This window comes from Artibeus jamaicensis, unplaced genomic scaffold, assembly GCF_021234435.1.
Source record: "Artibeus jamaicensis isolate MK-2021 breed Jamaican fruit bat unplaced genomic scaffold, CSHL_Jam_final contig_1621, whole genome shotgun sequence".
Taxonomy (NCBI): Eukaryota; Metazoa; Chordata; class Mammalia; order Chiroptera; family Phyllostomidae; genus Artibeus; species Artibeus jamaicensis.
This window is the reverse complement of record NW_026521315.1, coordinates 277264-341928: the sequence shown is the minus strand read 5'-3', so window position 1 is coordinate 341928 and position 64665 is coordinate 277264. Positions and strand designations below refer to the sequence as shown.

General features: G+C 35.8%; 2 long non-coding RNA genes across 4 annotated transcripts; both read right to left on the bottom strand.

Moving 5' to 3' along the window:
• Positions 1–18251: 18251 nt before the first annotated feature.
• On the bottom strand, positions 18252–30373 carry LOC128628065 (uncharacterized). Of its 2 annotated transcripts, XR_008392396.1 has the most exons (4): positions 30272–30373; positions 28957–29101; positions 21386–21556; positions 18252–18338 (listed from the first exon to the last, which is right to left on the bottom strand). It is a non-coding gene; the product is annotated as an uncharacterized LOC128628065 (long non-coding RNA). The 2 variants fall into 2 exon arrangements; XR_008392395.1 differs by lacking the exon at positions 18252–18338 and having other exon boundaries at positions 21189–21556.
• An 18-nt stretch (positions 30374–30391) lies between these two features.
• Positions 30392–64288, bottom strand: LOC128628066 (uncharacterized). Of its 2 annotated transcripts, XR_008392400.1 has the most exons (4): positions 64065–64288; positions 62462–62531; positions 57492–57615; positions 30392–30430 (listed from the first exon to the last, which is right to left on the bottom strand). It is a non-coding gene; the product is annotated as an uncharacterized LOC128628066 (long non-coding RNA). The 2 variants fall into 2 exon arrangements; XR_008392397.1 differs by lacking the exon at positions 30392–30430 and having other exon boundaries at positions 55111–57615.
• Positions 64289–64665: the final 377 nt, after the last annotated feature.

Sequence of the window (64665 nt, the reverse complement as noted above, 5' to 3'; positions counted from 1 at the left end):
AGGTTCTAGTTGGAATAGGTGTGTTTAAAGGAAATGGTAAACACAACATTTTTTATTTTGTAAAAATTTCCTCTGTTCTTGGCCTAGACACTTCTTTTTACTCAAAGTTCTAAAACCTATTCCAAAATCTGTTATGTTCAGGTACTATGCTGAGTACTACAACTGCAAAGGTATTAAAAATGTGGTCTTCCTCCAAGAACTCATGAGTGAGGAAATGCAAACAGTAAGAGTTTTATTTGACAAGTACAATGTAAGTTTTAGCTTTCTCTGCCATAATGTAGAGGTGAAATACAAGGTAATAACATCTCAGGACAGATTTGGGGGTTACAGATAAATTTTAGTCAGTGGGAAGACTGTCCTTTGCTTGCCATCAGTTAGAGTTCATGCCAGAAGATTCAGAATGCTAGAATTTTTCATTCATTCCATCCCCATAGTCTGAATAAAATTACAGTAAAATTAATTCTAAAAGATGTTATTGTTTATTTCTATCCATATTTAATGAAAATACAACAACTTACTGAAATATGTCTTCTAAAGACTATAGTTTTAATTAGGGATGTTTACCTATATCTCACCTACTGTACCATGTTTACTTCATGCTGTTCAAATTCTATTTACATAAAACCAATCTACCACCAACAGCAAAACACATGATTGGAGTTGTTCCTTTGACTTAAATTTTAGAAATAGTTTTTACAGTGTTTTCATAGACCTTTAAGATTCTAATAATAAGTATATCAGTAGTTAAAATATGTACAATTTTAGTTTCTGTATTTTGAAACAATATAAGCTGTGAGTATACATACATATAAGTGCAGATATACATATATTTGTATAGGTACAATATGTACTCACACATGTATGTTCATACTGCATATATGCATATATATGCACACACACCCATGGACACATATCCATGTATGATAGAAAGCTCCTTTAAAAGCTAATAGAGTTATTGCTTAATTTCTATCTTTCTGATTCACTAGAAATGCATGCTTTTATGCAGTTATATTGTTCCTGGGAAACTCTAATAATCATGTAAAATCTTACATTTTTTCCAAATCTAATGTTTACAAAAATAATGTATTCTACTATAATGGTGAGATGGTCAAGTTATTCTAGAAATGTTTTAATCAATTTTTGCTACAAGTGTTTCAAAGTCAGGCTGATAGATGTATGAAGATTATTATGCCTTGAGGGTCTTTGAGTGACTATACCTCTCAGCAACCCTTGATGTTTATAATTCTTGAAGTCTAGTTGAGTCTGCATAACTGCCATTGGCTGATAGAAGAGGGCCCAAAATGATGTATACCTCTCTCAGATGTGATGCCCAAAGAAAGTCATCTTGATCATTTCTGTTCTGTCTCTTTGTTCATTAGAATGTCGAGGAGGAAGAGGGCCCTTGTACAAAGTTGTAGAAGATGGAAGAAGAGAAAATGGGAGATTCTTGGATGCCTGAGTCATCATTTGGAACCCTACCATTTAATATCATTTTGGCTGTGACTGAAACGAAAAATAAATATTTATTGCCTTAGACCTAGTGTGATTAATATAATCTTGAGTGTTTTCAATATAAATGGTTCCCCCTACTGATGTTTACATCAATACGGCTTCCAAATATCTGGTAGTTATAAGTCAATTTGTTTAAAGGTGAGCAAAAATTTTATACTAGTTGTCAATATTTAATGCCATTTAATTTGTCTTGATAGATAAAGTTGATATAATAAAAGGATAACAATTATTTGCTCGGCATTTTAGTTCAGAAAATATTTTCCTTAAAATCATCTCTTTGGGTTTTACAATAGTCTCATGTTTCTATTATTTGTACAGATGAAGGCAGAATTCAAAAATTTAGAGACTTAATGCAAAGTTATAGCATGTCATTTGGAATGCAACTGGTAGAGCTAACAAATCAAACTCAGGAACTTCAGCTGTTAAATGCTACAAACGTGAATTTATTTAATTGCAGAGCAACTGTATTTTCTGAAAACATATAAAAGGTAAATCTAACCAGCTTTATGGATAACAAATACATTTTTGAAATAACAGTTATTCAAGAAAAACAGCATTCAAACATCATTATTCACTGGGGTTATGTTTTAAGAAGTTGCCACAAACATTGAATTAGCACTAAATCATTGGAAGCCTTGGCCACATTTTTGTACTCATCACCTTGTTTTATGAGTGTTTTGTTTAAAGACACACATTTAATGCATACCGCTGATACATTAACATTGAACTCACAATCAATAGCACTATCGCTCATTCCTGAACAAAGCTTATTTAACACGTATTTTTTCAATAAGGCACATCAAAGGGTTTTGTCATGTGGAAGAGTAGACAGCACTTCACCACTCTGTTTGGGAGCAATTTTAAAGAGCCAGTGCCCCAGCAAAAGGCACAAAAAATACAAAAAACAGGACACTGAACCACCACAAAATCAAACTTGTTTATAGTTTAAAAGTTGAAACAAAATGACAAACTGTTTCCTTACTTGATATTAATTGGAAAAGTACAGGTTGGTGAATCATATTTCTAACCTCTGTGCATATACATGTCTTCAAATTACTGTGAATGTATCATGAATATTGATTTGGGGTTACAGATAAGTTTTAGTCAGTGGGAAAACTGTAAGCAAATTAAAAACTTCACAGAAACTTGAAGTTAGAAACTTAAACATTCTTTACATCTCTGTATTGCATGCCACCACTATTATACTTTTCTATAGAACTAGTTCTATAATATTCTATTAGAGAAAACAAAAACTCAAACAAACAGAAAAAACACACCAATACTCTTTTTCCTTAATGGAAGGCAGTAGTACACTACTATGATATTATCAGTTCCCTTTTATTCTTTGACTTTCATCCAAAATAGATCTATTTATTTCCATAAAGCTTAAAATTTCTCATCTACCTCAACTTCCCACTTCATTATATTTCTTTGGATAACATAGTGCTCTTTTGTAAAAATGAATTGTATTTTTATGTTTCAGATCTGATATATGGATTATCAATACATTTTATATTTGTATACCTAGAAATTTATAATCCTAATTTGGTTTTCCCATTTTCTTACCTGAGCTGCACCATGAAAAATAAAGTGCAATTATTTTGCTAAGCTAATTTTTCTATAACATTCATGAACTGACCTTCCCCTTCTCCCTTTCTTTCCCTCCCCTCCTCCCTTCTATTCCGTCTTCCCCCTTCCCCCATCTCCTCCCCACTTCTTCCCCCTCCATCACCCTTCCTCCAATTTCTCCTCCTCCAAATTTTCTGACTATTGTTTTTCCCTCCAACTCATCCTTCATAGTCTTTATACAATCTATAACAAAACAGCACCAACAGCCCTCATAACTATTTGAAACTCTACAGTTTGTGTAAATATAGACCACCCTCCTGATTCTCTTTGGTAGAATTCTCTCATTCATTCAATCTTGACCTTAGTACCAGTGCTGGAGGTGTCAAAACATTGTTTAAACTCATTTGAATATAATGGGCAATCAACTTTTTCATAATATTTAAATTACTGTTGATATACAGTATTATACAAGTTTCAGGTGTACAACCTATCAATTAGACATTTATGTCTAATACAAAGTGATCGCCTTGATGAGTTTACTATCCATCTGACACCACACAGTTATTACAATATTACTCACTATATTCCCTATGCTCTACTTTATATCTCATGACTGTTTTCTAACTACTAATTTGTATTTCTAAATCCCTTCACCTTTTTTGTCCATTCCTGCAACCCCTTTCTCATCTGGCAACTGTCAAAGTATTCTCCGTATCTATGAGTCTGTTTTCTTTTGCTTGTTTGTTTGTTTTAAGCTTTAAGTTGCTATACCTTGCTTTATATTTTCAAAGTGCCATTGCTTCCTATTAGTCAGGTTTAAGTTCCCCAGTGAACTGTAGCCCTTGTCTCATCTGTCCAAATTTTAAAGCATCTCTTATAGTATTATTGTCTAAATTTATTTTTTTTACAAATATGTACATATTTTTCTATATTTGTATTGAAATTAGCTCTTTATTTCCATTGGTCTAACAGAAAGCCTCTCTGAATTTGCATCCTCGAAATTTGGAATTAACCTTCAGCTATTATTTGAAAGAGTATTTATGTAGTGAAATTGAAACATATATTTACTTTCTGTCTGAAACACTGGACCTCCAAGGGACCTGCGAGCCTGCCACCCAGGCTGTATGACCTAGAGCATGTGCATGTCACCCTCCTCATCCACCACACCTCACTGTCACATGGTCTCATTTCTCGGAATGGGATTTATTATAGTCCTAATTGAAGGCCTTTTAATTGATGTTCACAGAAAATTTCAATCAATTTGACCTCTTATGATTACCTCTGTAGTGCAGGAGGAGATTATGAACATAGGTGAAGTCTGTTCTGTGAAACCACACAGGTTATTTGCTCTCGCATTTAAAACTTGCAAATTGTTCTGGCACATGTGGGCAGCAAAATATGTTAGTATTGTGTAGTTTTGTCTCATTAGAAGAAATAGAGGCTTTTGAAATATCATTTTGTTAATCCGTTGGTCTTTTCCCCTCAATAATTAGACCTTTCAATTTACTTCAGAAATTACTGGAAATGGCATTTTCAGGTAATGTAAAGTAAAATTTATTTAATGAAAAAATTACATTTGAAAATAATAGATTTTTTATATAATGAATTCAATTCTCTCACCACTCTTTATGGCTAATTCACTGCTACTATTATTTAAAATGTTGATATTTAAACATTTAATTGTATAAAATTGAAATAATTAGAAAAAAACATTATAATGATTAATAGAATATGAACAGCACTATGCCTAAAGCACAAGTAATGAGTGAAAATGTGTTTAATTTTTTAATGTTTGGAATTATATTGGTATTTGGGAATTGCAATTATTATTTTCAATAGCAATTTTGTTCATACAATGACATTTTGAACAGGAATCATAGCTCGAGATATCCAGATTTGTTCAAGTATGTTAAAATCTCACTGTGCCCTTTAATATATATGTACTTTGAATTTGAAGCTGAGATTTATTTATAAAATGGAACATTTGGGGTTACATTAAAATATGTATATCATCTCATTTTTTAATTTATTAGACAGCAGGCTAATTCATTTTGGGCCACCTGGTTGGTTGGCATTGGTGGGGTTACTCAGTGAATATTCTGCAGTGTATTTAACTAAAGTAAACTTCTAGCTATTTACTTACCCTCTCACCAAACAACTTTGGGCTGAGGTTCTATCTCTACCAGCCACATTACATACTTATGTAGAAAGACACTTTAGTGATTTTATAATGCCTGGGAATACTAAATAATCTGGGGGTGAATTATTAGTTATTAACAATGATGATTGGGGTATTGCAGGTGGGTTGTGATAAATACTTGGCAATTAATTTATCTTAAAGTGTCTTAACTATAGAGGTTTTTATTAGTTCCTGGCCAAAAACAAATTCCTTGGAAGAACTAACTTTATAAATTCTTCAAGCACTTCAATTATTGCTTTATTTTTCACCTTTCTCATATGATATTTTTAACTCTCTATCTTCAGCCAAGGTCATACTATGCTACTGAAATAATCTGCCCTAGAAAAAAAGTGAGACCCCAAACTCTAGATAATTTGATGTGCATAGAAAAATAGGTCACTTATAAAATTTCTGCAGCACATTATAATAATTCATGAGAACATTTGCTAAAACCTCTTAAAAATATGTGCAAATATAATATAATTTGAATACAAGCTTTGCATATGCCATAAGATTAATTTTAGTTTATCCAGACATGAATCTCAAAATTAAAAAGAGTACTTTCTGATTTGCTAGATAATATAGGATTTTATAGCCTTTTTCTTTTAACTTTGAAACGATTATTTTGTTTCTTTTCTTTTTTTATTGTTGTACAAGTACAGTTGTCTTCATTTTCCCCCAACCACGCCCCCACCCCAGTCACCCCCACCTCCCACCCTTGATCCTACCTCACTTTGGTTTCGTCCATGTGTCATTTATACATGTTCCTGAAAACCTTCTCCTCTTTCCTCCCATTGTCCCCTCCCAGTTCCCCTCTGGTTACTACCAGTTTGTTCTTAATATCAATGTATTGGGTTATATTTTGCTTACTTGCTTGTTTTGTTGATTAGTTTCCACTTATGCTGAGATAATATGGTTTCACAATATCTGATATAAAACTATATTACAAGGCCACTGTAATCAAAACAGTCTGGTACTGGCATAAAAGGAGACACATAAATCATTGAAATAGAACAGAGAGCCCAGAAATAAACCCATGTCTCTGTAATGAATTAATATTCAACAAAGGGTGCAGAAGCATAAAATGGAATAAAAATGGAGTAAAAATATTCAACAAATGGTGTTGGGAAATCTGGAAAGCTACATGCAAAAAAAAATGAAATTCAACTACCAACTTACACAATACACAAAAACTCAAGATGGATAAAATACTTAAATATAAGTCATGACAAAATAAAAGTTCTAGAGGAAAACAAAGGGAGGGAAATCTCAGATATTTCATGCAGTAATAGTTTTACTAATACATCCCCTAGAGCAAGGGACATAAAGGAAAGAATAAACAAATGAGACTTCATCAAAATAGAAACTTCTGCATAACTAAAAAAAAATCAGCAAAATGAAAAGGGAACCAACCATATGGGAAAATATATTTCCAAATGATACCTCAGAGAAGGATTTTAGCTACAAAATAAATAAAGAACTCACAAGACTCCGCTCCAGGAAGACAAAAAACAAATTAAAAAATGGGTAAAAGACCTGAACAGACAATTCTCTAAGGAGGACATACACAGGGCCCAGAGACATAGGAAAAGATGCTCAGCATCACTAGCCATCAGAGAGATGCAAATTAAAACCACAATGAGATAGATACCAGTTCACACCAGTCAGAATGGCCATCATAACCAAATCAATGAACAACAAGTGCTGCTGAGATTGTGGAGAAAAGGGAACCCTTGTGCACTGCTGGTGGGAATGCAGACTAGTGCATCCACTGTGGGAAACAGTACAGAATTTCCTCAGAAAACTAAAATTGGAACTGCCTTTGGACCCGACAATTCTACTGCTGGGATTAAACTCTAAAAATCTTGAAACACCAATTTGAAAGAACCTGTGCACCTAAATGTTAATAGTAGTATAATTTACAAAAGCCAAATGCTGGAAGCAACTTAAGTGCCCATCAGTAAAGAATGGATCATTAAAACTATGGTACATTTACACGATGGAATACTCCTCAGGAGAAAGAAGGAGCTCCTACTCTGGGATAGCATGGATGGATCTAGAGAGCATTATGCTAAGTGAAATAAGCCAGGTGGTGAAAGACAGATACCTTATACCCCATTTCAGTTTGGAAATTGGCCAAATTCCCTAAATGGTGTGGACATGAAGATTTCGTGTCAACCTAAAAACAATGAAATTTAAAATATGTACTGTAGGACAAACTGAGAAAGAAATGGTGGCACCTTCATCTTCTTCAATTTCTTACCAAGTGATTGTTGAAAAAAAAAAGAAAATGACGCCAAACAAAGGGACTTTCCCTTAAGGAATTGAGAAAAAAATCTTCATAGACACAGCAGACACAGACAACAGTATGGCGATTATCAGAGAGAAAGTGGACGGGGAGGTAGAAAAAGGTAAAGGAGGGATAAAGGTGTGGAAGAAGACTGGACTTTGGGTGGTGAGCACAAAATATCCTATACAAATGATATATTACAGAATTGTGCATCAGAAATGTGTGATTTTATTACTCAGTGTGACCACAATAAATTTAATAACATTAAGATATATGTATAATATTTAAACCTAATGATATTAGTGATATATCTTTTTATTGATGTTCAAGTACAGTTGTCTCCATTCCCCGCAACCCCAACCATCTTCACCTTCTACCCTCCATCCTACCCCCTTCTCATTCAATAAAACCACAGACTAAAAATAAATACATCAGTGAGTAAGTAAGTAAATAAATAAATAAATAGATTTTCTATTGTATAACTATGGTCAAGAATTATAAAAAGGCTCAATGGAGGTTACTATATTCTCTCCAAGGCCTAAACACGTGGATTTCTATATATATGGCATTCTGCGTTATCACAAATTTGAGGTGTACATACATAGTATAAACTTTTGAAGGCATGGAATATTGGAGATAACCTACAGGGTGGGGTAAAAGTAGGTTTACATTGTCCATCTGGAAAATAATACAATAATTAATAAGTAGTAATACAAGAACAAACTGTTTCAAGTACTCACAACTGCAATCCTACTTTCCCCCACCCTGTCTGTGTAACACACTGTCCATCCAAACTGTTGTAATGAACAAAGGAAATCAGGTTGATAACTTGTCAGACAGTCTTATTTCACACCTAAGCAACAAGCCCTGAAAATTAGAGGTCTGAAAATTAGCAGTATATTGGAGAAGTTCAGGAAAACAAAAAGACTTCAAGAGTTAATATAAATACAAGTGGAATGCATAAATAAAATTAATGATATCTACTGGAAAAATTAAAATTATCTAAAACAATTCAATAATCAAGAAAATATGAATGTCATAATAACTATAGAAAAAATTGAAAATGTACTTCAAGTTTTGTACCAAAATATACATTAGTTTCCAAAGTATATATGGCTAAGTTTAAAAATATTATAAAAAAATTTCCATGTTATACAAAATCCTCCAGAAAAACAAAGGAAGCTGCTTCATTGTAAGGCAAGTACAACCTCAGCTCAATGAGTCAAAACTGAATCGTTATCTTTCTATGTACATTTTATCGAGTAAAAATTCATATTTCATACTTACCCACCAACACTTAGTGCTGTCGTATTTATTTATTCATTTATTCATTTGTTCATTCATTCATTTATTTATAAATATTTAATTTATTTGTTTTTAGACGGGAGGAAAGGAAAAGTAAGAGAGGAAGAAAAACATCAAGGTTTGGTTGTCTCTCATGCACCTCCTACTAGGGACTTGGCCCTCAGCCCAGGCATGTTCCCCAACTGGGAATCGAACCTGTAACCCTTTGGTTTATAGGCTGGCACTCAATCTACTGAGCCACACCAGTCAGGGTTATCACATTTATTTTTTATGAAATAATGTAAATGTTATTTAAGAAAGTAGATTAGATTTTTAGTTCACAAATATTCACCTTTTTTTCAGCCTAACATCCATGAAAAGAGTAAATTCCACGACTCTATTCATTTTGGGCAGGGCCATGTGATCTGTTTTGAGCAGAATGTGAATATAAGTGAAAGTATGTTAATCCTTTAAAAAAATCCTGTATTTCCACTCATCTCTCCAGGAGCTTCCATTTCCTCCATGATAAGTGATGTTCTAAGTAACTACTGTAATCTAAACCAAAGCCAAAAATTGGTACCCATGAATCAGACCTCAAATGAATGGCAGCCTTTTAGCAGAACTGACTAATCCACCCCTTAGACACATGTGAAATAAATTTATATTATGTAAAATAGCCCTATTAATAAAAATACATGATAAATAATATGAACACATATACCACAAAATACAAAATATAACTGCACCATAATAAAGATGGTGTAGTTATATCAACTTTGTTAAGGAAATGCAGAAAAATCAGGAAAATTGTAATGAAAATATCAAATGCAGCATTTTCTCTTACCAAGTTGGTAAAATTGATAGCTTAATAACATATAGTGTTTGTAAGAATATGGGAAATAGAGTAATGTATACATTTGTTGGAAATATTAATTATTACAGCCTTTTTTGGAATACAGTATCTCAAGATTTGTTAACATAAAAATGCACAAACATGGAGCCCAGAATGTCCACTTCTAGGGAATGTATCTTAGAAAAATACATGGAGAGTCATGCAAAACTCAGTTAAGTAGCAGCATTGGTGAGAACATGAACATAATTTCCTGCCACTTTGTTAAACAATGTTGAGAAGAGGCAAGATAACTTTCTCTAGGAAGATAAGACTTAGAACCAACTACAGTAGCTTCCTTACTAAAAATAGTAGATTTCAATACAGGTTAGACTCCTAGATCAACATAAAAAAGGAAAAGCATTAGAGAAGAAATAAATGAAAGTCAAGTGAAATATTTTATTTCACTTATTCTTAATTGAGCTAACAGATAAAAATAACTCAAAATAATAAGTGACACTTTACTGTGTGATTGTAGCTTATGGATAAGTGATATGAATGATAGCAGTGTTATAAGGAATGGAAAAGGTAAAATAGGGAATACTCTGTTATAGGGTATTTGTACAACCCACCAAGTAGTATATAATGTTATCTGAACCTGAATAAGATGTGAGCATATATTGCAAACTCAAGAGTAACTACTCAGAATTTTTGTAAGGAGTATAACTGATATGCCAAGAAAGGAGACAAAATAGAATTATATATAATGCATAACTAAAACAGACAAGGCAAAAGAGAGAAGACAGAATAGAAAAGAAAAATAAATAAAAGACAGTGATTTCCCTGCTTGCTAGGTACCTGTTCACCTTTGAGATGAAACACTCTGTAGCATTCTCAGTGGTCAGTTGTGGCCCACAGGACACTGGCACTCAGAGGCAGAGCTATGGGGGCCGCTGCCTGTCTCTGCATTCATCTTCCAGGCAATCCCAGAACATCTGTGTGGTGCTCTGCTGGGATTTACCTGAAAGCTCGAGACATGTTCCAGTTTTCTGTGCAGTCCCTGGAAGGTCCTGGTATGTGCTATGGTGGTGGTAATAAAATGTGATAGTAAAATGTAACCCACTTTAAGACTTGTGAAGGCACTAATCAAAAAGTGTTGTGCCTGTGAGGAAGTCTGTGAAAGGTGTAGTGAGAATATTGAACCAGTGACACAAGCCAATGCCTCTAACGGGCCACTTGGGGTGGAGGCCAGTCTTCCCACATTACAAAGCTTGTGTTGGTTGGTACTGAGTGCACACCAGAGCAGGTTATCACTTCAGGACATGCTGGACTCTCTGGAAAAGCATGGAGGAGCCAGTCTGCTAACCTTGCCCAGCTGGCTGATGAAAAACGCATCTCAAAAGCATCAGACATCAATGGAATACAACAAAAGAAATAAATGGTTTCAATGAAAAACACTCATTTTTAGAAAATTCACAGCTGTTCCTTGAAGAAATTATGAGATGCAGGCAGAGAGACGGGGAAAAGGAGTAGAAACAGGCCAGAACCAACAAATGGGCAACAGAGAGATTCAGCCATTTAATACCACTGGCTAAAAACCTGCCACAGACCTCTACCTGATTTCCTCAGAGATCGCTTAGGTTGTGTGAAGTGGCAGGTCAAACAGGACAATTAACAGAAAATGGCAATCACCATGTCTGTTGGTCACAGGTTGATCTGAAGGGTGTTCCCAAGTAACATCACTAAATAGCCAGACAATTGTCAGAAGAAAAAAAAATGAAGAGAAAGCTTACAGCACAGATAATCAATCTGCAAATGAAGAAACATCGTTGAAGTGTGAAATTGAAACTACAAAGTAAGATTCAGCAGCTGAAACTAAACCTTCAAAATCTACCGGAACTACAGGAAGACTACTTAAGGCACATTGAGAAAGACTGTTTGAGGAGGAAATGTGCTGTGTTGAAATGGAAACACAGCTTCTCAATGTGTCTAGGTACATGAACTCCACAGACCAGATTTGCAACCTGTATAGGAAGGTGCCAGAAGACATGGTCAAGGAATTAGAAAGAAGCACTTCCTTCTATAGGAAGAAGACCACATTCTATGTGAAAGGGCTCAAATAAATTGGAATTTGGCCATGTTGACTGAGAGAAAACTCAATGAGTTAGGGAAAGAGAACTGTCTTAACAGGCAAATGCTGGCCAAGGTCAAGTCCAAATTCCAGCCTTTCCCAGGTGGCCCTTTTGTTCCAGAAAGGCTTGAAAATGCCAGGGCATTCCCTGGGTGTGCTGGGCCTTTCAAGTGTGCTTTATGAGAAATTACAAATCTCATATATGCAAGTTGATATATGCAAATGTTTTTCAAAAGGATCTCATCAATCCTAAAACTGTTCATTTCTGGGGAAAGGAATGGCATTTCAGATTATTGAAATAGATTGTATCTTTAAAAAATATTTTCATATTTATTCAGTAATTGATTTTTGTGCAAAAATGTTTCAATTAACTTTTTAATATTTTGATATTGAGAAAGAGTATGTATACTACATGGTATTTTTTAAATATATATAAAATGCCTGCCTTTTTTATTTAAAACTTCTTAATAGTTTATAAATGCATATACAAAATATTTTCAAATACTCCTTTTTTTATAATTTTTAAGTAGTTGTATCAGGAAGGAGATCAGCAGCTGTTTTCACTGAAGCACTGAGCAGCTTTAATTCCTGAAGTGAAGAGCAATTCTTTAACCAATGAAAATGTCAGGAGCAGTTTGGGCAGGCAAAACATTCTTCTGCCTGGATGGTTAGGTTACGTGTTGCTTCATTTAATTTTTGGCAAATTGATTCATTTTGCTTTAGTGAATACATTTCTAGAAATCATAGGATATTTTATAAAAACTAAGAATGAAATGCTTTTCTCAAAAAAAACTAAGCAGCATATTTTATCTGGTCTTTTCTGAGAACAAAAAATATATTTCAGTCATTAGGTTTTGAGGGTTAAAATAGAACTCTTTACTATTCAGCTTTATAAGTATTAACTAAATATAGTCTAACATCGTATCATGAATAACAGCTATCCACAAAGACTGTTAATGGCTTTTTTGTACAATCTGTTTTTTAAATGATAATTCACGGGTTTAGAAATTACAAATCTCACTTATAACCTTATTTTAATTTTTAATAAATATAATACCATGAAACACCTCTGCAAAGACAGATGGGTTTAAGAGGAATAATACAGATTAGATAATATTGAATACTATATTTAGTTCTAGGAATTACTAACTCTAATGTGAGATGAACAATTTTTCAAGCTTTATTGAGATATAATTGACATACAAGATTATAGTAGTTTAGTGTGTATAATATGATGATTTGATACATATATATATATATATATATTAGGAAATGCTTAGCACAATAAGTTCAGTTGACATCCATCACCTCTTTGGTTATATATATATATATTTTTGTAATGAGAACTTTAAACTCTACTCTCTTGATAACATTTAATAATCAATAGAGTATTGTTAACTATAGTCAACATGCTATACATTATATCCCCAGAAATTAAAACTGAAGTTTATATCATTGACTACCTTCACCCAATTCCTTCTCACTCCACCCCCAACTCTAACAACCACCATTTTGTTTTCTGTTTCTATCAGTTCAAATTCTGCACATCAGTGAGATCATACAGTATTTGTCTTTCTGTATTCCATATTCACTCCTTATAATGTCCCTGAAGTCCTTCCATGTTGTTGCAAATGCCAATATTTTATTCTCTTTAATGAATGGTTTTAGTGGTTTTTTTAATTGTTTTTAATGGTTTAATAATATCCCATTGTGGATATGTACAGCAGTATTTTTTTAAAAAACAATTCATCAATGGACACTTAAGCTGTTTCCATATTTTGGCTATTGAAAATAATATTGTGTGGAATAAGGTGGTGCCCATAACTTTTCAGTTTAGTGTGTTTTCTTTTCTTCAAATAAATAGTCCAGGGTGAAATTTCTGGATCACATGATAGTTTTATTTATCATGTGCAATGCAGTATTGCTCAGTAGCTATACCACTTTACCTTCCAACCAACAATTCATAAGGATTTGTTTTCTTCACATCCGTGCCAGTACGTTATTTTTTTAAATGTTTTGTCATATTGATGCTATCCATTCTAACAGGTGTGAGGTGATACTCCAATGTAGTTTGACTTTCATTTTCCTGACTGTTAATGATGTTGAATATCTTTTCAGGTACCTGTTGGCCATTTCTATTTCTTCTTTGGAAAAATGTTAATTCACATCTTCTTTCCATTTTTAGTTTAGTTTTTTTTTTTTTTTTGCTAATGGGTTATATGAGTTCTTTATATATTTTGGGTACTAGCCCTTTATCAGATATTTGATTTGCAAATATTTTCTCCAGTCAGTAGATTATCTTTTTTACTTGGCTGGTGTTTTCCTTTTCTGTGCAGAAATAAGTGTTGGTTTGATAGTCTCCTTTGCTTATTTTTGCTGTTGCTGGGTTAGCTTTTAGTGCCAGAATAAAAAAACAATCATTGCCAAGAATCATGTCAAAAAGCTTATTGATATATTTTCTACTAAGAGTTTTCTGACTTTAAGTCTTATGTTTCTCTTTAATGTATTTTGAGTTAGTGAGTATTTTTGTTTGTGTTTTATGTTAGATTTGTTTGTTTTTTAGATTCCACATAGAAATGAAATCATATAATATTTGTCTTTGATTTATTTGAGTTGGTGAATTTTACACAATCTTTTATTTATTTTATTTTTTTTAAATATGAGTGTTTAATCTTTTTTTTAGAAGTATTTTATTTATCTTTAGAGGGGAAGGGAAGGAGAGAGGGAGAGAAATATCAATGTATGGTTGCCTTTCATGCATCCCCTGCTGGGAACAGGCCTACAGAGAACCGGCCTGCAACCCCGGTATGTGCCCTGACTGGGAATCGAACCGCGATTGTCTGGTTCGCAGGCCCGCGCTCAATCCACTGAGCTACACCAGCCAGGGCACACAATCTTTTAATATATGGTTGAAATCTGTTTGCCAAGATTTGTTGAGAATTTTTGCATCTATGTTGGTCAAGGATATTGACCAACAATTGGTCAAAAATTGTATCTTATAATTTTTCATGGTATGTTTGTCTGTTTTGGTATCAAGGTAATGTTGGCTTCATAAAATGAGTTTGGAAGAATTTCCTCCTCATTTATTTTTTGGAAGAGCTTAGGAAGCATTGGTATTAATTTTTCTTTGAAAGTTTGCTGGAATTCACCAGTGAAGCTGTGTAGCTCTGCACTGGTATTTGTTGGGATGTTTTTGATTAGTATTTCATCTCCCTACTAGAAATTGATCCAGTCAGATTTCCTATTTCATTATGATCCAGTCTTGATAGTTGTATACTTGTAGACATTTATTCACATTTTCTAGGTTGTATAATTCATTGACATGCAATTCTTCATGATAATCTTGTATGATCCTTTCTAATTTTTTGGTATCAGTTATAACATCTTCATCATTTCTGATATTATTTATATGAGTTTATTCTTTTTCAAGGTGAGTCTAGCTAAAGTTTGTCAATTTTGTTTATTGTTTCAAAGAATTAGCACTCAGTTTTATTAATCTTTTCTATTGTTATTCTTTATTTCATTTAATTCTGCTCTTTGTTATTTTTTTTCTTTTTCTAACTTTGGTCTTTTCTTTTTCTAGTTCCCTGAGATGAAAAGTTAGGTTTTTCATTAGAGACTTTTGTATTTCTTGAGGTAGGTAGACATTTATCACCATGAACTTCCTTCTTAAAACTGTTTTTGCTGCATCCCACAAATTTTACAACTTTTTTGCCTTCTGTATGCATGACACATTCTCAAAATTCTAGTTATTTTTTATGCATTTGTCTTTTAACTTTTTAATACATTTTTGTCTGATTTACCTACTCTCATTATAAAATTTAAGTATTCTGAATTTAATAATATCTTTATTTTTACCCATGAGCTTTATGCTTTCATATGAGTTTCTGGAACTAGAGTTCTTTTGTTGCAGTTTGAAGAATTCCCTTTAACAGTTCATATAAGACTGGTCTAGTGGTGATGGATTCTATCAGACTTTGTATAGAAAAACTTTCTCCTTCAGTTGTGAATAACAACTTTGCCAGTTGAAGTATTCTAGTTTTATGCTGTTTTATTGTTGTTTTAATTTTCCCTTCAGCACTTTGAACATACCCATGTCATTTCCTTTTCAGCCTGAAATTTTTTTGCTGAAAATCAGCTAAAAATCCTATAGAGGTTTCTTTTTATGTAACAAACTATTTTTTCTCTTAATGTTTTCAAGATTGCCTCCTTACCTTTAAATTTAGAGAAGTTAATTAAAATATATCTTCATGTGAGTCTCTTTAGGTTCATCTTACTGGAAACTTTCTGGGCTTTCTGAATCTGGATGTCTATTTTTTTTTTTTAATCCAGACAAGGAGAGTGTTCAAGTGTTCAGCTATTATTTCCTCAAATAAGCTTTCCACCTCTTTTTATTCCTCTTCTCTTTCTGGTAACCCATAATGCAAATATTGGTCGGACTGATGGCATACAATAATTCCCTAAGCTATCTTAACTCTTCAATCTTTCTCCTTTTTGCCTCTCAGATTTAATGAATTCCACTGCCCTGCCTTTGTGTTTTGTTTGTTTTTTTATTTGTATTGAATTTATTGCAGTGACATTGGTTCATAAAAGTATAGAGGTTTCAGGTATATGAGTCTATATTACATTATCTGGATATTGTACTGTGTGTTCAACACCCAAGTCGCGTCTCCTCCATCACCATTTCTCCCTCTTTTACCCTTTTATATCTCCCCTAACTCCCTTTCCTTCTGGTAATCATCATACTGTTTTTTATGTCTATAAGGTTTTTTCTTTGCTTAATCTCCTCACCTTTTTTCACCTAGTCCCCCAACCACCCTCTCCTCTGATTGCTGTCAGTCTGTTCTCTGTAGCTATGAGTCTGTTTCTTTTTGGTTGTTGTTGTTAGTTATTTTGTTCATAAGATTCCACATTTAAGTGACATCATGTGGTACTTATCTTTCTCTGACTGGTATCTCACTTAGCATAATGTTCTCAAGCTCTGTCTGTGTTGTCACAAAAGGTAATATTTCCCTTCTTTTTATGGCCAAGTAGTATCCTATTGTGTAAATATACAATAGTTTTTTTTATCCACTCATCTACTGATGTCCATTGCCCTTTGATTCATTGATTTTTTGTTCCATTTATCTAATCTATTGAATGCTTTGATTGTACTTTTTACTTATTATATTTCAAGCATTGTAATTTCTATTTAGCACTTTTATATATTTTCTTTTTATTGAATTCTGATCCATTTTGTTGATCCATTTTTCTGACTTTAGTGAACAACCTTCTGACAACTACTTTGAATTCTTTATCTGGTAAATCACTTATCCCTGCTTCATAATTGTCTGTTCCTAGAGTGTAAGCTTGCTTTATTTGGAACATATTGTTCTTTTATTCCCCTTGACTGTATTTATTTCTATGCGTTAGATAAAACAACTACTTCTCTCAATCTTGATGTAGTGATTTTGCGTAGAAGATAAATCCCACTGTGTTGTCTTGCTTTACCCCCTTGTTGTCTCTTAAATTTTGTGATTGTCTTTGTCTTCAGAGGCAGCCAGTGGTAGAGGGTCAGTCAAGACCTGGTTATATATATATATTTATGGGTATTTTCTCCTTTGTGTAGTAGTCGCTCAGATAGTTTCTGAAACTCCTTCGGAGGGAGTTGCTCCCTTTGTAGCTGTACAATCTATGTCCTTGGGAAAAGATGAGTTGAGAAGTTGCCCACATCATCATTTTAGACAAATACTCTGTTATTAATAATGTTGTTTCTGTGCATTTCTGTTCTCTCATCTCTGTATAAACTTTAGTCCTTTCCTTTTCCCTCCCAGAAATATATAATAATGTTTATTACGTACTAGGTTCCAGGTGCTAGATTCTGGGGAAAAAATGTATTACTAGCTCTCTGATATTTGTTTCTTAAGTCTGAAACACATGTTTTCATCAGTTGTGACAAAATACTTCAATTGATGAATATCAAAGAAGTGTGATCAAAATACTGTTAGTTGCCAGAGAAGAAAAAGACCTGGCACAGCCAAGGTAGTTTTCAATAGAAATGAATATGAAGAATTCATTTATCACAATTTATCTGAATATGAAGAATGGGTAGTTTGCCAGGCATAATAGTGAAAGAAAATAATGGTCAATGCATAGGAAAGTGAAAATACAAAAGCATGAGGTTGAGAAAGTTGATCACTGGGAGTTTGCTGAGACCAAAATAGAATAAAACTGTAGGAAGGTTAAAACAGTGACAAAAGATGAGGCCGAGGAGGTAAGTTACAGCTGGGATATGAAGAGCCTTTGTCCTATAAGCAGTTTGAACTTGGAAACAACTGAATCACTAGAAAATCTTGGAAAAATCATATGAATCATTTTTGTCTTAAAATAGTTATATATGAGACAATAATGAGAAGGAATGCAAATGATATCAAATGCAGACAGATTTCAAGGAAACTGAAAGATATAAAAAGGGCCCATGGAATACAGAGTTAATCACATGCATAAAGCCTGAATACAAAAGTAATACTTACTATATGTGGACTTTGTGCCAAGTGCAGAAAAACTAAAGAAAGAAAATAAACATGTCTTTAATCCCACAACATAGATATCAGTGATTAACATTTTAGTGTATTTATTTTATAATGTTTTCTCTAAATGCATGTGCATTTTAAAACATCATGACATCTACATACAGACCCTTATGTGATGCACCATCAATTACTCCTTAATTAGAAAGGTAGGGTTTTTACCATTTAAAAACTGTTGCAGTAAATGTGTCTGTGCCTAGGTGCCTTTGCTGACCACTTAGAAGAAACCACTAGATGTACAATTTCTGAGCGAAAAGTAACACATACTTTAAAAAGTCTATCTTCTTTTTTCTTTGTTTACATTGTTTAATTAATTTATTTATTTTTACAATTTTTCCATTGTATTTCAAGTACAGTTTTCTGCCTTTTCCCCCTACCCCTCCCCACCACAGCAGGCCTCCCCACCTCCGTCCCTCATTTCCACCCCCACTTGTTGTCCATGAGTCCTTTATAATTATTTCTGTAAACTCTTCACCCTTCCCTCCCTTTATCCCCTCCTCTCTCTCTTCTGATCACTGTTAGCCTATTCTCAATTTCAATGTCTTCGGCTATACTTTGCTTGCTTTTTATTTTGTTGATTATGCTCCTGTTAATGGTGAGGTCATATGGTATTTGTCTTTCGCTGCCTGGCTTATTTCACTTAGCATAATGCTCTCCAGTTCCATCCATGCTGTCGCAAAGGCCTATTTTCTTTATATTTCTACCAGCGGATTTTAAAAACAGTGACAATGAATAGTTTTATTTTTCCTGAGAATAAGCAAATATGATATCTTACTGTTTAATTTGAATTCCTTTGATTACTTATGAGGTTAAGTAAGTTAAGTTCTTTTAGGGTTCTTGTAACTTCCCTGTTCTGTCCATTTTTTCAACTGACATGTTTATAGTTTTGTATTTGATTTTAAAACGCTCCAGGACTTTTCTGTTTAGGCAAAGTAGAGTTAACAGTTAAAATTACTTATTCCACCATAGAGAAGCTGTAGAGACTGCTCAGAAATTCTAAATGTGTGAAACACAGGAATGCAGCTAGTCTTCAGGTAAAAAAAAATGTGTGCAAATATTTCATGAAAGACTCATAGCTATGCAAACTTACAAAAAGGATGCAAAATGAACTTAAGGAATGAATAACTGGCTGTTTTCAAGGTTTTGGATGAATGAAGCAATGAAATCAAAGGCCTTTGTCCATGGACACAGAAAACAGAGTCGGGGTTGAGTGTGACAGCAGGGGATGAGCTAGGCAGGGGAGAGCAACTGGAGGAAATTGGGACAACTGAAACAGAACAACAATAACAAAATACAAAGAAATTCCTTTGTGTCTGAGAGAAGCTGACTGCACCCAAGCGTGGAGGGCAGCTAGTTAGCAATGTTTTCTATCAAAGTGTATGTGAGAATAAACAGGAAAACACCAAATTGCAATACCTTAAAAAACTACTAATAGGTATCTGCAACCTACTAAACTTCAAACGTGGTAAAGGAAGCTAGTCAAGGTAAAACTGCACAGGATTTACTCATATTCACTCTGAATGTCAGTCCCTTAAAATGCAGGCAACCAGATCCACAAAAAGTGAATAGCCTCTCCTGAAATGTGCATGAACAATTTTCTAACATGGTTATTGAAAACACAATGAAATGTATTCAGTTGAGCAACCGCGATCACACTCAAGATTTAGAAAATTTCCATTACACCATAAGCTCCCTGTCCCTCCCTTGTTCTGTCACTATAAGTTAACTTTCTCTAAAATTTTATATAAAAGGAATCACGAAGGCTGTGCTCGGCAACTTTCGCTTAATACAATGTTTTCTAGATTCATTTATTTTATGAATAAATATTTTGCTTCTATTAAATATAATAACTCAAATACTACCCTCTGTGTCTTAATAGAGCAAATTAGGAATTATTATTTATTTACTTTCCTGGGTATTTAAATATAGTTAATGCAACTTAAATTTAAAAGTATATACTTACTTTTTAGTGGATTTTTAAAATGTTTTAATTCTTTTTATAAACTGGATTTTTTTGAAATATATATTTGCCATTGTTTTATTTTTCAACCTCTGCAACATTTTCTTAATGCTTGTATTATTGCAAACCTAGAGTTGAATACCTAGAAAGACACTCTGCTTAAGTACTTTTTCCAAACAAATTCTTGTTATTGCAGACATTTATTCTTCCCAGTTAAACATTAGCATCATTTTACATAGTGTCTTTCACTAACACCTTATTCTAAGACACTGTTGGAATTTGAATTGGCCTATAATTTTTATGTTATATAATCTTTAAAAAAAATTTATGATATTTGTCTTTCAACCCCTGGCTTATTTCACTCAACATAATGCTTTCCAGTTCCATCCATGTCCTTGATCTCACCTTTAACAGGAAGCTAAACAATAAAACAGACAAGCAAGCAAAATAAAAACAAATACACTGAAATAGAGAACAGGGGGACAGTGACCAGAAGCGAGAGGGGAGGGAATTTAAGGGGAAAAATGGGAGGGATTTAGAGGAACAAGTATAAAGGACACAGGGAGAATAACTAAGGGGGGTGGAGATGGGAGGGAGGTGGGGTGCATGGGGGAGAGGTGGGCTGGTGGGAGAAATGAACAGAAAACTGTACTTTAAAATAACTAAATAAAAATTTAAAAAATATGAATATTTGTTAAAATTGTGGCATTTGTGAGTTTTAAACATATTTATCTATACAAAATGATTACAAGTTACTCTTTAACGCCTTTTTACCTTTTGCAGTACTAGTGTTACAACAAGCTTACCTGGAGAGTACATGGAAGAGTTCCTATTCGTGCATTTCCTTAAACCTAATTTCCTGCATTCTGTAAGTGATTTCAAAGCATACAAGCAGTTTTTTTCAAAATTTCAAACTATTTATTTAATTATGTATTTTATGATATAAACTTTTTCCTATTTTGAATCAGTGAATATGCTGGAAGGTTTGTCAGGTGTCAACTCCTCAAATGTAGAATCTTTATTAGTTTGCACAACTTCTAAATTAAACTGAAAACTGCATACTTTTTTTCATTGCTTTGGTCCTTTTCCAGTGCAGAATTCTTGAGGTTTTCTGAATCAATATTAGCCATGTTTCCTCACAACAGACTCAGTTCTTCCTGAAAGAACACTTCTTAGGGTAGGTGGGAGTGAAGTTGTTTTCAGATGCCAATGAAAGACAGGATGGGACTTTTTCTGCAAATAAAAAATGTATGCACATATACTTATTTAAAAAGAAAATGTAGACTGAGTGAGGTCTGTGACTTGTTCACTTATTTGTTTTTGAAAAAAAGATTTAGGAATAATAGAAGTTCTTCAAAGTAAAAGGCATAATTCATCCTAAAATAATATCATAACTACATATATATTTTCATTTTAAAATATGTGATTGGCAAATTATTATTTTCATTTGTAACTTTGTTACAAGCATTCATCACACCACACACGAGAGATTTAGACAAGTCAATAAATGTAAACTTAGCATAGTTAAGACCATAGACTGTTGGAGTAAAACAGACCTGCCTTTTGGATATAATTCTGCCATTTATATGCCTGTAACTTTTAACCACTTACCTTAAACTTCTAATTCATAATTTTCTTATTTTTAAAATGTAGTTAACATCATCTACCAAATTAAGTTGTTGTAGTATACAAAACAGAGTTTAAAGTCATTGAACAATGCCTGACAGAGTAAAAGCTGAAAAATAGTAATTAAAAATAAGCTGACACAAAGTTATGTATTTTTTCTCATACAATTAAAATGTCAACACAGACATAAATTTGACTATTAAGTATTCTATATAAAACTCAATTGACTATGATAGTTTAAGTGGAAAATGTCCAGAGAACGCTGCCTCATTCATCAAAAGTAATGCCTTCTATAACAAGAACAAAAATACCCATACCATTAGTTAAATACCCATTTTTCTATTTAAATATTTTAAATATATATTTCATTGATTATGCCATTACAATTTTCCCATTTCCCCCTTCATTCCCCTCCCCCCTGAACATCACCTCCCCACCACATTCTACCACTTTAGTTCATGTCCATGTATCATAAGTTCTTTTGCTTCTACATTTCCCACACTACTCTTGCCCTCCCCCTATTTTTTCCTCACTGTCTATGCTACTTATTCTATGTACCTTCTCCTCCCCTCTCTTCCTCCCACTTCCCTCTTGTTAACCCTCCATGTGATCTCCATTTCTGTGGCTCCACACCTATCTAGCTGTCCCTTTACTTTGCTTTTGTTTTAGGTGTGGTTGTTAATAACTGTGAGTTTGCTGAGTCCTTTCACTGTTCATATTTTTGTCTTCTTCTGCTTAGATAAGTTCCTTTAACATTTCATATAATATGGGCTTGGTGATGATGAACTCCTTGAACTTGACCTTATCTGAGAGATGCTTTATCTGCCCTTCCATTCTAAATGAAAGCTTTGCTGGATAGAGCAATCTTGGATGTAAGTCTTTGGTTTTCATGACTTGAAATACTTCTTTCCAGCCCCTTCTTGCCTGTAAGGTCTCTTTTGAGAAATCAGCTGAGAGTCTGATAGGAACTCCTTTGTAGGTGACTGTCCCCTTATCTCTTGCTGCTTCTAGGATTCTCTCCTTCATTTTAATCTTGGCTAATGTAATTATGATGTGCCTTGGTGTGTTCCTTCTTGGTCCGCCTTCTTTGGGACTCTGAGCTTCCTGGACTTCCTGGAAGTCTATTTCCTTTGCCAAATTGGGGCATTCTCCTTTATTAATTGTTCAAATAAGTTTTCCACTTGTTGCTGTTCCTCTTCCCCTTCTAGTACCCCTATAATTTGGAATGTTTAAAGGTGACCTGGAGGTTCCTAAGTCTCTAATTTTTTTGAATTCTTTCACTCCATTGATTTGAGTCCCAGGTTTCTTTCCATCATTGGTTCCCTATGGATTTTTCTTCATTTCGCTTAGCATAACCTTCATTTTTCCATCTTATTTGTGACCAAAATCAAGCAGTTCTGTGAGCATCCTGATCACCAGTGTTTTGAACTGTGTATCTGATAAGTTAGCTATCTCTTGGTCACTTAAAAGTATTGGCTCTGGGGTTTTTATTTGTTCTTCCATTTGAGCCATATTTTTTTTTGTCTGGCCACACCTGTTATGTATGAGGGGTGGAGCTTTACGTGTTCACCAGAGCAGGGCAACCCAGTTGCTGGGTTGTGATGCTATATGTGGCAGAGGGGAGTCAGAGAAGGAACAATGGTACTTGCTCCACTCTGTCTCTGATTTCAGTCCCTTCCGCCACTTCCCACAAGCAAATTGGGCCCTTCTGGTGCTGGTTCCTGGGTGAGTGGGCTTGTGTATGTTCTAGGACCCTCTGGGTCTCTCCAATGAACTGTTCTGTGAGGCTGGGAGTCTCTCCCAGCACCTCAACCCCCACAAGTATTTTCAATGGGTGCTTTTAGGCTTTATTTCCAGGCTCTGGGTCCCTGGGTTGTGTGGTCTATCTTGCTGCTCATTTTTGCCTGGTTTATCTGTGTGGGAATATATGTGCGTGGTCAGCCAACCACCTTGTCAGCCTCACTGGGTCTGCTCATTTCCTCTCCGGGCCCAAGTCTGCCAACCAATGCTTTTTCTTGCCTGGACTCCTCTCCGCTGGCTGCCAACTTCACCCCTCTTACAAGTCTGGATGAATGGTTGTCAGACTTCCATTCAGTTCAGTTTTCTGTCTGTTCTGGTTGTGTTTTTGGTTCTAAATCTTTGTTGCCTTAAATTTGGTTGTGCGAGGAGGTACAGTGTTTCTACTTACACCTCCATCTTAGCCAGAAGAATGCAATTTAAATTTAAATAAACATTTTTGAGGCACACTGTACATGTTCATTCTACACAAAGATGGTTCTTTTCTCTATGCCTTAATGTCTAAGAATGCCTGTTCTTGTGCTTTGGTGAGTTGAAGAAGCTTTGAAAGTTAAGGATAGAAGCACAAACATTTAAGACAAAAATATTGCTGATCATTGCAGGCTCTATTAAATCTTTAATTAAAAAGCACAGGGAAAATAAATTAGCACAACTGAGATTTTAATCTAACTGATATTTCAACCAGTTTATTAACTGACTTCAAGATTAGTCTGCAATGTACACTGTTAAGATGTATATTTTTGATCTGAAAATCTTACAAATATAACTCACTATTCTTATCTCAGAAACAACCAAATTGAACTGTACAATTAAAAGTGATCTTCTATCTGAACAGCTACATGCAAAAAAAAGAAACTCAACCACAAACTTACACCATACACAAAAACAAACTCAAGATGGATAAAAAACTTAAATATAAGTTGTGATAGCATAAAAGTCCTAGAGGAGAACATAGGTAGAAAATATGAGAGAACATAAATTTCAGGTATTCTAAGCAGCAATATTTTCACCGATATGTCCCCTAGAACAAAGGATATAAAGGGAAGAATAAATGAATGGGACTATATCAAATTTAAAAGTTTCTGTATAGAAACTTAAGAATGAGTATATAGTTCCAGGCTATCCTCCTCATATTCCTGGTGTATTTGAGTTGGTTTTGCATTTCATTGGCAATCCAGCATCCTTTGAAATGTGTCATCCCACCCTGGCATTATGGTGACCATACTTTCTGCATTCAATCTGTTGTATCTCCTAGAAGACCTGTTACTAGGGTTTGTACCCAAGCTAAGCCATTGATTCCTGATGGTATAGTTAAGGGGTGTCAGAATCTTATAAGCTCGGATATGGGAAATAGTGAGGACTGCCTGAGGCTCTGGCAGGTGAACCCAAATGTTTTCCCGTGTATACTGACACCACAAGGGCTTATTCCTGATGATCCACACCTTAGCTTCCCAATCTCCAAGTCATGGGATTAATCTCTTTAGAACAGCCCCACAGTCATTGCAAAGGGTTAACGGCCAGGCCACTTGAGTGGTCACAATGCAAACTGCTCTGAGTTGAGGCAGCTATTCTGGTTTATTCCTGTTTCCATCCAGATGACTGAATAGCGACTATAGCCCATATGTGTGACTTGCCCCAACTAGATCCACCTTTATACCAGGATCCGTGGGAATTTCTTTCAGTCCTTTCTCACAGGCCACAGGGGATATCCCAGGAATAGGTGCACAGGCATTTGCGGGATCTACATACCGTACAAGGCCTAGTAGGACCTGCATTTCTAGGGATTACTGACAGGTAGGGTGCTCCTCTGCTGCAAATAAGCATGCTCCCTAGCCAACATGGGGGTTTGGGCCATGGTGGAAGTGGGTCAATGGCACATACTCTCAGCCCACCCTTGACAGGTAGGAAAGTTTGTACCAAGATACTCTGTTTCTTTGTGAGAGCTTCACCTGGAAGAGCATTGCATATATTACTAGGAGTGATGGCTCTTTGGAAGCACATAGGGTTTCTGCCTGCTGGCAGACCTGGACACAAAGTCCTAAAGGCACTCTTTCCTGTTATCTCTGCCACAGTGCCTAATCCATACCTTCTGGGGCCACAAACATCCAATTCAAATGGCAGCCCTGTTTGTGAGAATCTCAGGGCTTTAATATCCTTCACTAGTATTTTTGCCTTTTCTAAGGAAACTTGCTGTTCTGACCCCCAGCCTTACATGTGCTCTTTCTTTACCAGGCAGCCTAAGGGACAGAGACACTGTGCCAAGTGGGAATGGAAGTCCTCCAAAATCCCCAAATAACTAGAGAAGCTACCATCTCTTTGATGCTCTTAGATGTTTATAGGTTTGCATCTCATCGATCACAGCTTCTGAGACAAAGTGCACCTTTTTAAAAACTTTTATTTATTGATTTGAGAGAGAGAAAAGAACATTAATTTGTTGTTCCACCCATCTATGCATTGATTGGTTGGTTGATTTTTGTATGTGCCCTGACTGGTGGTCAAACCCACAACTTTGGACAATACTCCAACCAACTGAGCAACCAGGCCAGGATGACAAAGTGTACCTTACCTGTCTCAACAATTTCCCAAAACTACAGCAGTGAATTTTCTGTGAGTTAAGATTGAGTTGTCTCTCACAATTGTTCCAATAGAATCTACAGAGTATCTTGTAACAGAAGCAAGTCTTTACATGTTAACATTATCTTGTCAAAATAATAGGACCATTTTACTGCTGTGAGGAAGGCAAACATGGACAGATCTTAGGCTAACAGCTCATGATATATTGTGGGGAAGGTAGCCTTGGAGAAGCAAGTGGAAAGTTCATTGTTTCACGTCCCATGTGAGAGCAATTTTATCTTGTCACTCAGTGGCCAGGGATATACTGAAAAAAATTGTTTCCTAAGTCCTAGTACATTCCAAGGTATCTAAAATAATGGCAGTGTGGGACACAGACACACAGATGGGATTTACCTTTCAACTTGCTGTCATCTGTCATGAGCCACCTGGCTTTTCTACCACCATATCTGGCTGTTGAAATGAAAGTACCATGGGGAGGGCATACAACACCCACCCAGTGTAGTTCTTGGATAGTTTCTCTCATTTTATTATGCTCCCCACCCAGGCAGGCAATTTATATTGTTGGACAGTTATGGTTCTTCATGCAGGTGGTAGATTTACTGGTCCAGCTGGCATTTCCCCTTAGCACTAGTTTAATCACTCTAACCCAGAGATGGAATTCAAGTAATAGAGATTTGCACTTTGACTTTGTAGGCTATTGATGCTCAGTATGTTATCTGGTATTGAAGAGAGAAAACCTTGTATTCTTGTGTGGAAGAACACCCAATTTGTAATGTTATGGGACCTTCCTAGACATAACCATTTACCCTCTGTAATCATCTGTGGTGCTGAAAGGGCCAGAAAACTTCTGAGATTTACCATGATTAGAGCACATTTAGCTCCAGTGTCAACCAGGACCCTCACCTTTTGTTTGTTTCTTGGGGGCCACTGAAAAGTGAGGTAAACATAAAGCCTTCAAGTGTCCTCAGTGATTTGGGGGCAATCTTGGCCAGGGTTTGTAGCCTGGGGCATGGGAAGCACCTATCTCTAATTGAGCTGTATCCCTGAGGCCTTTGCTGGAGCAGGCATGGCCTCAGGGAAGGTTGGCACATGTCTGAACTGTTGTTTAGATTTAAGGCTTTTCAAAGTCTGATGAATACAATGTTAAGTGGCTGGTCTGTCTTTCTAGGTGGACACCTGGCAGCAAGAATGTCAAACCATATTTGTTTTGGGGTTACTTTTATAAACACCTTAAGGCCGAATGGGATAGTCTTTCTGCTTCCCCAGTTCCCTCTCTGCTATGCGCCTTTCTCATAGTCTGTACCCATTCCTGGGACTTGTCCTTTTCACCCAGATCAGCAATGCATTGTCCAACATCGTAAATGCTTTGTTCCAGAGCTGGGGCTGGCATGGATGTCAGTGCCCCATTCCAGCTCCTGGGTGTGGACTAAAATAGTTTGGCTTTGACTTCTGCAACAAATATGGCCATATTAGGGTCTTAAAGTCAAGAGCCTAGATTGCTCATCTTATTTCCAACTCCCTAACAAGTTGTCCTTTATGTATTTCCAGGGCCCCTTGTGCCTAGGGCAATGCCTTTCATTGGGTCTAGCCTCCCTACAGGCCAGAATAATCCAATCTCTAAGGGAGTTGAGTACCTTTAATCTCCTAAATACCAAGCAGATGTTTCGAGGAGGCAGGGTGTGGGGTGACAATTGCTCATTTCTTCTGTTACCTGCCCAGTCAAAGAAAGGCCACGCCCCCCTCTATTTTATACCAATGATGACCATGCCTGACAGCTGTCTTTGGCAGTTTGTTAGGACTTGGGCAGCTATATCAATAAGCTTAACAAGACTATATTCTCTCATCACAAACATTTCCTGAACTGGGGGCTGCCCTGCTTTCATTGTTGCTGTGCTTCTGTTTTCCTTTGTATTATACAGGTTCCAACTGCACAGGACATTTTATCCATTTCACTGCCAATCACAACATCTTGCCCATCTTCTCTTCATTTTCCCAGGGATTCCACCCCTTAGTGTCCCAGTTTGGCTTTGTCAAAAGTGCTCAAACCTTAAGTTACATCAACTTGTGCCCTCCTAGGTTTCAAAACCATCATGCAAAGGTCTCTAACTTATTATCTTGTTTACCCACCTTGGCTGCAAGCCTCAAAACTAGCAGAGCAGTAGATAAGCACACATCCTTTTCTAACCTCAGCTCTTCTTCCAACTTTCTAACTCAAGCTTTAGACTCTAGTTGGGCACTCACGGTCAGCCAAAGTGCTTAAAAAAGAGGCCAGCTCACTGTGGTGAGGGTTGTTTTCCTGTTTGTCACAGTGTGCTTTGCACAGCTGCTCAAACAAGTGCATTAGCCCAGCTGGCATTGTGGGGCTGTCTCCATATTCAGATGGTACCTTACATACAGGCCACCCCTTCCCACATAGAAATCAGTGGCCAACTCAGGATTTCCTTTGAGAAGGCCTCTTTCCCAACGCTCACTTCCATGGTCTTCTGGCTGGCTTGCCAATTTTTGGTTCATAAACTCAGCGGTTTCCCAGGTAAAATCTGAATTATCTACCACATATGAAGGGCAATCAGAGACCAAGAAAGAAGGAGGTCATTGCAAACTAGTAGGTGGCAGATATCATAAGCAAGGGAACTAACCTTTGAGGCTTGTCTTGGGTGACTGCAAAGGAGTAGATCTTCACACCTACCCACCAGTATCTTAAAGGTTTATATGGAGGCCTTACATGGGTTTACTCAGGTATACCATCCAGATGGTCTCAATAACACTGAAGAAATCAAAAGACTGTCAGAATAAATAGAAATAAATTATGTTCATAGATAATAAAACTAACAGTGGAAATGCATCAGTATCTCCAAGTAAATCAATAAATAACTTCAATTAAATTCCAATCATAATTGCAGCTGAATTTTTAAGGAATGCAACAAGCTGTCTCCAAAATTTGAGAAGAACAAATGTCAAAAAATACTAAGGTGTTTTTTTTGAAGCAGAAAAGCAAAGCTTGATGACTTGCCCTGGCGAATACCGACATAGTCCAAAACTGCAATATTGAAAAAAAATATTTCAGTTCTGGCTCAGGAGCAGCTCAGGGGAAAAAAAGACAACCATTTGGGAACTTGATATGTAACCAAGATGGCATAATAATGTAAGCAAAAAGAAACAAATTGTTTAGTAGATAATGTCACCAAGACAAACTCACTAAACCAAGGAAATAGAGTTGGGCCTCTATATTAGAGCACGTGCGAAGATAAACCCTACAAGGATTAAAACTTACTTTTCAAGTTAAAACCATGACACTGATAAAATAAAACATTTTTACAAAATAAAACTTTTAAAATTTATATTTAGATTTTAAGTTTTAAATCTTAAAATTACAAATTTTAAAATTTATATTTATTTAAAGACTTTGAGAACAATGATATGTAATTATTAGTTTCAGGTGCATAACAGAGTGATCAGATACAGAAACAGAACTTTTAAACAGTATGCCTAAGTTAAAAGAAGAGTAACAATATATGGATATACAATAATGAAGGATTTTTATTATTTATAAAATACTATAGATGAAGCTATAGAACTGAAAAAAACTAGTAGAAAATACTTTGACTCACAAAAAAAAATGTGTGAGTCAATAGAAAACAATAAGCTACCCAATTATGAAATAAGTAATTTGAATAAATAACTCACATAAAAGAATGCATTAATATCTGATCAACAAGTAAAGAGATGCACAAACTCCCCAGTAATCACAGTAAAAACAGGTTAAATCAGCTCTTATTGAAATGGCAAATATCTGGGTGGTGACTTAGAGAGAAAGCAACTCTATACATTGGAGTCTAAACTGGACTGTTCTGATAAGCAATCTGGTAAAAATAGCAAAATAAAATGTAGGTGAGTACTATTTTCTAGCAACCCAGCTCTGGTATGAATATAGGATCCAGGTAAATTTCTCACCAAGAGCTCTTTTCTTCTTTTATCACAAAAATTTGACTGATTTTGGTCTTGGTTCTTGTGGCTCAGGTGATGTTACATGTACTGTCTGTGGGTTTGCATATGATCCAGTGCGGGAGAAATTTCTGTGCCTTCTGTAGAGATGCTGTGAGTTGGACACTACTGGGAAATAAGAAAGAGCAGAAAAACCTAAGTTAGACTGAGAAAGAGTTAGAGTCCTTGTTACTAGGATGAGAGAGAGATGGGTTTCCCTCACCATCAGAGAGGTATGCTTCACTCTCAAGCAGCTGGCCAGCAGTGCTCAATACATTAATCTGGAAGCAACATCTATCCATTTATTGAAAACTTACTATATGCCTAGCAATACAGGAGGCTTTAAGTATGCTGTATATTAATTAGAAAGCATAAATAAATATATGTTAGATGAAATAATTGGTAAGAATAAAAAAGAAAGTCATAAAATTGTTACTGGAGAAACTCAGTTCTTCTTTCTGGTGCAGTAAAGAATTACAGATCAGCAAGTCTATTAGCATGCAAACAGGGTTTATTAGTGATAGGTTCTTATGGAAGGGAATGGGCCTTGCTGAGATGGGGGAGAAAGGAATAGATTCAACACATGGCAAGTTAAGGACAGCAAGAGACAAGGGCAAATGTGGTGAGAGCATCAGGTCCTTTATTTTAAAGTCTTACATAGTTGGTGGGATAGGGGTGAAGGTCACATATTGATTGATGAGTAAAGTACCCCTTTGAGGGGTTGGAGTACATGTTAACTTTGAGATACTTATTTGTCAACTCATTGGCCAACATACAATTAGACATAAATGTTGGGAGGTCAAAGAAGGGCCCAGGTTATATATAAATTGGGGAGTCATCAGAATAAAATAGCATTTAATCATGAGACTATATGTGATAGCCTATACAGTGAGTGTGTATAGAAAAAGAAAAGTTTCAAAGACTAAGTCCAGTGCTCCATTTTAAGTTCAAGAGAGAAATAAATAGAAAAGGAGAATTAAAAAGGGCAGCCAGGAAGGAAGAAAAACTAGGTGAGTTTGATGTCCTAATAACCAAGTGAAAACATTTTTTAAGAAGGAGATATTTATAAAATGTCAGATGTTGCTAACTCACATAAAGTGAAGATGGCAAAATTACCTTTATTATAGCAACACAGGGTCACTGCAATCTTGATAAAAGCAGTTTTAATGAAATATGGGTGAGTAAATATAATTTTAATAGATTAAAGACAGCAGGTACAGACATCTATTAGAAGTTTACTCTCTAGGAAAGAATAGAAGTAGAAGACATAATGTGGCTTCTTGAGGGAGAGATAGAGGAAGAGAAATTTGTTTTTGTTCTCTGTTATTAATGGGAGAATAGTGGTCATAATGTGGTTATCACATTGAAGGAATGACCTTACAGAAGGAAAACTTGATGATACTAGATTCTTAGGTAAGTGTTGTAGGACATTGTTCTCAAGCATAGAAGAGGGCATGTACCTTGGGCACAGATATCACTGTTGGCCTTGGCTTTGGCTAGAGCCATGTGCAGCTCATTCATTGTGAGAGGCATGAAACTGTAGCACACAAGCAGGGTGCAAATATACAGGTAAGTGGTGGTGTTTGAGTCTGTGGAAGCTCTCTTCTGATTGCAACAATTTTGTTAGTATATAAGAATATGGAAATGAGAATTAGAATGAAGAAAATGGACAAAAAATTAAAAGTTTAGGAGAGAGAGGTGAAACAGTCCAAATCTGTGAGGATTCTTAAGCAGAGGTTGGACAAATCTCTGTACACCACATTTTGCTATCTAAATCACATCTTTTAAATTATGCCCTTAAACTTGGACAAAAATTTTGAAACATTCATAATTGCTGTGGATCTTCCCTGAGGACCACAGCAGCAACTGCAAATCCTACACAGTTTAAAGGACTGAAAGTTTGATGTAGAATTGAAGGGCAAAGTGTGATGGAAATTTAATTTCTCATGAAAAAAGTAGTTGAAGACAAAACCATATTTATATTATTTGCAAGACTAGAAATAAAAAAAATTGTGACATTTTATCACAATGGTATAATTTATACTGTTATAGAAAAAAAGCATATGCACTCACTCTCTGTTATTCACTCAAAAATATATATGTGGAACATTTGCTCTATTCTACACACAGCACCAAGTTCCAAAACTACAATTTCTATGAAATGTTTAATGTCATTGTCTGTGGTGAGACAGATAATAAACAAAATAAGATTATAAATCACATTAATAAATAGTATGTTCAAGAGCAGTCAGAGCTATGGAGAAAGTCAGGCAAGAGCAGCAAATCGTAAGTACACAAAGCTCTTCCCAGAAATCATAATCAAAAAGGAAGTTAGATATGTATTGGGTATGCAGTGCCTTGAGGGGCAAGAGGTGAATGATGTTTTTGTTTTTGTTTTTTTCAGATGAGAAAATAATAGTTGATTCTGCACTGATTGGAATGATGTAGTAAAGAAGAAAATGTTGATGAACACACAGAAAGGGGTGCTCACTGAAGCTACTGCTCTGAGTAGGTGGAAGGAAGCCTTGACATCAAGTCATATATGATGATCATCACAGGATAAAAAGGAGAGTATCCAGATAAAAATAAATGGGTATGGGGTTTTAATAGATATGATGGAAAGAATAAGAGATATGAAGGACAGAGTGCATCTCAAGGAGTCCCAGAGGAAAGGATAAAGAAAGTTGGGGAGAGCAAAGTGATAAAGCCTGAGGATTTCCTTGAGTTGATCGACTTGAAGATGTTATGGGAACAAATAGAAGAGAGAATGGTGGATTGTGATGAGAGGTGGTTTAGTTATGATTTCCATGAGCTCATATTTTGTTGATCTGAGTTTTGAAAAAACACGGTGATGAGTTATTAGGATGCATGTGTATATACATGGAGGAAAGTATTAATTGATAGAGCTGTGTCACCTATTTTATTAAATACAGTTACTTATAAGTACCATATTCACCAAAAGAATAAAAGAGTTTTGTTCAATGTTCATAAGAATGAAAATTATGTCTCTCTTTGGGGCAAAGGTTAGTTGACCACATTTGTTCTTGCACATGATCAGAGTTTTCTAATTTCAAGGTTCCTTGACAGTGACACAGCCCACTGGGTGCACTTTGTCCACCTGAGCCCACCTCTGCCTTGCCTCCATGGGACCTGTGGAGCAAGGGAAGCTGACGTGGACATGAAGAATATGTTGCCTGCTGTGCTGTGAGTAAAGTCCTTTGTCTCTGCCCCAGGAATCTTCCGTCTTCTGCTACCATCTATGAAATTGCAGCAGATCAATTTGTTAGCTTGTAAACAGTGCAATCTCAGACCTTTAACAGTTCTCAACACATCCAGTCCTTCCAATTTTGACTTTTCTTCCTTGTACTGTTTATCACTTAATTTCTGGTCATTTCACCATTTTCTATTTAATGCTAGTCTATATTACCTTATTTTTTGCTATTCTTTATTTACTAAACATGATCTCATCTTCTGTTTATGAACACAGCACCTCATTCAGAACTTGGCATATAATATATATTTTTTTGGAGAATCCAGTGCATTTAAAACTTTCTATCTCTTCTCCCTTAACTTAACATTGACAACTTGAATTATATGTACTTAATGTCAGTTAATTTAGTGTTGAGTTTCAATTATTAATTTCCTTCTAAATTATAGGATATTGAATTAATTGAAGCAATTTTATTTTTCAAGAGTTTGATGCCCTATTTTCTTCTTTCTAGGGGATTTCCCCCTTTCTCTCTCCCTTTTGATGTATAGGGCCATTTAAGTCGTCAGTGTATTTCTGGAAAACTAAAACCCCAAGTCTAAGCCTGTTGAACCTCTGTCACACGAGTATTTGAAAGAACAGTACTTAAGGGAAATAGAAAATGACACTTTTCCCCTCATCTTTTGAAGACGAAACGACCCCCCCCTTCAATTCTACCAAAAGAGATCCCCAGCTCATTTTCCTCAGCAAAAGCTTTAAAGTGTAAAAAACTCATCAAACATTTTTTCCTCTGAGACAATGTCATCGGAGTTCAAAGGTTGTACACAGCTCTGCAAAACTGCTGTCTTGTTTCAGTGATAAGGCTTTGGCTTTCATTTTATGTTTGATTCCAAGGAAATCAAATCTGTTTTTATGTATACTATGCCTATAACTAAGCCAGGAAATTAGGAGAAGTGATCTATTTCTGCAGACAGCTGAGGGAAGTGTGAGGGTAGAAGTTTCCAGTTAAAAAAAGTAATCCTGAAATGACTTCTCAACTAGGTTACATTTTCACTCCAGATATGCTTGTTTATTAAATCTGAAAACATATATTTATCCTTCCACAAAATGCACAAATCCTATACTGTTGCTCTTGGGAATATTGTTGTCTTCCCATGGTTAGCTCTTTACTGGCTAACTAGAAGGATATGGGTAATGCTTTTTTTCTTGCATATTTTTCTCCAGATGTGGTCAAAACTTTTGCACCATAATGATTAGCAATTTTTTGTTAAAGAAAAATTTTAGTTTCATTCAAGGACCTACTAAATTGGAGTTTATGGACATGGACACAGAAAATCTTCACTGAAAAAAATCCTACTACATGCACTTTTATTTCAGAATGGTTAATTCTTTCAATACAGTAATACTCAATACAATACTTCAGCTATAACACATTAGTTTTCATATGCATTCAAAAACCACAGGCAGATATTATTAAGTAAACTATATCTCTGTGATAGAAGATGAAGGACTAACAACCTCCTCACTCAAATTCAGTTATAACCATTTAGCATGGTTATTGGGCAAATTCATTTACTTTTCCAGAGTAAAGATGTACTTGTAAATAATTTTTCTCTTTAAGTTCAGATACAGTATGCATAAAATAAAAATGTTAAGATACTGTTACCTGTAAAACCTACAGGTAAAAGTATTCCCCAAAATGACATATGGTAGTAACTTTGTTTTATATGAAATATATATTCATTTTAACCTCAAATATTATATTATACTAATGTTTAGAAGAATTAACTCTTTATATGTTCTGATCAAATATAAGTACATAGTTTTAGAATGAAGGGGGTTGACTCCCTGACACTTCAACACATTTTATTAAACCATTTTTAGTATCAGATGAGGTCTGACCAGACATAAAGCAAAGTGAAGAAAATATCAAAAATTGACTTGGTCACTTATGTTACTCTAATGACTTTCAATTTCATTTATAATGTCTAAGTTTTGTGAACACTCTCAGGTAAACTAATGTTAACAATATTTTAAAAAGGTAATTTGAACTCCTTGAAGAATGTTATAAGTTTAAGAATCTATCAATGTGATCAAGGGACTATTCTATTGGTACCCAGTTGCTACATTTTAGTTTATAATAAGGAGAGTATTGTTAGTAAATACAGATTAAAGTCTAAAAATAAGTTATTTTAGAATTAAAAAAAATTTAGTTTAGACATAATTATCATTGATTAATTATACTGATAGAATTATTTTACGGTACATGTAACATATATTTATCAACAAATATTTTTAGCATTAATGACAAATAGATACATTTTTCTTTGTGCATGACTTTGTGTCCACTGATCTTCTTCCATGTCCTTGACTGTGCTGTTATTTCCTCCCAGAGGCCCTTATTCTAGCTGTCTGCTGAGCCTCAGAGACTCTGCACTCCACCTTTCACTCAGCTCCCACGGTTTCCATAGTTATTCCCAAAAGCCTTTGAGTCCTTCTCTAGTTTCCCGGAATTGCATGAAGCTGCCCTTTACCATTGTTAGATGATTCTGCTGTCCAAGCTCAATCTTGCTGTTTTGTCTGTTGTTGGGAACTGCTCTGCCTGGTTTAAGGAGTTGTAACTGCCCCCATGGATAAGGCTGAGTGAGCAACCTCTGAACTGTGAGCCACTAAGGAGACAAAGGCAACAGCACTGTTTCTGCTTCTGCTTCATCCCCTGTTCCCAATTCTTGGTCAGTTAGAGATGGGTAAGACCCCTCAGAGGCAGGGCAACCTAAGTCAGACAGGATCACTTAGAAGGCCTTCAAGGAAGGACTGGGGGTGGGTGGGCTGCAGTAAACAGGGAGTGATAAACCCTCGCCCCCCCCCCCCCCCCAGCTATTCTGACATAGCCTGAGTCCCCATTTCTGTCTGAGAGAGATGCTTCCTGGCTCTAATCTACGTAAGTCTAAAAACCTATGACTGGGAAGGCGGTGCAACCCTGTGCTGGAAAGGGTGGGTTCCCCAGCTGATCAGGTCTAAGAAAGAATATGTAAAAGTCCTGTGAAACCTGCTTTCTTTAGAATGTTCTCATTTAAATAATAAGGGTCCAAGCAAGAAGTTTGTTCTTCAAAGTTTTATGGCTCTTTGGCTATCTGATCCTGACTGAGAATAAGCCTTCATAGTTCTTTGAATACTATCTATTGTTTGATCCTTACCTGTATTCTTGTGCAAAACAAACCCATTAAAAGCCTATTGAGGAAAAGGCTCTTGGTCCTTCTCCTGTGAGAGATTTATCACCTTTCCTCCCCAAGCAGATCATGTCTTGGCAGTTTTATTTTCATCGGTGGTGGACGGGTGGACGGGGGGGAATTGCGGGCAAAGTGGCCCCCACAGTCTATCTCTTATTATGCAAAACTTGTCTGTTTGGCTTTACTGATTGACTGCTGTCTCCATCTGTTTTTCTTCTCATTTTATTTATTTGGAGAGCAAATTTTCTCTAAGTCAAGATAAGTGGGATCCAAAGAATAATAAATCATGTAAAAACTAGGCTTGTACTATGGTGAAGTTACTGAAATGACAGGGGCTATCCCGTCATTCAGCCAGCTGGAAGTTCTGAAACACTCATCTACCAACTGAATCCAAATCAGTGTTGGTGTCATCTGTGGTTTGGTGCCACCTCGTGGCACTTGGGTACTTCAGCTTATAGATGGGCCACAGTATGGGTTTTGTGGCTGCCTAAACTTCCTGTTTAGTAGTGGTAAGTTCAGAAGTCTCGTAGCTATTCTGTAGTTAGTTGGAGGCTGGGTTTTTCCATCAGTCTGCTCTAGTAAGAATTAGGCAGAAAATTACTGGGAACGTAGAACACACCCTGTCTCCTGACTGAGGGTTGCCTCTGTTTATCCACTACCTGATCTCCCCTAAAAAGAAGAAAGAACATTTACTCTCTAATGAAAGGTTGAATAGTGAAGAACCATACAATACTATTCTATTTATATCTGATTCTGATTTGTTGCAAGATTTTACTATACTTAAACTATATCTCTCATTTTCTGGTGTACAACTTATTTAAGATTATATTTTAGGTGATTTATTTGGCCCAAAGACAATGAAGAAATCCAAAAGACAAAGAGGATTTTCAAAATATTTAACAAGTAGTAAGGCACAGACATTGACAAAGTAATTATTGATATTAATAGGTATTGCCCATAAATAGCAAGTACAGCCTTGTACCCATACTGGCTGAGGGCTAGTCATGCCCCCAGAGCAATGCTGCACATTCAAATTGACAGAACAATGTAAGGCCAACAGCTCACTTCTCAAATTCTCTTCTTGAATTATAATGTTCGTTGAGTTAAGGAAACTCTGACCTGAATTGTCCCTGTATATTAACAACTATAGTCACGATGAACAGTTATTAGTGAAATACTTCAAATGTTATGAAAAATTACAGGAAACTAAAAGATGTCTGGGTTTATTTTCCTTTGTTTTATGATTTACATATAATTTTATTAACTAGTCTTGCAAGATTAGTGTTTCCTTTTCAATAGTAAATCAACTTAGTGTAAACGAAACAGGATTTTGCTGCCCCATCTAACAACAAAATTCCAAGTTTCAATCACATTACAGATTGATCTCTAAAATGCAGGTGGTGACCTCATTTATTTCAGAAGTAGGGGGTCCTATCAACCCTACTGAAAGATTACTATCATTGACCATTCACATGTTAGTATGAATGACCTTAGATTCCTTCTTCTCTAACATGCAACTGAGACTACAAGAATCCTTGCCTAAAGATGAAGCCCACATGTTAGAGGTCCTTGCTATGGTTTTCTCCCAGCAGTACTCTTCCTTGAGAGTGAGGAGTCCACAGAACCTGGAACATGTACCCAGCTGGAGTTGTTTCTCTGGCCTCCTAGACATACACAGGCACTGAAGACTTGGGAATTTCCTGCCCAAAGAGCCCTGAGCCTGCTTACAGTTATTATTGGAGCCTCTTCACTTCTTCATCTTTCCAAGGGTTGACCACACTGCCAGGTGCATGAATCACTAGACCCTGGGCTTAGCTGAGGAGGAGCTGTTTTGGGGAGAGAGTTAGGTGAGGCTGGAGATGAATGCCATGAGATTCCTCCAGCTGTGGGATGGAAGAGATGAGACAGCAAGGCTCAAGCTGAAGACCAATATTAGGGGTTTGGCTCTCCTGCGCCCTTTTTTCAGAGTAGACTCCAAGGAGTGCAAGAATTCACACTTTGTATCTGGTTTGCAAGGTTATTATAGAAGTAGAAAAATAGAATGAGGTAGCATTTAATAATTTGTTAATGATTTCTTTTATGACTTGTGAATATTGAGTAACATGATATGTGAAATATGTTTGTACCCCTGCCATGGACATGGGTTTGGGAAAAGGATTATTATTTTGGCGCCAGAACTCTGTGGTCAAGGTGGTATTTCAGTGGAGGGTTTTGGAAATATAAAGGCCTGTGCACCATAGTTGAAATATAGAGAAGAAAAGTGTCCAGAAGTTATGTATTGGGTTCATAAAGCACAATGTAAATATATCATGGGATTAACATTTTCCTAGATCTGTAGTACAGATATCATCTTGTTCATTAGGGCTCAGATATAGGCAAATGAACTTCAATATATTTCCAAACAGTTCCTCTTTATCTCCTTTCTTGTGATTTTAGACACTACCAATTGCTGTCTACTTCTACTCCTAAGTGCCTGCTCTTTTTTTTTTAAAGAAAGAAGATCAAGTTTGGCAAATGGGTATTTGAATCACAATAAATCGAGGCACATAATTAGAATTAATTGATCAATATGATGAAGATTGGCCAAGTTCAATTCAAAGATAAAATGCCCAAAAGGTCTCTGCAACTCAGGCAGAAACCTGAAACTATTGAAGAGGAACAGAATGGGAATAGATGAAATAGAACATCAAAATATTTTCTGAAATTAAGTAATAGTCAATTAAATTGTATGCATACAGGTTTCATCATGATGTGTTTCATAAAATACTTTTTTAGGGGACCGATTTGTCTCAGCCTGGCAAATGTGACTCAGCTCTGTATGGAAAACCTACAGATGTGAAGTGGTGGGCAGGAGCCAGACTTTCAAACCGAGTTTCCCAGTGGGAATCAGGCCTAGAAAATGCTTACAGAATGTTATGGCTTGCTAAAACTCCCTCACCCTGATCTAAAGCAACAATCGTGTATTGTCTATCTTCAAGGTAATTTCCAAAGCCTGTGTAAGCTCTCCAAAGGTCAGAGCTAATCAGCTCATTGCCATCCCCCTCTGCATGTTATTTTTATTTCCTTGATTGTACCTAGAATGTAGACAATAATGTTCTATGTGATAGATAGTAAATCTTCCTTTGATGTAAGACCCCAGGAAAACAATAAAAGCCTATCTAGGGAAGGGTCAGGGCACTCCCCTCTTGTGGCAGTGGCCAAGGCACCATAAGCACTCTCCCCTTGAGAGAGTAGTCATGCCTGTTCCCTTCTTCCACACAGGATTGTTGTCACCTGTGCATTGATTCTTGTCCTAAGCCACAACAGGCAGACTCTGCTGGACAGGGTCTGCTACACTTTTTCTTAAATTGTAGACTAATTCTTCAGATGCAAAAGACTTGTGATCTCTTTAGTAGTCTGCAACATAAGGAGAGACTTGAATCATCAATCTGACCTCTCCTCTAGAGCCCAAATGACATAGAACATCTGAGTAGTGAAACAACATTAAGATGTAAGCAATCAAAGTTTTAGAGTTTAAACATATTTTACTACCATTGAAAAGATCTATGCAATCAAATAAATATTAGGTGTTTTGGTGGACTCTGAGGTGTTTTGTCCCTATTAATTATGATCTTTTACAGAAGAAATATCTAATGATGTTCTTCCTATTAGACTAGAAACTGTTATTTGTTGGGTTTTCTAATTTCACAAAATTTAGAGTTAGTAAAAAATATATTTTTTATGACAGAATTTTATTCCATATAATTGTATTTTTAAACAATGATATTGGGAAACAAACGAAAATGGCCCAAATGAAAGAACAGTTCAAAGCTTCAGAAAAAAATGTAAATAAGTGATGCAGAGATAGCCAACCTATTAGATGTACGGTTCAAACACTGGTTATCAGCATGCTCCAGGAACTCATTGGGTACTTCAACAGCATAAAAAAGATGCAGGCAGCAATGAAGATTGCATTATGTGAAATTTTAAAAAAATCTACAAGGAACCAACAGTGATGGGAAGGAAACCAGGACTTAAATAAATGGTTAGAACCAGAAAGAAGAAATAAACATCCAACCAGAACAGAATGAAGAAACAAGAATCCAAAAAAGTGAAGAGAGGCTTAGGAACCTCCAGATCATCTTTAAATGTTCTAACATCCAAATCATAGGGGTTCCAGAAAGAGAAGAAAAAGACCAAGAAATTGAAAAGTTATTTGAAACACTAATGAAGGAAAACTTCCCCAATATGGCAAAGAAAATAGACTTTCAGGAAGTTCAGAGAGTCCCAAAGAAGATGGACCCAAGGAAGAACACAGCAAGGCACATCATAATTATATTAGCCAAGATTAAAGATGAGAGAATCTTAAAAGCAGCAAGAGGAAAGTAGAGACTTACTTACAAAGGAATTCCCATGAGACTATTAGCTGATTTCTAAAAAGAAACCTTATAGACAAGAAGGGGCTGGAAAGACGTATTCCAAGTCACGAAAGGCAAGGACCTACATCCAAGATTGCTCTACTCATCAAAGCTTTAATTTAGAATGAAGGGCAGATAAAGTGCTTACCAGATATGGTCAAGTTAAAGGAGTTCATCATCACTAGGCCTTTATTATATGAAACGTCAAGGAACTTATCTAAGAAAAAGAAGATCAAAGCTATGAAGAGTAAAATGATGGCAAACTACAAACTATCAACAACTGAACATAAAAAACAAAGCCAAAAACAAACTAAGCAAACAACTATAACAGGAACAGAATCAGAGAAATGGGGATCACATGGAGGTTTATCAGTGGGGGAGTGGGAGAGGTGGAGAGGGGGAAAAGTTACAGAGAATAAGTAGCATAAATTGCAGGTAGAAAACAGAGAGGGGAAGGTTAAGAATAGTATAGGAACTGTAGAAGCCAAAGAACTTTGATGTTACACTGGAAGAAATACAGTGTCTTAGTGAAGAAATGAAAATGTTGTATGTGTAAATCAGCCACTGCAAAATATATTAGCTATATTTAATGAAATTTTAAATGCAGGATCTATTTTTTACTTTTAGCTTTTTTCATATTGTTTGAGTCATTATTTAAAACTGAATACAAAGAACTTTGAAATGCATACCTCAGATTATTGGCAAGTACTCAGCTCTTGAGGTAAATGTTGGAGAAAAGAGACAAGGTCAGATGAACTCTGTTTTTGAAATACTGAATTGTTGTTGAATGGAATTACAAGTGTTACTGAGATAATGCCTCATCCCGAAGCAGAATAACTGTCCTGTCATTTATTTGCTATATAAATTTTGGCTCAGTAGTTATCAAATATTACTCTCAAAGTAGTGTAAGACGGGACCCCAATGTGCTGTCCAGTTCACTCTTCTGTCATAGTGTCTTAGGTCAGACATTGCCCAGGAAGTAATGTGTTTTAACCACTGGGTCCTCTTCTCCCCCCAGCATGTTGTAGTTCCATACATTTTCACTTTCCTCCGTGTCTTTTCTACTAATATGATGGCTGGAGGATTTAAAATCCTGCGCTGTTATTGTGACTTCAAAGCCTTAAAACTGCAATTGAATGAGGCAGTTCATCTGTCATTATTCAAATGTGAAGCAATTATGATGAAATAAAGATAAAATTCCATTGAGAACTACTCCAATCAATTTTCACTTTATTTAACTAGAAACATAAAAATATGCTTAGAAGAGTAAGTTAGGTAATAAAGCTGAAGAATAAAAAAGCATGAATTACTGATCTATAACCAAGTCATTGTGGAGGTTTCAGGGCGTGGTAATAAAATGTGAAAGTTTGGTGCATGGTAAAAAAATAAAATAAAATAAAAGCCAGAAAATAACCCATATTATTTCAATAATCAAAATAGTACCTAGTTCTATGTTGCATAGCAGAAATTGTAGAATATCTGTTTATACTAAGTATCCCACCTAGTTTATAAAATTTAATGAATCCATGTGACTTTGAGTGATTTTATAAAATATGTTAAATACCGTAAAAAACATGTAGCATAATACCAAATTATTTTTTTATATTTTTATTCAGACTGAGCATTTTACATTCCTTCATTTGTGTAAATTTAACTGTTTTATAATGCTCTGCTATCTTTAACTTTAATATTTCATTTTACATGTCTAAATTTCAGTATCCCACTTGTTTAGGTTAATTAAATTGACCCAAAAGGCCATCCACTAAAATGCTCAGCTATGTTCTAAAAAGACTTAGAAACAGAAGAAAAGTAAAACATACAGCATTACATCATATGAGAATTTTTAAAATGTGTTTTGCATTAACTATTCTTCCTTTCACTTAGCATACTTTTATTAAAAATATTTCAGCATAATCTTAAGTTTGCACGCTATTGAAACTCATATAAGCATAATGTTCCACTTTTATTTATCATGATTTATTATTGTTTTTTCCTTCACATATATAATTTCTAATAAAGGACCAATTTAAAGTGGTCTCAGTTACCTGAACTTTACTACATTAATCAATAATAAATATTAAGACTAAGTCCAATATTTCAAATAAATAAGCCCTACGTGAATGCCTACTATGTTCTATATCTCTGTCCACTACTGAGGCAAATGTATTAAATGGGGATAAAAATAGAGATGTACACAACTGTAATGAAAATTCAAATAAAGGAGTACTCAAATTTTGTAATAAATATTTAGATACAGCTCTTGTAGCCCTGTAATAGGAGATAAGAATGATGCCCATCAGCTAGGATTTCCTGAACAAGTTCAGATGTAGCTGAGACTTAAAGGACAAGTAGAATGTATCCAGGGGATGAGGCGTGAGAAGTGTTTTCTAAACAGACAATGGCAAATGCAATAAAAAAAGAGAAAACATGGTGAATTCTGATTGAAGAACAGTTTGGAGAAGCAGGTTAATGGTGAAATATGAGGCCTGAAAGGATTCAGAGCCCAAATGATTCTGTCCCCAAATGCCTGGAAATAGGGACAGTTTAAAAAAGGTATCCAACCAGAACTCATCTGCCTGTCATAAGATATTTTTTGGCTGCCATGTAGAGAATTCAAAGTGTAGGATACAATCCAAGACAGAAATATATAAGGTCAATTTTCACTAATCCAAGGCAGAAAAAGTGTTGACTAAATTATAATCTTGACAATGGAAATGAAAAAAAAATTCTAGGGGTGGTAGAATGTAATATCAATAAAATTTGGGTTTTGATTAGATATAGGGGCTTGATGGTAAAGGATAGTCAATAAATGACTGTCTGCTTTGGGCAGAAGAATAGAGGGTAAGGTTATTAAATGACAGAGAGGGTGAAAGAGGAAGAGAAGCAGGAACAAGGTTTATTTGGGGCAGTAAGGAAGACAATGAGTTTAATTTCAATGATGTTGACAATGAGATATCAGTCAAGTTCCACTATAAATTTATTTAAGAAGGATGGGAAGGGTATCCTGTGAAAGTTCTGAGGACTCAGTTGATGATGAAAAAGCTTCAGGTGCTTGGAGAATGAAAGATGTTTAAAACCTGAGGTAGGAGGCAATTGAGGTCAATTTGGCATATTTTACATTTTCTCAAATGAATGGTCCAGAATAAGGGGTATTATTTTTAGAATAATTCAGTAGAGTAATAAGGAACTTTGTTAAAAGGGTCCTACTAAGAATGCTCAGCATTTTGGTAGAAAATGAATTTGACAATAAATAACTTTCAGTACTCACTTTAGGATCAAAAAAAGTTCCAAAACCTGGCCATGACATTCACTTAACATTTAATCTTTGACACATTCCTTAACTTCTTCAGTGTCTCCACAACAGTAATACATAAAGCTAATATAATCTGTCTCAGTGGGCAGCTGAAAGGTTTGAATGAAATAACGTGTGTGTGAATACCTAGTGTTTACCAATGCTGGGTGTATAATAGAACTAGAAAAATAAATTTTAAAAGGTTATTTTTAGTCCATAAAATATCCCTTCTGCTTTAATTAACAATATAAATCTATGTGCCCCCTCATTTTATAACTTTTTTGTTCATTTATTCAACTTCTTTCATGGTACCTATCATATGTATAGAATGATGTCACATGTCACCAAGGAACTCTACACTATTTAAAACACAGTCCTTGTCTTTGAACAGATTATGTACTTGGTACTATAAGCCATGCAAAGTTGATACAGTAAAACAGCTATGAGAGGACATCTATGGAGAAAAATGTAAAAGGATGGTGAAAGTAGTATACCACCTGTGTAGCAAGTTCTGAATGGTCTAGTGTAAATATATTGATCACTCCATTTCTGGTTGCTGGTGGCATTTAGGCAATCTCTGTGAAGCTGGTGCACATACAGAATAGAGGTCAGAAGGGCTGTCCCTGTAGTCCATCATATCTGACTTTAAATTCTGACTCCTCCACCAACATTAGCAACATAACTATAGGCATAACAGTAATTGGTTATAACTCAATAATAACTTAGGGTCTCAAACATTAAAGATTATTATTATTATTTACCTAACATTGTTTGGAAGTTTGGGTAACATAAAGTTCCTATTGTGGTATCTTATGTCTAATGACTATACAGTAAAGGATAGTTAGTAGTTGTAGTAAAAGACAGCCCCACAAATTTTATTAAAAAGCAATTGTATATAAGCCCTGGCTGGTGTAGCTCAGTGGATTGAGCGCGGGCCTGTGAACCAGACAATTGCGGTTCCATTCCCAGTCAGGGCACATACCAGGGTTGCAGGCCAGTTCCCAGCAGGGGACGCATGAAAGGCAACCATACATTGATGTTTCTCTCCCTCTCTCCTTCCCTTCCCCTCTAAAGATAAATAAATAAAATATTTTTTAAAAAAATCAATTGTACAAATATTATCCCATCTACTGTTCACAACAAACTGTGAGTTAAATATTATTATTCTTATTGTGCGCCAGAAAATTAAGACTTTATGACATTGTGTTCAGAGAAGGAAGCAAGAAGTTCAAGATGTTAGGAGAAAAGATGGTGTTCAGCAAATGACCTTGGAATTTATGATTGGATGATAATACATGGCCAGGAGAGATATGCAGAATAAGTTTGGCAGCATTTTCAAATCTGCTAACATTGTATGATGCTAAGATAATATGAAAATCCTTCAAGCTCATGAGTCTTTAAAGCTGGAATGGACACATATGCATAGAAAAAAAAGTAAAATCTAATCAAAGTTAATTCTTCATTGAGGATTATAGACTCCTTATTTAAAAATTTAGTAATGATATGACTTAAATCTAAGAACATGGTCCAAATGTCCATCCATGTTGTTAGCAAGGCTCTGTTGGATTCTATGCATGAGAAGTCCATCAGAATCCATGACACGTGCACTGGCTCACAGTGCCCATGGCGTCATGGATGAGACATGAGACAAATTCACATGGACTACTTAATCCTATGGAGGAAAAGGGCCAGCACAGCTACTCCCTCAAGGGGGGAGAGCCTCGGAACAGCCTGGCCACCCTATCAAGGGGAGAGAGGCTTGGAGAGTGTGCTGACCCTTGCCCAGACAGGCTTTTCTTGTTTGTTTGTTTTTTCCACAGGAGTTCAGGTACAACTTATTAATCATTGTCAGGCAGTAAACAGTAGATAGTATACAAAGAACCATTAGGGCTTCTTCTAAATCAGGGTCTATCAGCCAAAAGGCAACAGAACATTTGGAACATAAACTCTTTTTTTGCTCAGGCCTTTATCATTTAACTAAAAGCATTCTTAGCAAAGCAAGTTTCACAGGATTGTTAGGATTCATGAGGAATTCTTTCTCATGCCAGATCACCCAAGGAACCCACCATTCCTAGCACAAGGCTGCACTACCCTCTGTCATTGTTTTCAGGCTTACATCAGGCAGAGGAGGCAGACATTCAAGGAATTCTCGGAGACTTCTTGCAGACTGACTGAGGACTAATGCTTCATCAAAGCTAGGGGGCAAGGGTCCATCACTCCCTTTTTCCATAGCCCCCCAAATCCTGCCCTGGGGCCTCCACATGATCATGCCTGTCTTAGGTGATTCCCCCTTTGGGAAATTTTACCCGTTATCAGCTAACTGATCAAGCATTGGAGGCCAGTTATGGGAAAAGGAGCAGAAGAGGTGCTCCTGCCAGGGAGATAAGCTTTGTCTCCTCAGTGACTTATGGTCCAAAGGCCACTCACTCAGTCTTAGCTATGGTGAGTTTCAACTGCTGAAACCAGGCAGGGTGGTCCCCAACAAATCTCAAATAAGGATCCATTGCTTCATGGTCATTATATTCTGGTATCTGGCACCAGAAAAATAAAAGACAATTCCAGAAATGTCGTGGGAAGGTAACCCCCAAACTGTGTTTTTGTCATCATTGTTTCATCACATGCAGCATATTTTTAAACCTGGGAAGAATTAAAATCTTGTTAAAATGTTTAAAAAAATCATATACATGCTATTGCTATTTTTCTATTGTTAATCAAGCTGTGCATCATTATTATTTTGAACATCTGCAATATTTAAGAAAATTTAGTACATTAGAATAATAGGTCAGGCTTGTAATTCTGGCTTAAAACATGCAGTTGTGAAATTGATATCAACTTGATACCTTAACCTGAAATCTCAGTAAGTTAACCTATATTTTTAAGCTATCTTTTGGTAAAGGTTTATTCTATTTTCAAAATTAATTTAGTATATTTTATAAGAATTACTCTGATACATGGAAAATTTTTTGAAAATGTAAATATATAACTTCCGCTAAGATGGAGGCATAGGTGGAGAAACTGTGCTTTCACACACAACCAAGTTTAGAGACAACAAAATATTAGCAACAGAAAACATAGCCAGAAGACAGAAAATTGAAGTCTGATAACAATGAATTCTTCAGCCTGACCTGTAAGAGGGGCAAAGCCAGCAGCTGGCTGAGCGGGGTTGCACAGGAAAACTCGGTCAGAAGGACTCAGGCACTCGGATCCCAGGCATGGGATTGCAACAGGCAGACCCAGTGAACGACCCAGTGAACTACCAGCGGACCCAGTGAGGGCACATGGTGGTGGGTTGACTGTGGTCCCACATTCGTGTGCAGATAGACTGGCAAGGTAGTGGGCAGTGAGACAGGACGAAGCAGGCCCCAGCGGCGGGAGGCAGCAGAGGGGGCCGCCATTTTCCAGCTCTGACCCTGCCCCAATATACAGCGTCATAACCCAGCGACCTGAGCGGCAGTGCCTTGGTGAACACCTAAGGCTCTGCTCCTCATACTTAATGGGCACAAACAGACCAAAAATGGCTCAAGAAGATCTCAAAGCCCCAGAGACCATAACTCTAAGAGACAAAGAAATAGCCAAACTTTCAGGTGCATAGTTCAAAACACTGGTGATCAGGATGCTCATAGAACTGGTTCCTTTTAGTCACATATTAGAGGAACATATGAAGGTGAAACTAATTGAAATGAAGGGAATTGCACAGGAAACCAATAGTGATGAAAAGGAAACTGGGACACAAATCAAGGGAGTGAACCAGAAGGAAAAAAAAATGACCAAACAGAAAAATATGAAGAAACAAGAATTCAAAAAAAGAAGGAGAGGCTTAGGAACCTCCAAGACATCTTTAAATGCCCCAACATCCCAATTATATGGGGTACCAGAAGGGGGAAAGGAACAGCCACAAGTGGAAAACTTATTTGAACAAATAATAAAGGAGACTTTCTTCAATCTGGCAAAGGAAATAGACTTCCAGGAAATCCAGGAAGCTCAGAGAATCCCAAAGAAGTTGAACCCAAGAAGAAACACACTAAGGCACATCATAATTACATTAGCCAAGATTAAAATGAAGGAGAGAATCCTAGAAGCAGCAAGAGATAAGGGGACAGTCACCTACAAAGGAGTTCCCATCAGACTCTCAGCTGATTTCTCAAAAGAGACATTACAGGCAAGAAGGGGCTGGAAAGAGGTATTCCAAGTCATGAAATCCAAAGACCTACAACCAAGATTACTCTATCCAGCAAAACTTTCATTTAGAATGGAAGGACAGGTAAAGTGCTTCTCAGATAAGATCAATTTCAAGGAGTTCATCATCACCAAGCCCTTATTATATGAAATGTTAAAGGGACTTATGTAAGAAAAAGAAGATAAAAAAAGATGAACAGCGAAAGTACAGCAAACTCACAGTTATGAACAACCACACCTGAAACAAAAGCAAACTAAAAGGACAGCTAGATCAGGAGTGAACCATAACAATGAAGGTCTCATGGAGGGTTAGCAACAGGAGAGTAGGAGGAGGAGAAGGGAGGAGAAGGTACAGAAAATAAGTAGCATAGATGGTAGGTAGAAAATAGATAGGGGGAGGGCAAGAATAGTATGGGAAATATAGATCTAAAGAACTTGAGACACATGGTCATAAACTAAAGGAGGGGAATGGTGGGGGAGGGGGTGTGCAGGGTGGAGGGAAATGAAGGGCGGATAGAACAGCTGTAATGGTATAGTCAATAGAATAAAAAAAAGAAAATGTAAATATATAATAAATAAAATCAAATACTATATTCACATCAGTATTTTAAAATGTTTAGAGGATCTTATGTTTCCAAATGATATCAAATATCAATAAAGTACATCCTTTTTGAAATGGCTTTTCCCCCAGATAATTTTTAGTTATGTACACTAATTAAAATTTATTTCCAAATTGTTGCAAATCTTAAAGTGGATAACTTCAATCTCTCTCTCTCTGTCTTTCTTTCTCTTTCTCTCTCTCTCTCTCTCTCTCTCTCACACACACACACACACACACACAGATGAGTGGAAACTTTTTCTAGACTATATTGAAAAAGATAAAAAAGCCATCTGAGGAAAGATCATTGAATTCTTAGCTCTCACTAACTGAGTGAAATGACAACTGGATTCCCTAAAGAATTCTTAATACCATTGAAAGTTTATTTAAAAATTGCTTAAGCAATTTATTAGGAATGCTAATTTCTTCCCAGAGGCTGTAGTGAATTAAAAGGTCCCACACTAGGTTAGAGACAATTTTTCTTTTGTAAGTATTTTTAATTATTAAATTAATAAATTTTGTGGATTTACACATAAAAATGTGTTAGCTTATTGTAACAGTTAAAAAAGAACTGGGTGTTTTATTTGTTTTAAACAAAAGCACTTAAAATTAGAATTTTAGCTACCCCCAAATCATCTTCAAAGACAGTCTCCACCCCCAAAACAGTTTGTTTCCTAAGTCAGATTAGCTGTCTACAGATATTTCTGAATATGTGTGTTTCTGTGTGTGTGTTTTTGTATGTACTGCACATGTCTACTAATATATATCATGGTTAGTTTATATTTTATAACATTTCAATATTAAACATGAACTTGGGATGGCTTGTCATGGAATGCACACATTCACACAACTACCCGGGCTCATCAGATTAAAGATAAAAGATCCGACACCATTCATGGAAAGGGGGAATCAATGTGAAAGGTAGCAGGAATAAGGTCAATACCTCTGTTCTTTTTCTGATAGCTAAGCCTGACATCTCATATAAACCTGTGTCCACTGTTAACAAGGACAAGGGATCAGTGTAGGAAAGACTAGGCTATCCCACACTGATTTGATCCCACTTCTTGGATCTTGTTCTCAGAAGTCAGTCTTTTATTTTTGTTCTCTCACTTTAAATGCCTGTTTCTTAATCCTTTACCTGTAAAACACTCATTTTTCAAAAGACTTATTACTGGAAGTTTTGGGATTGACTCCCAAAGGAGTTAAGGGGTTTATTCCCTCTCATTAAATTTCTGTACTTATCCATAGTTCATTATTGGCCCTCCTAGCTCTGTGCTCCATAGCTTCTTGCATCTATAGAGAGGATGTTGGAGCTCCGTATAAAGGAATTCATTGGGAATGCAATTCTGAAGGACCATTTTGGCCAAACTCCCTATGGGATGGCTGAGAACTATGTTGTAACTATATTAACTTATCTTCTCCCAAGAGCACAGTCCTACTTCACTCATCATGTCCTCCCACCCCCACCCCACTGACACAGGTGGATCTCAAGCGCACCTCCAAATAAACCCCCTGCACACAAATTTTTCTTTGAGGCTGCTTCCTGCAACTATGAACTTTAAAAAGAACATGGAAGAATGAGGTGGAAGACTATCATCCAAGGAATCAATCTGCTTTTGGTTACTGACAGGTAGTAGAAAATGAAGACGAAGTGTTTCATGGTAAAAAGGGGTTAGAAATTCTACAAGACAGAAAAGTAAAGTAAGAAAAGACAGAGGGATTGGTCAGGGACAGTCTAATGGCCCCACCTTACTCCCCAGAAACTCTCTGTATGTTCCTTTACAGGATGAAAAGGGTCTTGCAGATGTGACTAAGGTTAAAGACTTTGAAATGGGAAAATTAACCTGCATTATTCAAGTGCACCCAAACACATGGCTCTTTAAAAGCTGAGAACATTTCCTGGCTATGGCCAGAAACCCTGGAGCAATAAACAGAAGATTCTGGCTGTGAAGATGGAAGAAGTTACCATGAACCAAAGAAGGTGAGCAGCCTTCAGAAATTGGAAGAGGCAAGGAAACAAATTCCCAAGAAATGAGCACAGTCCCCCTAACACATTGGTGTTAGCCCAGGGAGATGTGTGTTGGACTTGTAATCTGTAAACTGTAATATAACAAATGTGTGCTGTTTAAGCTACTAAAGATATAGTAATCTGTTACAGCAGCAACAGAAAACTAATACATTGATATACGGAAGAACTTGAAGAAAACCAAGGCTCATTGAGGAGGTAGTAAACCGTGGGGGCAACTTTCCTTGCAAGTCCCCCCGTGTGCCGTGGATGAAAGTAAACATGACTGAAACATGATGTGATCTGCCTGGGGAGGAGAAGTGGCCATTTTCCCAGAGGAAAAAGGCCTTGAGCAGTGGCCACTTTCTCAGGGGGAAAAGGCCTTGAGCCCCTTCCTCTAAGGGCTTTTATTGGGTTGTAATACACAGGAATACAGGGAGGCAAGGATCAAACAGTAGATACATGTCAAAGAAATCTGAGGGCTTAGTCTGAGTTAGTGTCTGTCAGGAAGAGAGTTGCAGAAACTTTGGGAGACATACTCATTTCCTCTAGGACCCTTATCATATGAATGAAAGCACTCTTAGCAGATTTCACAGGTTAATCAGCAAGTCTTTGTGGTGCCAGATTTTTCCCCAGGAGACACTCTAGCAAGGCAAGGAGCTACACCCCTCCCCATCAGGTATTCAGCCTTAAGGGGATTTGAGCCAGGAAGTGCTTCTCCCGGAGGACATGGGGACTTGGGCTATGTCAAAGCCAGGAGGGAAGAGTCGATTGCTCTTTGTTGCAGCCCCCTGAGTCCTTCCATGATGGCCTCCCAAGAGATCCTGTCCGGCCCAGGTTTCCCCTCCTCTGAGGTGTCTTACCCGTCTCTGACTTCCAACCGAGCTTTGTGGGCAGGGAGGAAACTGAGGCAGCATCTGCTACCAGAGACAAGCCTTGTCTCCTGAGGCTCACATTCTAGGGGAGACTCACTCATCCTTATCCACAGGGGGGTGAGTTACAATTCCTAAAACCAGGCAGAGCAGTCCACAACAGTGAACTACAGTGACAGGAACTGGTGGCATCTTGGAGGAATGAGTAATGTTTTGGGGAAGGCACAGAAGTCAGTTCCCATGTAAGCAGCATCCCAGAAGCTGGAGAACAGTGATTGCCATTAATTGTTTTTTTCTCCTAGACTAGCAGCTTATCAAAGATCTGAGAAGACTCCACATTCTGATGCTGGGAGATTATTAAAATATGTGATAAGGACTGATGCTTTAGCTAGTTAATTTTGTTAATCATGAAATGTAAAAAGTATGTAGCTACTTAACAGGAAATAATATCCCAGTTAAAGTAGACAAATTGTTTCTGTGAGAATGTTGGTTATGGGAGAAGGCATGGTTTGTACTGTTAATATTGCTTAATTTTAATTAATAATTTTTGTGATACATTGGGTGAAAGTTTGCGGGTGGAGTGAGATTACTCCATTTCCCCTGGTGCCTATCCATTTGTTTCAACGCTTGCTGGGTGAACAGGAAAAAAAACAACAGCAACAGCTGACCAATGTATTTCTCAGGGCTGAGGGGCTTTTTTACTTAGAGAACTTAGGTTCAAGTCTATGCTGGTACTCAGAAAATAATTCCCCTGATCCTTAAGTTGCAGGGCTGAGACTAAGTTAGAATGAAATAACTTGGGTGACATAATGCTTAAATTATTGTTTTCTTCCCCTAGAGATAGTGTGAGAGCCATGGAAACAGGTGTGGGGAGAGAAGAAAGCAAGTAGTCCCATGAGTGGGATCGCCCCTTCCTGCCTGGGGTGGAAGTTAGCATATGAAAAGGGTTGCTCATGTACTCTCTATGAATCAATAGATGCATCCTTCTTTCCATGCTAAATATCCCATATTTGAAATAAGTGTGTTGTGATGTAAGTCAGAGAATCTTCTAAGGTATTATTCTGTTTTCTGAAAGGAGAAAAGCAGGTTTATGAGGACACTTAAGCAGATAACATAATAACCAGTAATCCTCATTTTCGCCCTTGGAAAGGAATGTGTAGCAATTGAGAACTGGAAAATCTCCACAGATAGAGAGTGTAGAAGATGGAGGGAAAAGTATCATACAAAGAGTGAGAATTTAAGGGTTCTAGAGTTTGGTCCTGAATTTCTACATCTGTAAAATGTGGAGATGTAGAATTTAAGGGCCCCAGTGATCCCTAAGCAAACCCCAAATCTACAAAGGAGATAACATGTTGGAGATTTATATTTTTAAGTCCAGTGTGAGTAGTTTTTCCTCCATTATGGAAAACAGGGTGCTTTGGTTACAACCCAGATAAAGTATCTAGCTTGTATTTTAGAAAACAATGTTATTAAAAAACAGACTTCATCTTTAAACACAAGAGTCCCATCCCATGTGGGACATACCTGTGTGCTGAGTGGTGTCTGGGAAGTCGGGAGGAATTGGGGCCAACGTTGTCACATTCCCCGTGGGTCTTCAGCTTGCTCAGTAAAACAGGGAGAGTCATCAGTCACCCACACAATTTAGGGTTTCATTATTTTTAATCTTTTTTGATTGATCATGTTTAGTTGACTTTTTGAAGGTGAAAGCTTCTATATGCAACAATGCCTCTGCCCTTAAATGACACCGATTCTTCACGGACTCACTCCTTTCCTTAAAGAACGTCATTAAGTTTGGACTTCCTAGGATTTTCAGACACTAAAGAGCAAATCTTCATTTATCCTGTTAGTTGATATCAAAACTCTCCTGTCTCTTCACTTTCATAAATCTGCTACATGTACCTCTACTTAGTTCAACATCACTTAGATTTAATGCTTTTGTATATATTTATAGTTCTTGATTTTTGGAGGTTAGGAATTATATCTTCTTTATTTACAATGATGGATATAGTGTATTTAAAAACATTTAAAAGTTCTAAAACAAAATTTTTAATAATAGCATAATTAACCAGCCCCTTACAGTTGTGAATTTAAGTTAATCCCACTTTCCTACCTTTATAAATAATATTTGGATAATCTTGCTAAATATAATAAAAGTAATAAATAGCCTTATGTAAATTCACATTGAATGAGTTTGTGCCACATCAGGTTTTGGCATCAAATGAGTTAAGAATACCTATAATTAGAAAGTTTGAATCCCCTTCCTACACTAATCTTAGTTATTTTATAGGACTTTAAAGCAGCAAAGATGTATCTGGAGTACAGGTGAAGATGTTACATATTTTGCTTAGTAGAATAATATCTAAATTCTTTTTTACCCTATGACTAAGTCATGTTATATCACAAGTTAAGATTTTTGATATAGTTTTCATAGAGTTCATCCACATCATTGGGAATTGTCTCAATGGTTCTGTTTATCTCTTGCTGTTTAAAAAATTACTGATTCAGAAGTTAAAATCACTTCACCTCATAAATTTGGGTCTAGACTTTGAGGACAGCATGACTTAGTGGTTTTTCTACCCTATGTGAAATTAGCTGAGGACATTCCATTGCATTCAGATAGCAAATGGACTGGTCTAGAGGAGGCAAGATTTCTTTAGTCACATATGTCACTTTAGTCGGAATTGCTAGGTGACTGGGTTCAACCAGGTCAGCTGATGAAAGTGCCTGTGTGCTTTTTCAATCACAACACTCTGAAGGTAGCAGGATTTCTTCCATGGTAATCAGCTTCCTTTTGAGAGAATGATATGAGATGAGTATAAAGAGATGAGTGAGTATAAACAGCAAGATCCTATGACAGCTACAAAAGGCCCACATTCTATTGACCAAGTACATACTAAAGTGGTTTCATATTCAAGAGTAAGAGAATTAACTCCACATCTCAATGGGAATAGCAACCAAGAACTCTTTAATCTAATAGAGTTGTTTAAGAAAAGAAAATGTAATAATTTTTAGCAAATAGTTTTCCAAACTGAATGTTTCTATTTTTACTTTATTTTTTCATTACTAGGGTTGAGCACTATAGTAAATATTTATTGATCATTGAAATTGTATTGTATGTGAATTGTCTATTCCTATTCTTTGCCCTTTATTATTTCTTTTTTCTTACTGATTTATAAGGATTCAATACAATATTTATATCTTTAGGAATCCTTTTTGCTTATAATTTGGAGATAAACATGGAAGCATTAAAACAAACAAACTAAAGGCATTTTCAGAGAGATTTAGAGTTATGAAATAGATTTGATCTTATTTAATCTCTGATTCTCTGAAAATTATTTTGAGTTTAGTGAAATGAACAAAAAAGGCATGGGAAAATACATAAGACACACACATACACACACGCATGGAATTACAGGATTTGGCACAATTGAATGATTAGAGAAAAGAAAACTTCTGTTTCTTAAATGCTAGATGCTAGGTTTTTTTCATATGTTATATTGACCAAATATTCAAAATAATTTAAAGGTAAAAGAAACATCAGTGATGGTTAGAGGGAAGTGTTAACATGTGTGGGTTGTCCATTGAGTTGGTCACTTTAACAAGTGGCTTATGAAAAAGTGTTAGTATATTTGATCATCACAACAACCTTGCATTGTAGAGACTGGATGGTTACTCACTGTACCTACAATGTTATCAATTAGAAGGTTAAGTCATAACCTTCTAATTGATGTAGATTCAAATTACTATAAATTGGAATGTTAAAGAATAGCCTTCAAAATGTTATAAATGTTAATGTTAAGGAAATCTCTCCATATCACAAGTAGGAGCTCAAACTCATTACCCTCCCCTCTTCCCTGTAAAGCCTCCCTGGTATTCTTCCCACAGACCTGCCCTGCCATGAAATGGTCTCTATTTTGAAACCTCACTCAGATCGTTATGGAGGTCACTTAAAAGATGCTTGCTAGAGTATCACGGTTCGATTCCCAGTCAGGGCACATGCCTGGGTTGCAGGCCAGTTCCTGGCAGGGGACACACGAGAGACAACCATACACTGATATTTCTCTCTCTCTCTCCTTCCCTTCCCCGCTAAAGATAAATAAATAAAATCTTTTAAAAAATATCTTAAAAAAGATGCTTGTTAGTACTATGCCACTTATCCATTCCTACTCACAGATATACGGCAAAAATAAAGAAGCGGTACCTAAAGAAATGAAGAGTTTGAAACATGTGCATTACATAAAGAACATTTCAATAATACAAAAACAAAAACAAATAGTAGAGCAAACACTGTAAAAAGAGTTGAAAATTTCCAATGAGAATGCTGTCTGTAATAATCTATTACATTTCACTAACACACAATTACTAAATAGTATGTAAAATACTGACACCTAATGTTAACTTTTTGTAATATAATTTCATAAGTTTTCCAATATATCAGAATGAAGGAAGCTACTAAAGAATTAAGGTTAAGCAAAGAAAAATCCTTCAAAATAAACTTATCTGGTTATCTGGTGTATTAATGAGACAGTATTCCTGAAAAGTAAAGGTAGAGAAAGCAACTCCTATGAATTTAAAGCTTACAATTAACACCACCGGCAGGAAACTGAGTTGAAGCTTTGTGACATTAGAGTGTTATTGATGAAATCTCAACAAACAAATGTTTCAACACAGGGGTCAGTGAGCTTTTCCTGTAAAGGGCCAGAGACTAAACGTTTTAAACTTTGCGGATAATAAGGTCTATCACCAATACACAAATCTGATCTTACCACGTGAAAAAAGCCACAGGTAATGCCTGAACAAATGAGCATGGCTGAGTTGTAAAAAAAATAGTTGCTAATAAAATTTGAATTTCACAGGATTATCATGTGTCATGAATTAAAAAAATTGATTGATCGATCAATTTTTTAAAAATTGATTGAAAATATGTTTTTAAAAATGTTTAGCTTATGGTCAAACAAGAAGAGATGGTGAACTAGACTTGGCCTTTAGGCCATTGTCCACTGACCCTGCTGTCATGACTCTCAGTTGAATGTAGGAGAAAATAGAGAAATATTTCCCTCCCTTTGGGATGAGTGCAGAAAAATTGAAGGACCGTCCACAGACCAAGTACATGGGTCATATATTGTGCCGTAGGCTGTTACACATGTTTCTCAAAAGCCTGAAGCTCATGAGCACATGAAACTTTCAGACCACTCGGACTCTTCCCTGGTTCCCCAGGGCCTCACTCCTTATTTCTCACCCTTCAGGTGTCATTAAAATGTTACCTCCTTACAAGGGTCTCCCTGACCAACCTGTCTGCAAAAATGTCCCCTTGTCCATCTTCTTTTGTGTACTCCACTCTTTTTCTTTAAAGCCCTTACTGAAACTTGTGTGCTTCTAATATTTGCAGTGTGTTTGCATTGTGGCACTTACCCCTGGACTCTTAGCTCCCTGCAGCTGGGATGGAAGGGCCTTTGTGTTCATCATTCTGCTCCTTGAGCCTGTATGGGGCAGTGTCTGTATACAGCCAGGGCTCAGTCCGTATTTCTGAGGATGGCTATGTAGATCAGATGAAATCAGGTTGTCTTTGTTAGACGTGCACAGGAGAGGTCTGGGCCCTTACCTGCTCTGGTTCTTGCCCTTCCATCAGTGCTTTTCAGGAAACTGTGGTTGCTCATTTTAAAGGGAAGAGACTACAGTCCCATAAATCAGTATCTATTATTCAGCTACATAAATATCTCTAAAAATTATGTTTGCTTTTCCATTAAGTGAGGCAGAGCCTGAAAAATTTGATAGAGTTAAGACTGTAAAAAATCTGTATGCAGAAAACTACACAGCCCTGAAGAAAGAAATCACGGAAGACACAAACAAATGGAAATATATACTTTGTTCATGGACAGGAAGAATTAATATCACCAAATGTTTGTACTACCCAAAGCAATTTACAGATTCAGTGCAATACCTATTAAAGTACCAATGGCATATTTCACAGACATAGAACAAACACTTCAAAAATTTATATGGAACCATAAACGACCCTGAATAGCAGCCGCACTTCTGAGAAAGAAGAACAAAGTAGGAGAGTTCACAATACCTGATATCAAACTGTATTACAAGACCACTTTAATCAAAGCAGCCTGGTGCTGGCATAAAAACAGGCACATAGACCAATGGAACAGAACAGAGAGCCCGGAAATCAACCCAACCCTCTACAGTCAATTAGTATTCGACAAAGGGGGCAGTAACATAAAATGGAGTAAAGATAGCCTCTTCAACAAATGGTGTTGGGAGAAATGGACAGCTACATGAAAAAAAAAAGAAACGAGCACAAATTTACACCATACACCAAAATAAATTCAAGGTGGATAAAAGACTTAAACATAAGCCATGACATCATTAAAGTCCTAGAGGAGAATATTGGCAAGAAAATCTCAGATATTCCACGCAGCAACATTTTTACTGATATGTCCCCTAGAGCAAGGAATATAAAGGAAAAAATAAACAAATGGGATCTCATCAAAATAAAATGCTTCTGCATGGCTAAAGAAAATAGTATTAAATTAAAAAGACAACCAACTGTATGGGAAAACATATTTGCCAATGATACCTCAGACAAAGGTTTAATCTCCAAAATATACAAAGAACTTACACAACTCCACTCTAAGAAGACATTCAACCCAATTAAAAAATGGGAAAAGGATTTGAACAGATACTTCTCCAAGGAGAACATACAGAATATCCAGAGACACATGAAGAGATGCTCAATACCTCTAGCTATCAGAGAAATGCAAATTAAAACCACAATGAGATACCACTTTACACCAGTCAGGATGGCTATCATAAACAAAGCAACAAACAACAAATGTTGGAGAGGTTGTGGGGAAAAGGGGACCTTAGTTCACTGTTGGTGGGATTGCAGACTGGTACAACCATTATGGAAAACAGTATGGAATTTTCTCAGAAAAATAAAAATCGACCTGCCTTTTGACCCAGCAATTCCACTGCTAGGATTATATCCTAAGAACACCAAAATATTAATTTCAAAGAACCTATGCACCACAATGTTCATAGCAGCACAATTTACAACAGCCAAGAGTTGGAAGTAACCTAGGTGCCCATCAGTAAATGAATGGATCAAAAAATTGTGGTACATATACACAATGGAATTCTATGCAGCAGAGAAAAAGAAGGAGCTACTACCCTTTGCAACAACATGGATGGAACTGGAAAGCATTATGCTGAGTGAAATAGGCCAGGTGCTAAAAGACAAATACCATATGATCTCACCTTTAACAGGAAGCTAAACAACAAAACAAACAAGCAAGCAGAATAAAAACAAAGACACTGAAATAGAGAACAAGGGGACAGTGACCAGAGGGGAGAGGGAAGGTAATTTAAGGGGAAAAAAGGGAGGGATTTGGAGGAACAAATATGACGCAGGGATGAGAACTAAGGGGGGTGGAAATGAGAGGGAGGTGGGGAGTACGGGGGTGGGGGGGGCTGGGATGGGAGAAATAGACAAAAAAACTGTACTTGAAAAATAACTAAATAAAATTATTTTAAAAAATAAATCAAAATTAGCATAGCATCTCCCCCCCCCAAAAAAAAGACTGCATTGGATAGAAAGGTGACATTTGAAAATAGGACAAGGAAGTAGCAGAATAACATTTTTTAATGGAAAAAAAAACCAGTTGATGTCTCTGATCTATGCAAAAGTCTTTGTAACAGACCTCTAGAGTTTATAAAGCACTTCCTGACTTATTTTCAGAGAGGTGAATAGAGTAAATAGTCATTTTATCTTATCTACATTTGAGGAAATGAGTATGTAAAGTTAGTGTTTTATGAGTTTTTCATGTACATTGTGAAAGGTGAGGGAGCTATGAGCAATTAAATAAAAATTTCTGTCTTCCAATACAGGAATAATAACACGTTGGTTTGTGAGCTGTAGGGACAGACTATCAGATTTGGATCTGAACTTCACCACTTTGTGGCCATTTTATCTTGATTAAACTAAGTGTCTCCAAGTACCAATAATTTATTCCTTTATATTTAGGCATAATATTCTATGGTATGTTTGTACACGGTTTGTATAAACCATTCATCCATTTAAAGACATTTGAGTTGTTTTCAGTTTTTATCAATCATAGATAAAGTTGCCATAAATATTTCTGTACATATGTTTGCATTAACATAGGTATTCATTTTCTCCCATTCAATATGTTGCTTTTTTATTTCATTGGGTGTTATATTTGCTTACAGAAGCTTTTAGCTCCATTTAATCCCATTTGCTTATTTTTGCTTTTGTGTTTTTTACTGTTAGTGTCAGATTCAAAAATCATCACTAAGACATATGTCAAGGAGTTTACTTGCCTATGCTTTCTTCTGCAAGTTTTATAGCTTCAAGGTTTTATTTTCAATCTTTAACCTATTTTGAGTTAACTTCATGTATGTTGAAAAACAGTGGTCCATTTCATTTGTTATGTTGTGGCTGTCCACTTTTCCTGACACTATTTACTGAAGGAAATGTCCTTTTTCAATTATATTTCCTTGGCTTATTCATAATAAATTAATTGACCATATGTATGTGGGTTTAACGTGGGATCTCGATTCTGTTCCTTTTATTTATGTGTCTGCTCTTATGCCAATGCAGTACAATTTATTTACTACAGCTTTATAATAGACTTTGAATCATAAAATGTGATGGCTTCAGCTTTGTTCTTCTTTATCCAGATTGCTTTGGCTATTTGGAATATTTTGTGGTTCCATAGAAATTTTAAAGTTGCTCTATTTCTATAAAGAAGGCCATTGGAAGTTTGATAGAGATTGCACTGAGTGTATACATGCTTATTGAATATTTAGTAGTATGAATATTTAAAAAGATTAATTTTTCCAATCGATGTGCATGCAATATCTTTCCATTTACTTGTGCTTCTTTCCTTAATGTTTTCTAGTTTCTAGTATACAAGTCTTTTACCTCTTCCATTAAATTAATTCATACATATTTCTTTCTGATGCACTTATAAAATGCACTATTTTTTAGTTTCTCTTTCTAATAGTATGTTATTAGTACATAGAAATGCAACATATTTTTGTGTATTGATTTTGTATACTACAACATTGCTGAATTTGTTTGTTAATTCTAATAGTTTTTAATTAAAGCTTTAGAGATTTATATATATAATATTATGCTATGTGCACATGGTGAGTGTTAGTTTTTCTTTCCACCTTGGATGTCCTTTATTTCTACTTCTTATCTAATTGCCGTGGCTAGGACTTCCAATACTGTGTTGAATAAAAGTGGCAAGAGTAGACATCCTTGTTTTGTTCCTAATTAGTGGTTGCCCTGAGAAATAGAAGTAACATCTTCAAAACAATATAATTTGGGTTGGCAGTAACTTAATATCAATAATATATTAAAATATTGCTCTAATATAATTGTTTTTCTTTTCTGACAAATATTTCAAAAGAAAAGCAGTATTTCTTCTTTTAATTTCTAATCATACATTATTCTTTCCTATATTTTTCTCTTTTATTTTCTGCTTTGTAAGTAAATCATTAATATAAATTTAAAATATTGTTAAGCTCCAATAGTTTCAATTATGACTACAAATAGATATAATTTCAGTTGCATGAATAGAAAACTCTGAAGATAATTGTTCTTTATCAGATAGTTTCTGTGTATTCAAACTTTTTTACTATATCTGTCGTTAAATGTTGTCATATGTCTGGTATCAACACATGAAGTCAGCTTTGTCCTTTGTATAAGTTGTCTCCTTCAGTCAACACATATATAAATATGCACAAAGTTACTAGTTTTAGTATTTTTATGAAATGTATGTTATTTGAAATTTCTAAGATATGGATAGATTTTCAGAGATAAACATGTCTCATTGTGATTCTTTCTTGAGTTTTGGATACTCAGAATAAAAACTGTTCTATGTTCAGTCTACTGGCTGTATATGATCCCATACAGTGTTAACCAATAGTTCTCTTCATTTTCACTTTATACATATTAAATAAATACATAAAGGGAAGAGCAGAATTTTATTTACATGACACCATATCTCCTCAACTTGTTCAAGCATGGATTACAATATGTTTTCTAGCTTCTCCAGAAATCTTCCCTTTTCAGGTACAGTAATAAAGATTCATTTTTTTATCCACATATTTAAAATGTTTTAAAGCCTCAGTTTAGTTACACACAAATGACTTGGATGCCATCAGAACTTATTAAGTTACATATATTATTATCTCTATCATCTGTCAGATGAACAGCTTTTGTGTTTGCCAAAATAATATCTGGAGGTGTTTTTAGTCACATGTATGTTGAAAATATAAATAAAAGCACAAACATGGTTTAATGTATGTCACAATCAATAAAACCACTGCAATTGAAACATTACCTGTTTTATTCTCCAATTTAACAACATCTCTTTAAACACAGTTGATTTTCGGAAAAAAAGTCCTTAACTTCTACTGAGGAGATAAAAACAAGTTCAGTGTCAGTTTTGCTGAAATTTTGAATTTACTTTACATGAAAGAGTACAGACACATGTTAAAATAGATTGAGAACTATAAATTTCTTAATGTTAATTTGAAACATTGAAGGTATACCTGCTATTATGTGAACATATTGAAAAGATATATGACCAATGTTCAGAACAGGAGAAATATTAGCATAAGTATTAATTAGCCCCTGAAAATCACTAATTATTAGTTTCAAATCAATTTTGCTGTCTTTGTTCCTTTCAGTGACTGATATTCTAATTTTCTAGAAGCTTATCATTAATTCATATCTTAGGTACTTTGTTCATGTATGGATAATTACAATGGACTCAAATTAATCTTTCATGATTCAGTACAATTAATGAAATGTTCTTGTTTAGATATTAGATAATGAGAGACATACTTTAGTAGTTTAAGCTGGCTTTATTTTGTTAATTACTATTTACTGACTCTTAGTTTTCAAAAATAATGATTGTTTCTATTTCTTGACCACTTTCTATGTATCATACAACATTTATGCTTTTTTATTAATTTTATCAAAGTAATTTGTGTAAATAGTTTACAGTTACACAGTACTGCCAGTACTAGTAATGTGCACCCCTTATTATTTAAATGATTTTATATATTAGACTGTATAATCTTTAAGATCACTTTATGAGGTACTACTATTAGTGTCTAATTAAACAAATGAGGAAATGAAGGCATTGAGCATTGAAGTTATCAGATCACATAACTGGTAAGTACTAGAGCCAGTACTTCAAATCTATATTTTGTTTTCAGTCTGTGAAATTAACCCTTACAGGATTTTTTCCATGCATGTTTCAGTTTTTATGCCCAAACCAGTGGTCCTCTTATACATCCATGCCTGGCTTTAATTCCTACTAACCAAGAGCTGATGGCTGTCAATTATTTTACCTATTTCTGCTTATATTTAGTTCCACATTTTTAAGTAATATGAGCTTATTGCAATTTCTTCAACTTCAAGTTTGCAACATTTTTTCCCTCCTGGCTTGCAAATTGAAGATTTAGTTATTACAGAAGCCCTCCCCCAAAGCCCACTAACACATACGCACAAATACACTTTCTCTACCCTCATCCTCCAAATATGGGGAAATTGTGATTTAGATTACATCAATATCCATTGTTTGCATGTTTATAACTACATAAATACTATTTACAGCTGGTGTTATGTGCACATGAAAGAATAGGAACATATGTTTAATTATACTGAAAACATAGCATTTTTATAACATTAAATGGAGAAATACAGGGATAATAGTTTTTGTTGTTGTTATGTGCAATCTTACTTTTTAGAGTTAATAATTGCCTTCTTTTACATTTCCTCAATATTTTTTCTGTAAAAATTTGGACCTCAAATTAGTTCTGACTGAATCTAAAGGTTTTCTCAGAATTCTGAAGTATATAAAAGATTAGGTATTTAATTTCTGTGCGTGTGTGTGTGTGAGAGAGAGAGAGACACAGAGACAGACAGAAACCTACCTGTTCCCTGGAACTCCCTGAGCAGTTCTCTAGGGGCATTGGGATGCTGCTGTTATGGGACATGGGGCTTCTCTTCATACTCAGATTGGGAGTTCCATCATTCCATTACTCTTTGTTGTTGTTGTTCATAGCTTGGCCATTTCCAGAAGCTTCTGAGAAGTAGTAGTAAAATGTGACAAATATTTTTTATTTTTTTTATTTAATTTCTGTTCAAGTACAGTTTTCTGTCTTTTATTCCCATCCCAGCTCACCCCCAGTGCTCCCCACTTCCCTCCCATTTCCACCCCCCTTAGTTGTTGTCCATGTGTCCTTTATACTAGTTCCTGTAAATCCTTTCCCCTTTCCCCCTTAAATCCCCTCCATTCTCCCCTCTGGTCACTGTCCCCCTGTTCTGTATTGCAGTGTCTTTGGTTGTATTTTGCTTGCTTGTCTGTTTTGTTGTTTAGCTTCCTGTTAAAGGTGAGATCATATGGGATTTGTCTTTCACCACCTGGTTTATTTCACTCAACATAATGTTTTCCATTTCCATCCATGCTGTTGCAAAGGGTAGAAGCAGAAGCTTCTTCTTTCTTTCTGCTATTTTAAACCTTGATCATCAATA